Here is a 72,089-nt window from a genome sequence, read left to right on the forward strand (position 1 = left end):
CATATTTCCAAATTCAACATATCTAAATGCATCAGAAAAACATGATGAACATTAATATGCCATCCATATCTCTGTTTGCATCTCGCATCATGTCGCCCGTGTTAGTTCGTGTATGTTTCACCCTAATTGAATCACCGGAGTATTTCGGACACCGACTAAGGTTTCCCCGCTCCGATTAATTTTGAAGTAGCTCACCCATGCCATGTTACTGCCATGCTAATCAACACTTAACTTTGGCGGTAGAAATGCAACTCCAACCTAATTTATTTGTCCGGGGTTCCAACTCCGATTAATTGGATAAGTTGCATTGCACCATATATGCCATGTCATGCATATCATCTTCATCATGCTGGTTCTTCTTCCGTAGTAGTAAGGCTTGCACCGTTGTTTGTCCAGCATTTGCTTCTTCCCGGATAGGATCGCGAAGTGGTGTTGTGAGATACGACAAGTTCTCCGGATGTTCCTCGGCAAGCTCTAACAGGCAAGCATTTCCTAAACTCCTGTCTCTGCAGGAGTCGCTTACCTATTTTATTTTGCCTTCTCTCTTATGCTAGCCTTGAGTTGCGTTCGTGTCACGTGTCATATCCACTTGTTACCTCAAGCAGCCCATATTGCCACCACCACCTCCTACAGCTGTTGTTTGGTTATCGAGTCTGCCCTTGCGAGTCGTAGTGCATGCTAGTGCTGTCTTATCTTGTTACCGTTGTGGTTATCTTATCGGGTTATCTGTTGGGGAATCATGATACATGGTATATGGATATGTTTGTTGGAGATAATCACACTTACTTTATTATTAACAACTAAATTTGTAAGAAGAGGCATCTGTGAGCCCCTTTGCGAAAACATCGGAACTTTGACTCGCTAATGTCCCCTAGGACCCGAGTTCTTGTTATCTGTTCCGAGATTGAGCGCTCTACCCATGCGTGGGGACGATTATCGGGACCCCCCCCCACCCATTACCTTTTCTCAAGTCAGTTGAAAAGGGGGCCACAACCTTGGTTTTATTTGCCTATGCCATGTATGACATGCTTTACTTCCTGTTGCCTTCGGGTGTTTACTTCCTGTTGCCTTCGGGTGTTTATATTTTGTACTGTACCTCGCGGAACGTTTAGCGAAGCGTGTGGTTTGCACGCCTAGCCGTTAACGCAAACCCTGAGTCCGCTTCGGAGTACGGCCGGACTTCGTTACGGGTAGCTTAGTCGGGTAGCCCCCCTAGACTTTCTTGTTGAACAGGGAACGGTCTTGTTGTGAGACATCCACCTGTCGTAAGTGGGTCGAGCATGCGTATGGTTACATTTGGGCAACCCCTGCAGGGTGTACATCTTATCGATAAGCCGTGTCCGCGGTTATGGACGACTTGGAATTGTATAGCTCGATCATAGAACAACTTACACCTTTATGTTGCTGCTAATAATTTGCTAATAACTTGCGTAGTAATATATCACTACTACAACGGCTACCTAATAAAACTTGTCCACCGTGTGAGTGCCTTTGCCAGTACTTCTTTGCGAAGGGGGAACACATCGGCTGTGTTATGTATACAGAGTATAGAACTGTTAGTTGTGCGCTCTCTCACCTTCTCTGTTTAGACGAATGTTGTAGAGTGTCTCTATAGGTTTTTAGTGCTTGCGCGCTGCCGCTTAACCCCACCATATTGCCTATGACGTTCCTTTTGCGTCCTCTAAGTCCCCTGCGTGCCTCAAGTACAAAGGACGACTGGTTGACGAATGCTTATACGTCTTGAAGTCTTGTTAAGTACGAACCCGTACTTATTGCTGCTTCTTTGGGACATAACCGGGCAGGTATGAAGTTATGTTCGATGAAGACGACGTTAGCAAGGTTACCCTTCCGGCTTGGCCTGGGCAGGGTTATGGACGCCACTGGTTATCTTCAGGACTCTTAGTCCAATTTGTATCTTGTCCGTACTCGGATGTATTCGATCTTCTGTATGATTTGGATCTTTGTATTGTATATTTGTATCTTGACTCGTTGGAGTCGTTGTTGTAATATATCTGTTTCTTGTGGGCTCTATTGTAATCCTGTTGTAATGTTACCGCTCGTGTTAGTTCCTCTGGCATCACGTGTGTGATTCGTCGCGCACGTCGTGTCGGAGGGCGTCCCTGAATCGATATCGTGCGGATTTCGGCGGGATCGCTGGAATCCTCATGGTACCGGTTCCGGGGCGTCACAAGTTGGTATCAGAGCCTCAGGTTGACGGTACCCCACTAGTCCAGCCTGTAGGATAACCTTGCCAACGGTCGTTGAGTTAGAGTGTCAAAACCTACTTTCTAAAATTCGTTGGATAGATCTGATTAGCTCTGATTTTCTCCTTATCTATATTCTTTCCCCTCTTATCTTTGCGAGTTTTGAGTCTTCTCCCTTATCTAAGTTTCTCCGAGTCATAGGTTCCGACGCGGGTTGGACGATCTATGCCTTTCACCTAATAGGACCGATCTCTGAAGACCTTCCGCCAGAAGAACATCAACGACGGCTAACCTTTTGCTTCTCCGTTGACATCATCTTTGTTTCCGTGAACTCTCTACAATTCTTTGTGCCTTGGCCCCATCGAATCTTCGCTGACAACGCTTATCTAGGTCGCCAATCTCAATTCCGGGGGTGGATTGCATGATTCTCCTATTTGTGTACCGAGTAATGCTTTGGGTGCGGGATGGAGTAGCTACCATACCGACTACTCTTATTATTGCTTTTGCTACACTGAAATTGGTGGATCCGTGTGACTGTTACTCCTTCCTTTGTTTCTCCGGAGTCATCATCGTCATCGGAACAACGACTTCTTGTTAGTGGTGTCGACCATTCTACATGGAGCAAGACTTCTTGTTAGTGGTGTCGAGAAGATCGACACGTCGCCTGAAGACCCGATAGTTCACCTCTCTCCCCCGTACCTTGGCGTGGGATCTCGGGGCGCGATCCCTTGTTAGTGGTGTCGATTGTAACGGCCCCGGGTAGTACCCCTACTAGATTTGTTTGTTCTTTTCTTTTTGTGCATCATCATGGCATCATATCATCCTTGTTTTTACTAAATAAAATTATTTTATAAACCGTATCTATTTTATTTTCCTCTCATATGGGTTATATAATAAAACCCTCCTCTCTTCTTTTCATTTAACAAAACCCAAAACAAAGATATTTGGATTTTTTTTTTTTTGGACAAACTAGTTTAATAAAATATGGTTTGAAAAATGTTGGCCGGGTTTCCCTGTTTTTCTTCATATCCCTCCATCTTTGTTTTACCTCCATTCTATCTTTCCCTGTGTGCTCTCCTATGCAAATACGTGACAACTTCAGGAAAATACAATGGCTGGCACCTTCCATTTTCTTTTCTCCACGAAGCATCCTGGAGCAGCCCGGCCCAAGCCTCACCGAAGCAGCCCACCTGATTCAGTTTCCAATCACAGAATCCTTGCCATCTTCTTCTTCATTGTACGGCAGCACATCCAGAAGACTGCATGTCGCTTTCTTGTTGATGGACGTCCATCCCATCACTCGCCTCTCTATAAAAATCTCATTGCCTCCCTAGCCCTGCAACCCTAGCTCCACTCCTTTCCATCAGCCGCCACTCCTCTGCTTCCGTTCTTCATATCCTCGTGTTCGTGTGTGTCCGATGCCGTAAGACCCGTGCGCGCCATGATCTGGTCGACGTCGTCGCGCTGGCGCTGCTCCGGCCATCCGCGCGTTCTCCGACCGTCAAGCTCCGCTTCCTCCCACCCAACGCCCACGTTCTCCGTCGTCTGCACGCCTCCGCCACGGACGTCCTCGGCACCGCCTGGTTCTCCCCGTACCTCGTCATCGGCACAACCCGACGTCTACCAGAACGCCCGTGTTCGTCGTCCGCTCGGTCTTCGCCGCCAAGTACAACATCGAACCGCGTCGCATCGACCACTACCGGCGTGAGCTTCTCCGTCCTTGCACCCTGCTTCTACCTCGCGTGCACGAGTCTCCTTCAAGCCGCCTTCATCCTACTGCTACAGCAAGGTCTGCACCTGCTTGAGCTCGTCCACGCCTCCTCCGTCGTCTACCCCGGCCTCCCCTTCGTCCTCGTCGCCGGCAGCCCCTCCTTCTCGTCACCGACCACCCCAGGGTGAGCAGCACCTCCTCTTCCTCTCCCCTGCATGCTTCTACACCTTGGATCGAGGAAGAAAATAGACGGGAGAACGAGTTCGTTTTGAAATCGAAAAACAAAAGGGTGCAGTTTTGGTTCTGTTTCGCGGTGTCAACTTTCGACGAAGATCCCCGCCGCCACAGACCACCTCCGTTCGAGATTCTTGTCCCAGTAGATGCACAACATCTCCAGCTTTGTTTTGATCTTTGAATCACCTCAAACGGAGCAGTATCGGCGAAGTTATCGTCTTCCAAAGTTGGCTCCAGAAATCTGTTTCAAGTTTCAGATTCAGCGTGTTGTTTCGTCTGTCTGTTTTCCGGCAAGCTTTTCCGGCGACTCTGTGCGCCGTTTCGAACCAACTCGGTCCCATTCATATCATGTCACATCCCTCTTGCTCAACCTCTTTTGTTTCGCTCGAAACGGTGCCCAGATTCGCTGCGGCCATCGCTTTCATTTTCGTGCAAAAACCTGTCTACAGGAACACTCCGCTGTCACATTTCAGTCACAAGTGTCGAGTGTCAGTTAACGTTTTGTTTACACTTCACCTTAACTGAACATCTTTTCTAATACAAACTCTTGCACAGCTCCACTGGTTGTACCTCTCGTAGCTGGATCCCTGTGATCAAATCCCACATCAGGCGAATAAAAGGTTTTCCTTTTTGCATGTTCTGCTCCCAGAAAACGCTGCACTTTTTCAGTCAAATTCAGATAGCAAGTTTCGTTTTTTTTTTCAGAAGGTTTCAGTTAACAACGAACACACGTTAAGATAACTGAACCATCTTTCCGTACAAACAGAAAACAGCAGCGCAGTGGCACTGCTCCACTTTTCCCACCGGAGCAGCCAGGGTTCAAATCCTGGCCGCTGCAGGAATCACATCCTTTTCGTGCAAATCTTCAGTAAACCTTGAAACTGCTGTTCATTAACAAGTTTTTGCCCCTGCCTATTTTTCAAATGTTTTAAAACTGCATTTTCCAAAATCCAAATCACACAAACTTTAAATGCTTGAGTATCAGAAAAAGAGGATCTATCCATCTACTAAGTTTGTTTCAAGTTTTGAACAATAAAACTTTAACCACTTATAAAATGAGATTAAAATTGCTATAACTTGCATAATTTATAACTGCTATTCCATATTTCCAAATTCAACATATCTAAATGCATCAGAAAAACATGATGAACATTAATATGCCATCCATATCTCTGTTTGCATCTCGCATCATGTCGCCCGTGTTAGTTCGTGTATGTTTCACCCTAATTGAATCACCGGAGTATTTCGGACACCGACTAAGGTTTCCCCGCTCCGATTAATTTTGAAGTAGCTCACCCATGCCATGTTACTGCCATGCTAATCAACACTTAACTTTGGCGGTAGAAATGCAACTCCAACCTAATTTATTTGTCCGGGGTTCCAACTCCGATTAATTGGATAAGTTGCATTGCACCATATATGCCATGTCATGCATATCATCTTCATCATGCTGGTTCTTCTTCCGTAGTAGTAAGGCTTGCATCGTTGTTTGTCCAGCATTTGCTTCTTCCCGGATAGGATCGCGAAGTGGTGTTGTGAGATACGACAAGTTCTCCGGATGTTCCTCGGCAAGCTCTAACAGGCAAGCATTTCCTAAACTCCTGTCTCTGCAGGAGTCGCTTACCTATTTTATTTTGCCTTCTCTCTTATGCTAGCCTTGAGTTGCGTTCTTGTCACGTGTCCTATCCACTTGTTACCTCAAGCAGCCCATATTACCACCACCACCTCCTACAGCTGTTGTTTGGTTATCGAGTCTGCCCTTGCGAGTCGTAGTGCATGCTAGTGCTGTCTTATCTTGTTACCGTTGTGGTTATCTTATCGGGTTATCTGTTGGGGAATCATGATACATGGTATATGGATATGTTTGTTGGAGATAATCACACTTACTTTATTATTAACAACTAAAATTGTAAGAAGAGGCATCTGTGAGCCCCTTTGCGAAAGCATCGGAACTTTGACTCGCTAATGTCCGCTAGGACCCGAGTTCTTGTTATCTGTTCCGAGATTGAGCGCTCTACCCATGCGTGGGGACGATTATCGGGACCCCCCCCTCACCCATTACCTTTTCTCAAGTCAGTTGAAAAGGGGGCCACAACCTTGGTTTTATTTGCCTATGCCATGTATGACATGCTTTACTTCCTGTTGCCTTCGGGTGTTTACTTCCTGTTGCCTTCGGGTGTTTATATTTTGTACTGTACCTCGCGGAACGTTTAGCGAAGCGTGTGGTTTGCACGCCTAGCCGTTAACGCAAACCCTGAGTCCGCTTCGGAGTACGGCCGGACTTCGTTACGGGTAGCTTAGTCGGGTGGCCCCCCTAGACTTTCTTGTTGAACTGGGAACGGTCTTGTTGTGAGACATCCACCTGTCGTAAGTGGGTCGAGCATGCGTATGGTTACATTTGGGCAACCCCTGCAGGGTGTACATCTTATCGATAAGCCGTGTCCGCGGTTATGGACGACTTGGAATTGTATAGCTCGATCATAGAACAACTTACACCTTTATGTTGCTGCTAATAATTTGCTAATAACTTGCGTAGTAATATATCACTACTACAACGGCTACCTAATAAAACTTGTCCACCGTGTGAGTGCCTTTGCCAGTACTTCTTTGCGAAGGGGGAACACATCGGCTGTGTTATGTATACAGAGTATAGAACTGTTAGTTGTGCGCTCTCTCACCTTCTCTGTTTAGACGAATGTTGTAGAGTGTCTCTATAGGTTTTTAGTGCTTGCGCGCTGCCGCTTAACCCCACCATATTGCCTATGACGTTCCTTTTGCGTCCTCTAAGTCCCCTGCGTGCCTCAAGTACAAAGGACGACTGGTTGACGAATGCTTATACGTCTTGAAGTCTTGTTAAGTACGAACCCGTACTTATTGCTGCTTCTTTGGGACATAACCGGGCAGGTATGAAGTTATGTTCGATGAAGACGACGTTAGCAAGGTTACCCTTCCGGCTTGGCCTGGGCAGGGTTATGGACGCCACTGGTTATCTTCAGGACTCTTAGTCCAATTTGTATCTTGTCCGTACTCGGATGTATTCGATCTTCTGTATGATTTGGATCTTTGTATTGTATATTTGTATCTTGACTCGTTGGAGTCGTTGTTGTAATATATCTGTTTCTTGTGGGCTCTATTGTAATCCTGTTGTAATGTTACCGCTCGTGTTAGTTCCTCTGGCATCACGTGTGTGATTCGTCGCGCACGTCGTGTCGGAGGGCGTCCCTGAATCGATATCGTGCGGATTTCGGCGGGATCGCTGGAATCCTCATGGTACCGGTTCCGGGGCGTCACACCCATCTAGCAGGGGTCCTTTATTATTGCATGAATAGAGGCACTTGATTTATTTTATTCCGAATACATGAACTCATAGCAGCTCCGATTGAGCGAAATATGTCTTAATTTGGTCGTCAGTGCAGTTCTTGTAGCACCTGCATAAAGTGAGGGCGTAGCAGCGGCCTCTATCATAGCCCTCGTTCATGCAGACCTTGTTGCAGGTGCCGTGCTTTACACACATGTTTCCATCGTGGGTTTTGCTTTCATGACCTTCGCAACCATCGGATCTCATCTCTTCGGCATCCATCAACAAACAATAAGAATCAAGTAAGTTAAGTTGGATTAGTCTTAAATAGAGCCGTGTAGGTTGAAGGTCTTCCTACCAGAAGACATGATCGAGAAGCAGCATCACCAGCCACAAGCATATCATCATCTTGTTGGTTCCCAATAGTCCTTTCCCAATGCTCTTCATGTATGCCATGTCGATGAGGTAATTTGTGCTATTCTTCCTAAATAAACCTGATGAGTCCACAAGCATATCCATGATTGTTATTTATAGTTGAAGTATGTGAGTGTTTCCATGGTAATTTATGGGATATTAATATTTGGCATCAATGCATCTTATCCCAACGTCTAATTTTAATTCAACGGTAACATGTCTGATGCCTTATCCTAGGGCCTAATTTTAATGCCAATGCTATACATGGTTGATGGCCAATGTTTAATGAATAGATAGACATGGCTTTTGATGATGCTTAAGCTTAGGCATAGATAGATAGATAGATAGATAGATAGATAGATAGATATTTGTTCCTCTATATAATTATTTAGGAATAGTTTTTTTTCCTTTTTATGTGCAGATTTGTTCGTAGGCACTTATTTCTCTCCTTAATTGTTGTAGGAAAATTTAAAAGTTGCTTCACAAAGAAATTAGGATAACTAGAATTTAAAGAGTACCGATTATATATCATATATGAATGGATGGCATAGATTATTCCAAAAATAAAACAAAGGTTTCACCCCTGGGAATCTCTGGAAATTTGAGCAATCGGATTTTTTTTGTTGCAATACAACATTTGTTGGTACTTACATGTTTATTGTTTTGTATCAACGTTTGGCTGGTTTCAGAAAAGTACAAGATTGTGTTATGTAAAAAGGAGTTTGAAGACCTTAAAAATTTGATCGTTTCTTTTCGGAAATACTTTTGTACACCCACGCATGGGTGTGGGTGTTTCCGTCACCGTCCGTTTATTCCTCGAGATTCGTGCCCACCATTGTAGATGGAAAGATTCCTTTCTCTCTCCTCTTTTTATCCGAATCTCTAAGCACAATGGACGGTGACGGAAATACCCACACCTATACGTGGGTGTACAAAATCCACTCTCCTTTCTTTTAGACTTTATTTTGTAATCGCTGGATACAGCTCGTGTCTCTACGATGTACTATTTTCTACTATAAATATATATGGTATTGATTTAAATATAAATACTTTTAGATATCATCAATAGAATATCAGTTTTGCTATGTCTCAATTGACTTAATTAGAATTCATTTTTTTTGTCAGTCGCCTAAAAAATTTACAACCATCGTGCAAAAAAGTGCAACTATCTTTTTCTCCCAGAAAAGTGCAGCAGTAGTGAGTTGCGTATCTGTTTGAACTGCCATTGCACTATATATCTGTTTGAACTGCCATTGCACTATATGACAGCGTCTACACTTGAAGGAAATCTCACTCGAGAAATAGACAAAGCCATAGAATATTCTCATTTTGGTGTTGTCCTAACACAAGGCCTCATATTCCGTGACAACAATAACAAGATACAGCACCGTTAGCTAGAAGTTGAATTTCGATCCAGGGCATGATCAAATACTTCCAGCACTTGGGGTGTTTGCTTAAAACAAGTACGCATGCAATAACTATATTGAAGCTGTGAAAGAAAAGAGAGGCTGCGGCTATGGTGGAAACCCTAGCAGCCGCCACCACCCATCTGCATCATCTTCGCCGTCTACGACCGGGAATCGACGGGTCCCTGCCTCCTCTGGTAGCCGCTCCGGCGGTGGGAGGGGGTGGGGACCTCGGACCTACGCTTGGCGCTATAGGTCCCTAAAGTTAGAGTTTGGTCAACTGGCATCGTCTCCATGGTGGCTATGGTGGCGTTGTGCAGTACAAGAATATGCTATTCCTGCCTCCTCGTCCATCTCGTCGGCGGCGATCTCGCCCGTGGCGTTGAGGAGGGCGGTGATTCGCCTGGTCGCCGCTTTCATTGAGTGGTGGATCTCGTCCAGTCTACGTGTGTTAGAGCTTTGGTTTTAGAAGCTTTGGATCAATTCAAGGGTTCAATGGCGGCGACTTTGGCTCTAGGGCGCTGGTCCTTAGGTGCACGTGCACAAAGACTTCCCAACTGTCATCAACATCGTTTAGCTGGCTCCGGTAAGGGAGCGGCGACAACGGCGCATCGGCGGCTCGCTCTGGTAACAATAGTGGTTGTTAGGTGGTCCAAGAATCTCGATGTAATTTCTATTATGTTTGGGGTGCTTTGTACTTTTTGTGAACTCATGAAATAGTTTTGGATCTTTCTCGCAAAAAATAAAACAAAACAAGCACGCATGCATCCATGCTGGGCAACAAATGGACAAGCGACAGGTTCCCGCTTGATGGGTATCTTATCATCTCATGGGAATCTTTTCCTGAAGAAACTTGGTGCGGTGTTCCATGTCACGATTAGCACACTAGTAAAAAACATGCCTTAAATAACGAACCGGGACTAACGGGGGGGGGGGGGGGGGCTTGGTCCTGGTTGGTTCGGCGCGGGGCGACGACACCCTCTAGTCCCGGTTCGTTTGGGACCTTTGGTCCCGGTTTGTATTATAAACCGGGACAAAAGGGGTGGCGGCAGGCTGCATCCGGAGCAAAAGCCTTTAGTCCCGGTTGGTATTACCAACCTGGACTAAAGGTCTACCCTTTAGTCGCGGTTGGTAATACGAACCGGGACTAAAACTTTCTATGTTTTTTTTGGCTTCCCACGCACCTTCAACCCTGCCCCCCCCCCCCCCCCCCGTGGACCGCCTTTTTTGCTTCGTAAAATACAAAAGAAAATGATATAAAATTCAAAAAATAAAATCTTTTGAGATTCTTGTATGTTACGCAACCTACTATTACGGAAAATTAGCAAATTTGAATTTCAACTTTGAATGCAAAAAAGGTTTGGAAAAAGGTAAAACGGCATTTCTGGTTGCATACGACATCGAGAAAAAACCGTATTATATATCAAAATGATCGTGGAAAAAATTTAAAAGTTGCTTCACAAAGAAATTAGGATAACTAGAATTTAAAGAGTATGGATTATATATCATATATGGATGGATGGCATAGATTATTCCAAAGATAAAACAAAGGTTTCACCCCTGGGGAATCTCTAGAAATTTGAGTAATCGGATTTTTTTTATTGCAAAACAACATTTGTTGGTACTTACATGTTTATTGTTTTGTATCAACGTTTGGCTGATTTCAGAAAAGTACAAGATTGTGTTATGTAAGAAGGAGTTTGAAGACCTTAAAAATTTGATCGTTTCTTTTTCGGAAATACTTTTGTACACCCACGCATGGGTGTGGGTGTTTCCGTCACCGTCCGTTTATTCCTCGAGATTCGTGCCCACCATTGTAGATGGAAAGATTCTTTTCTCTCTCCTCTTTTTATCCGAATCTTTAAGCACAATGGACAGTGATGGAAATACCCACACCCATAGGTGGGTGTACAAAATCCACTCCCTTTCTTTTAGACTTTATTTTGTAATCGCTCGAGACAGATCGTGTATCTCTACGATGTACTATTTGCTACTATAAATATATATGGTATTGATTTAAATATAAATACTTTTAGATATCATCAATAGAATATCAGTTTTGCTACGTCTCAGTAGGCTTAATTAGAATTCATTTTTTTGCCAGTCGCATAAAAAATTTACAACCATAGTGCAAAAAAAGTGCAACCATCTTTTTCTCCCAGAAAAGTGCACCAGTAGTGAGTTGCGTATCTGTTTGAACTGCCATTGCACTATACGAGGCGTCTACACTTGAAGGAAATCTCACTCGAGAAATAGACAAAGCCATAGAATATTCTCATTTTCGTGGTGTCCTAACACAAGGCCTCATATTCCGTGACAACAATAACAAGATAGCGCACCGTTAGCTAGAAGTTGAATTTCGATCTAGGGCATGATCAAATACTTCCAGGGCTTGGGGTGTTTGCTTAAAACAAGTACGCATGCAATAACTATATTGAAGCTGTGAAAGAAAAGAGAGGCTGCGGCTAGGGTGGAAACCCTAGCAGCCACCGCCACCCATCTGCATCATCTTCGTCATCTACGACCGGGAATCGACGGGTCCCCGCCTCCTCTGGTAGCCGCTCCGGCGGTGGGAGGGGGTGGGGACCTCGGACCGGCGCCTGGCGCTATAGGTCCCTAAAGTTAGAGTTTGGTCAACTGGCATCGTCTCCATGGTGGCTATGGTGGTGTTGTGCAGTACAAGAATATGCTATTCCTGCCTCCTCGTCCATCTCGTCGGCGGCGACATCGCCCGTGGCATTGAGGAGGGCGGTGATTCGCCTGGTTGCTGCTTTCATTGAGTGGTGGATCTCGTCCAGTCTACGTGTGTTAGTGCTTTGGTTTTAGAAGCTTTGGATCAATTCAAGGGTTCAATGGCGGCGACTTTGGCTCTAGGGCGCTGGTCCTTAGGTGCACGTGCACAAAGACTTCCCAACTGTCATCAACATCGTCTGGCTGGCTCCGGTAAGGGAGCGGCGACAACGGCGCGTCGGCGGCTCGATCTGGTAACAATAGTGGTTGTTAGGTGGTCCAATAATCTCGATGTAATTTCTATTATGTTTGGGGTGCTTTGTACTTTTTGTGAACTCATGAAATAGATTTGGATCTTTCTCGCAAAAAATAAAATAAAACAAGCACGCATGCATCCATGCTGGGCAACAAATTATCATCTCATGGGAATCTTTTCGCGAAGAAACATGGTGCGCTGTTCCATGTCACGGTTAGCACACTAGTAAAAAACATGCCTTTGCTCCAAATCCCCTAGGAGCTTTAGTCCCGGTTAAATAACGAACTGCGACTAACGGGGTGCATTGGTCCCGGTTCGTTCGGCGCGGGGCGACGCCACCCTCTAGTCCCGGTTCGTTTGGGACCTTTGGTCCCGGTTTGTATTACAAACCGGGACTAAAGGGGTGGCGGCAGGCTGCCTCCGGAGCAAAAGCCTTTAGTCCCGGTTGGTATTACGAACCGGGACTAAAGACTTTCGAGGTTTTTTTGGCTTCCCACGCACCTTCACCCCCCCCCCCCCCCGTCCCCCGTGGACCGCCTTTTTTGCTTCCTAAAATACAAAAGAAAATGATAGAAAATTCAAAAAATAAAATGTTTTGAGATTCATGTATGTTACGCAACCTACTATTAGGGAAAATTAGCAAATTTGAATTTCAACTTTTTATGCAAAAAAGATTTGGAAAAAGGTAAAACGGCATTTCTAGTTGCATACGACATCGAAAAAAAACCCGTATAATATATCAAAATGATGGTGGAAAAAATTTAAAATTTGCTTCACAAAGAAATTAAGATAACTAGAATTTAAAGAGTACGGATTATATATCATATATGGATGGATGGCATAGATTATTTCAAAGATAAAACAAAGGTTTCACCCCTGGGGAATCTCTAGAAATTTGAGCAATCGGATTTTTTTTTTTGCAAAACAACATTTGTTGGTACTTACATGTTTATTGTTTTGTATCAACGTTTGGCTGATTTCAGAAAAGTACAAGATTGTGTTATGTAAGAAGGAGTTTGAAGACCTTAAAAATTTGATCGTTTCTTTTTCGGAAATACTTTTGTACACCCACGCATGGGTGTGGGTGTTTCCGTCACCGTCCGTTTATTCCTCGAGATTCGTGCCCACCATTGTAGATGGAAAGATTCTTTTCTCTCTCCTCTTTTTATCCGAATCTTTAAGCAAAATGGACGGTGACGGAAATACCCACACCCATACGTGGGTGTACAAAATCCACTCCCCTTTCTTTTAGACTTTATTTTGTAATCGCTCGAGACAGATCGTGTATCTCTACGATGTACTATTTGCTACTATAAATATATATGGTATTGATTTAAATATAAATACTTTTAGATATCATCAATAGAATATCAGTTTTGCTACGTCTCAGTAGGCTTAATTAGAATTCATTTTTTTGCCAGTCGCATAAAAAATTTACAACCATAGTGCAAAAAAAGTGCAACCATCTTTTTCTCCCAGAAAAGTGCACCAGTAGTGAGTTGCGTATCTGTTTGAACTGCCATTGCACTATACGAGGCGTCTACACTTGAAGGAAATCTCACTCGAGAAATAGACAAAGCCATAGAATATTCTCATTTTCGTGGTGTCCTAACACAAGGCCTCATATTCCGTGACAACAATAACAAGATAGCGCACCGTTAGCTAGAAGTTGAATTTCGATCTAGGGCATGATCAAATACTTCCAGGGCTTGGGGTGTTTGCTTAAAACAAGTACGCATGCAATAACTATATTGAAGCTGTGAAAGAAAAGAGAGGCTGCGGCTAGGGTGGAAACCCTAGCAGCCGCCGCCACCCATCTGCATCATCTTCGTCATCTACGACCGGGAATCGACGGGTCCCCGCCTCCTCTGGTAGCCGCTCCGGCGGTGGGAGGGGGTGGGGACCTCGGACCGGCGCCTGGCGCTATAGGTCCCTAAAGTTAGAGTTTGGTCAACTGGCATCGTCTCCATGGTGGCTATGGTGGTGTTGTGCAGTACAAGAATATGCTATTCCTGCCTCCTCGTCCATCTCGTCGGCGGCGATCTCGCCCGTGGCATTGAGGAGGGCGGTGATTCGCCTGGTCGCTGCTTTCATTGAGTGGTGGATCTCGTCCAGTCTACGTGTGTTAGTGCTTTGGTTTTAGAAGCTTTGGATCAATTCAAGGGTTCAATGGCGGCGACTTTGGCTCTAGGGCGCTGGTCCTTAGGTGCACGTGCACAAAGACTTCCCAACTGTCATCAACATCGTCAGGCTGGCTCCGGTAAGGGAGCGGCGACAACGGCGCGTCGGCGGCTCGCTCTGGTAACAATAGTGGTTGTTAGGTGGTCCAATAATCTCGATGTAATTTCTATTATGTTTGGGGTGCTTTGTACTTTTTGTGAACTCATGAAATAGATTTGGATCTTTCTCGCAAAAAATAAAATAAAACAAGCACGCATGCATCCATGCTGGGCAACAAATTATCATCTCATGGGAATCTTTTCGCGAAGAAACATGGTGCGCTGTTCCATGTCGCGGTTAGCACACTAGTAAAAAACATGCCTTTGCTCCAAATCCCCTAGGAGCTTTAGTCCCGGTTAAATAACGAACTGCGACTAACGGGGTGCATTGGTCCCGGTTCGTTCGGCGCGGGGCGACGCCACCCTCTAGTCCCGGTTCGTTTGGGACCTTTGGTCCCGGTTTGTATTACAAACCGGGACTAAAGGGGTGGCGGCAGGCTGCCTCCGGAGCAAAAGCCTTTAGTCCCGGTTGGTATTACGAACCGGGACTAAAGACTTTCGAGGTTTTTTTGGCTTCCCACGCACCTTCACCCCCCCCCCCCCCCCGTCCCCCGTGGACCGCCTTTTTTGCTTCCTAAAATACAAAAGAAAATGATAGAAAATTCAAAAAATAAAATGTTTTGAGATTCATGTATGTTACGCAACCTACTATTAGGGAAAATTAGCAAATTTGAATTTCAACTTTTTATGCAAAAAAGATTTGGAAAAAGGTAAAACGGCATTTCTAGTTGCATACGACATCGAAAAAAAACCCGTATAATATATCAAAATGATCGTGGAAAAAATTTAAAAGTTGCTTCACAAAGAAATTAAGATAACTAGAATTTAAAGAGTACGGATTATATATCATATATGGATGGATGTCATAGATTATTTCAAAGATAAAACAAAGGTTTCACCCCTGGGGAATCTCTAGAAATTTGAGCAATCGGATTTTTTTTTTGCAAAACAACATTTGTTGGTACTTACATGTTTATTGTTTTGTATCAACGTTTGGCTGATTTCAGAAAAGTACAAGATTGTGTTATGTAAGAAGGAGTTTGAAGACCTTAAAAATTTGATCGTTTCTTTTTCGGAAATACTTTTGTACACCCACGCATGGGTGTGGGTGTTTCCGTCACCGTCCGTTTATTCCTCGAGATTCATGCCCACCATTGTAGATGGAAAGATTCTTTTCTCTCTCCTCTTTTTATCCGAATCTTTAAGCACAATGGACGGTGACGGAAATACCCACACCCATACGTGGGTGTACAAAATCCGAATCTTTTAGACTTTATTTTGTAATCGCTCGAGACAGATCGTGTATCTCTACGATGTACTATTTTCTACTATAAATATATATGGTATTGATTTAAATATAAATACTTTTAGATATCATCAATAGAATATCAGTTTTGCTACGTCTCAGTTGGCTTAATTAGAATTCATTTTTTTGCCAGTCGCATAAAAATTTTACAACCATAGTGCAAAAAAAGTGCAACTATCTTTTTCTCCCAGAAAAGTGCACCAGTAGTGAGTTGCGTATCTGTTTAACTGCCATTGCACTATACGAGGCGTCTACACTTGAAAGAAATCTCACTCGAGAAATAGACAAAGCCACAGAATATTCTCATTTTCGTGGTGTCCTAACACAAGGCCTCATATTCCGTGACAACAATAACAAGATAGCGCACCGTTAGCTTGAAGTTGAATTTCGATCCAGGGCATGATCAAATACTTCCAGGGCTTGGGGTGTTTGCTTAAAACAAGTACGCATGCAATAACTATATTGAAGCTGTGAAAGAAAAGAGAGGCTGCGGCTAGGGTGGAAACCCTAGCAGCCGCCGCCACCCATCTGCATCATCTTCGCCGTCTACGACCGGGAATCGACGGGTGACCGCCTCCTCTGGTAGCCGCTCCGGCGGTGGGAGGGGGTGGGGACCTCAGACCTGCGCTTGGCGCTATAGGTCCCTAAAGTTAGAGTTTGGTCAACTGGTATCGTCTCCATGGTGGCTATGGTGGCATTGTGCACTACAAGAATATGGTATTCCTGCCTCCTCGTCCATCTCGTCGGCGGCGATCTCGCCCGTGGCGTTGACGAGGGCGGTGATTCGCCTGGTCGCCGCTTTCATTGAGTGGTGGATCTCGTCCAGTCTACGTGTGTTAGAGCTTTGGTTTTAGAAGCTTTGGATCAATTCAAGGGTTCAATGGCGGCGACTTTGGCTCTAGGGCGCTGGTCCTTAGGTGCACGTGCATAAAGACTTCCCAACTGTCATCAACATCGTCAGGCTGGCTCCGGTAAGGGAGCGGCGACAACGGCGCGTCGGCGGCTCGCTCTGGTAACAATAGTGGTTGTTAGGTGGTCCAAGAATCTCGATGTAATTTCTATTATGATTGGGGTGCTTTGTACTTTTTGTGAACTCATGAAATAGATTTGGATCTTTCTCGCCAAAAAATAAAATAAAACAAGCACGCATGCATCCATGCTGGGCAACAAATGGACATGCGACAGGTTCCCGCTTGATGGGTATCTTATCATCTCATGGGAATCTTTTCGCGAAGAAACTTGGTGCGGTGTTCCATGTCACGGTTAGCAGTCTCTCCAAGTATATACCAGTTGTGCCTTTGTGGAAAGGCATCCAACTGTAAGATGTGAGCACAACGGGTCCAAACTTTCCTGCAGATGATGATGTTGCGAGGCTAGCTGCATCCTGCAGATCAGAGGCGCACTAGTGGAAAATAGGGCTTCCGTGGGAGCCATTTGTCGCGGGCGCGCCTGCACCCGCGACAAATGGGGTGGCCACGTCGCTCCGAAACCGGTAGAGGCTTTTGTCGCGGCCTTTTGTCGCGGGCCGTATTACGACCCGCGACAAAAGGGGTCGGCACCCCTTTTGTCGCGGGTCGTAATACGGCCCGCGACAAAAGGCCATGCCTATATATAGACACGCAGCCAGCCCCCCCCCACCTCATTTTTTCCTTGGTGGTGAAGGTGGAGGTGTATGCTAGCTCATTTTTTCTACATGTGCACAAGAGGTGTTTGATGGAATTCTTGTGAGAGGGATGCCACTTGATTTTATTTGATAAGATTTTTCTCCTCTTTTTAATCCTAAAAGGTTAGCAACTATTTTCTCGACTATATATATGCATAGTCCGTACAATACTAATTTTAGCAAGGTGATTGCATCTGATACATATATAATTGTACTTATGATGCAGATGAGTCATCCATGGATGTACGGTAACCGATGTGCTCCCGCTTTCAGAGAGGGCGTGAATTCTTTCCTGCTTGTGGCCGAGGCCAACAAGTCGAAGCAAGGTTTTATGTGCTGTCCATGTCTAAAATGTAAGAACGAGAAGGATTACTCTTGCTCAAGAGACATTAAGAGCCACCTGCTTCGGTTCGGATTCATGTCCAGCTATAATGTTTGGACCAAGCACGGAGAAGAAGGGGTTATGATGGAAGACGGCGATGAAGAAGAAGATAATGATGACCAATACCGATCTATGTTCTCTGAATGCGATGATACCGCAATGGACGACAATGAAGAAGAAGGAGGTGAAGAACAGGCATCAGATGATCATCTTGATGATGATCTTCGTCGGGCCATTTCTGATGCAAGAAGAGACTGTGGCACGGATAAGGAGAGGTTGCAGTTCGACAAGATGTTAGAGGACCACCACAAATTGTTGTACCCAGGTTGTGAAGATGGGCAGAGAAAGCTGGGTAGCATATTGGAATTGCTGAAATGGAAGGCAGAGGTCGGTGTGACTGAGTCGGGATTTGAGAAATTGATGATAATATTAAAGAAGCTGTTTCCAAGAAATAATGAATTGCCCGTCAGTACATATGAAGCAAAGAAGCTTGTCTGCCCTCTAGGATTAGATGTGCAGAAGATACATGCATGCATTAATGACTGTATCCTCTACCGCGGTGAGAAGTACGAGAATTTGAATAAATGTCCGATATGTGGTGCATTGCGGTATAAGATCAGAAAAGATGACCCTGGTGATGTTGAGGGCGAGCCACCCAGGAAGAGGGTTCCTGCGAAGGTGATGTGGTATGCTCCAATAATACCACGGTTGAAACGTTTGTTCAGAAACAAAGAGCATGCCAAGTTGTTGCGATGGCACATGGAAGAACGTAAGAAAGACGCGATGTTGAGGCACCCCGCTGATGGTCGGCAGTGGAGGAACATCGGGAGAGAGTTCCCGGATTTTGCAGGTGAGGCAAGGAACTTATACTTTGGTCTAAGTACAGATGGCATGAATCCTTTTGGGGAGCAGAACTGCAACACAAAGACCTGGCCCGTGACTTTATGTATCTACAACCTTCCTCCTTGGTTGTGCATGAAGCGGAAGTTCATTATGATGCCAGTGCTTATCCAAGGCCCAAAGCAACCCGGCAACGACATTGATGTGTACCTAAGGCCATTAGTTGATGAACTTTTGGAGTTGTGGGCCAAACCAGGTGTACGTGTGTGGGATGAGCACACCGAGCAAGAATTTGACCTACGAGCGTTGCAATTCGTAACCATCAATGATTGGCCTGCTCTTAGTAACATTTCAGGACAGACGAACAAAGGATACAACGCATGCACACACTGTTTAGATGAGACTGAAGGTAAATATTTGGGAAAAAGCAAAAAAGTTGTTTACCCGTACAATCGCCGTTTCCTTCCGCGCAAGCATCCCTTAAGGAAAAAAGGCAAGCATTTCGATGGCGAGGCAGACAACCGTCCGAAACCTGTCCCCCGTAGTGGTGGTGATATATTTGACATGGTCAAGGATTTAAATGTTATCTTTGGAAAGGGTCCAGGCAGTCGACCTGTTCCGAAAGACGTTGACGGACACGCGCCCATGTGGAAGAAGAAATCTATTTTTTGGGAGCTAGAATATTGGAAAGTCCTGGAAGTCCGCTCTGCAATCGACGTGATGCACCTGACCAAGAATCTTTGTGTGAATATTCTAGGTTTTCTGGGCGTGTATGGGAAGACAAAAGATACACCAGAAGCACGGGAGGATCAGAAACAACATAAAGGACGAAACGGCAATCATCCAGGGAAGTTTGAAGGGCCTGGCAGCTACGCTCTTACCAAACAAGAGAAGGAGATCTTTTGTGAAGCCCTATTCAGTATCAAGGTTCCGTCTGGTTTCTCGTCGAATATAAAGGGAATAGTAAATATGAAGGAGAAAAAATTCCAGAACCTAAAGTCCCATGACTGCCACGTGCTTATGACACAATTGCTTCCGGTTGCATTGAGGGGACTTCTACCAGAAAATGTTCGACTAGCCATTGTGAAGATATGTGCATTCCTCAACGCAATTTCTCAGAAGGTAATGGATCCAGAAACTTTGTCGATTACAGGGAAGATGTGGTCGAATGTCTTGTCAGCTTCGAGTTGTTGTTCCCACCATCCTTCTTCAATATTATGACGCACCTCCTCGTTCACCTAGTTGAAGAGATTAGAATTATCGGTCCTGTATTTCTACACAATATGTTCCCCTTCGAGAGGTTCATGGGAGTATTAAAGAAATATGTTCATAACCGAGCTAGGCCGGAAGGAAGTATCTCAAAGGGCTACGGAACTGAGGAGGTCATTGAGTTTTGTGTTGACTTTCTTCCTGACCTTAAGCCGATTGGTGTTCCTGAATCTCGGTATGAGGGGAGGCTGACTGGAAAAGGCACACTAGGAAGGAAAGCAACGGTGTGCAGGGACAAGATTTCTTTCAATCAAGCACACTACACAGTTCTATACAATTCCAGCTTGGTGGCTCCGTACATCGAGAAACACAAGAATGTTTTACGAGAAATAAACCCAGGCCAGCCCGAGTCCTTGATTACACGTCAACACATGAATACCTTCGGCAGCTTGGTTGCAAAGACATCTCATCTTTTCCATCGAAGCGGACACCACTGTTGTAGAGCAGCTGTACTTGTTGGCCAGGTTACCATCTTCAAACATATGTACATTCCAAGGGTACGAGATAAATGGGAATACATTTTACACGATCGACCAAGATAAAAAGAGCACCAACCAAAACAGTGGTGTCCGCTTCGATGCAAAAGACGAGAATGGGCAAACCACCACATATTATGGATACATAGAGGAGATATGGGAACTTGACTATGGACCCACTTTTAAGGTCCCTTTGTTTCGGTGCAAATGGGTAAAGCTCAGCGGTGTACATATAGACGATAAGTACGGTATGACAACAAGTGGATCCCAACAATCTTGCGTACATGGACGAGCCATTTGTCCTAGCCAACGAGGTGGCTCAAGTTTTCTACGTGAAGGACATGTCTAGCAAATCGAGAAAAGAAATCAACAAAATAATACATCAACGGAGGAGCAAAGCGCCACATAGTTCTTTACGGGAAAAGAAACATAGTGGGAGTGGATGACAAGACAGACATGTCAGAAGATTATAATAAGTTTAAAGAAATTCCGCCCTTCACGGTGAAAATTGACCCAAGCATTTTGCTAAATGATGAAAATTCTCCATGGCTACGGCGTAGAAGATCACAATAGTAGATGGCGATGTAAGAATGTATTCCCAAGACAATCTCTACATTTATGTAATAATAAGAACCCTTTCCCCAACACTGCTAGAGGAGACGGAGTCTTTCACGGGCTTGCAGGGAAATTTTTCCGAGGAGCAGCTTCCGAAGATGCCGTAGGGCGTGTGCACCAACGACATCTTCGAGAAGCTGCGCCACGGGAGATTTCCCAACCCTTTCCTTCATCCATGTGAATGAAACTGTGTTTGGCTTGTTGATCTGCTTGGCAAGGCGTATCGATGCTCCTTTTATAGGCACGGCACCGCTTCTACTTTGTATTGTTCCTTCGACAGGGCGTCGTGCGCTACATGCTTTATCTCATCGAGCAGTGCGTCCACCCACGCGTCCTTATCCTGCCGACATCTTTAGTCCCGGTTGCACCCACCAACCGTGACAAAAGGTTACCGACACATCCTTATCCTGCCGACAGCTTTAGTCCCGGTTGCACCCACCAGCCGTGACAAAAGGTTACCCGCACATCATCCCCCCAGATAAGGCCCTCCTAGATAAGCCTCCCCCAGTCTTTTGTACCGGTTGGAGCCTCCACCCGGGATGAAAGTTTCGCGTGCCACTTCGTTCCCGCCTATTTTCTTCCCGCATTCCCGCCATTTTTCCACTATATATATGTAGGCTTGGACTCATATCTGCAAACCTCATCACTCTCTCCCATGGCTTCCACCGTATGTCTAACACCCCGGGAGGCGGAGGCGCTTTGCGCCTCGAACTACCCCTGCCCGCCCGGCTACCGCGTCCCGACCGGCTGGTTGCTGAGCGTCGGAGGCGTACCGGTCCCTCCTATCCCTGTAGGTGTGCCACGCGAGATGGCCATCACGAACCACTACTATTTCGAGCTCACGCCTGAGCAGCGGAGGAATCCCCAGTGGCATCCCGACTACAGCCCGACTTGGGACAGCTTCTTCATCAATCGGCGTGAGAGGGCGGTTGCCAGGTACGAGGAGGACGGCCCGCCTCCTTCGAACTTCAACGAGGCCGGCCGTCGGATGTGGTGGCGCGGCCGGACTCTCCAGAGCGTCATGGCCTATCGTGGCCCCCGCCTGCGCTACCCTCAATCCCAGCCCACGCGTGCTCACCCGCCGAGGTTCGACAACCGCGACCCCGATGCTAGCGACGATGACGTCGGCGACTATGATGACTACAGTGGCGACTATTATAGGGCTAGGCACGACTATGATTGAATGGCTGCAACATTCGAATCTGGCCATGTATCTTAATTTTCAGTTGAGCTCTGTACTTTAATTTCAGTTCAATCGTAATAAATTTCGTGTCAACCACTTTATTGAACAAAAACAACCGACAACGACTTTATAAACTAAAATTAAACTAATAGAACCGACAACGACTTAATTGAAATTACAATAAAATAGATAAATTACTAGTCTAGTCTCTACTCGTCGTCGGAGGTTGTCTCCGTCCAAATGTCATCCCACCGAGGGTCGTTTTCGGTCCAAGTTGTATTCGGGTTCTCGAGCTCGAAGGTGGCGACGGCCCGACGGTGGCGCCTGTTGGACCTGCGTTGTGCCCTAAGGTTAGCGAAGAACGCGTCGGTGTTGTCGACGTCGTTGGGGAACTGCGCCCTCCACTGGCGCATCAATCGCTCGTCGTGCTCGCCGATGGCGATCCTGCGCTGCACCGCGCGGTGCCGGCGACGGTCCTCGACGGCGACGAGGCCCGGCGCGGGCGCGAGGAACTCCGCCTCCGCTCGCGATTCAACATCCGGGAAGGTCATGTCGCGCCGTGGCCGAAAACGCCACGCCGCCGCGTCATAAGCGCGCGCCGCCAGCTCCGGCGTGTTGTACGTGCCGAGGGTGAGGCGGAAGCCACCGGCGCGTATCTCGGCGTAGAACCTACCGCTCGGACGCACTCGAACGCCACGGAAACCGGACGCCCCTCGACGACGTGGAGGCATCCCGGAGATGAATGAGCGGAGGAGGCGGTGGCGACGTGTGGTTGCGCCCGCATTCGTCGCTCTTTAGTTTGTTAATTAGTTTATGTATGTATTTAGTTTTTCAATTCCGATAAGATAGATATACCCGACGCCGACATCGACCCTCTCCCTCTTGCAAACGCGCGTCGCCAACACCCTCTCCCTCTCGTAATTAAACACGCGTCTCCATTAGGGTTAGGGTTTGGTTAGGGTTAGACCATGTACTTATCGATTTAATTTTTTGCAGAAACAATGGATCCATTCGAAATCCATCGAGACTTGGAACAGGAAGACTTGTTCGAGGACATAATCCGCGATGGTCCAGAAGCTGACCGAGAAGCTGGAGAAGACCGCGGCTCCGGTGATGGAGAAGACCGCGGCTCCGGTGATGGAGAAGACCGCGGCTCCGGTGATAGAGAAGCCGACGGCTCCGGTGATGGAGAAGCCGACGGCTCCGATGATGGAGAAGCCGACGGCTCCGGTCATGGCGAGGTATACGATCAGTTGAGGCATTAATGGAATTCTATATGTACATATGTATATAAATTAACTGATTTTTATTCTCTTAGGCCTCCGAAGATAAGTTGGAGAAACGAGGCCCGGCAAAGAAATTGGGCAAAAAAGACCACTTCAACATTGAAGCTATATCACCGAAAGGCCAACCGGTGGCACCCGCGAGTGTCAGAGTGACATTTAAGAATCAGTGCGGAGTTCTGGTTAGAGATCGTCTCCCGATCACTATTAGAGAATGGAACAAGACCAAGAATGTGTCCGAAGATCAGGTTGCCGATAGGTACAAGAACACACTTTTTGACGACCTCATGTCACATTTCACTTTGCCAGATTTGGGATCGGACTCTGAGAATGCCAAGCAGAGGGCGCTAGTGAAGAAATGGGCTCTGCAGAAGATGGGGGAACTTTTCCGGGCGTATAAGAACCGGTTATGGTCAGCTTATAAGGCCGAGAAGAAGCCTCCAGTATTCGAAAACTATCTAGCGAAGCAGGAGCATAACTGGGAAGAATTTGTGCAGTACAAAGAATCAGAGGAGGCTGTGAACCTGTCAAAGAAAAACAAGAAGAATGCAAGCGAAAAGAAATATCACCATCATACGGGCCGAGGGGGCTACGAAGTAGCCATGCCTAAGTGGGATGCACAAGAGGCTGAGATGAAACTGAATGGGATCACTCCAGAACCTGAGCGAGAAGGATGGGACACTAGGGCTCGAAATTGGTTCCTTGGGCATGGCTGTGAGTATGACATGAAGACAGGGAACCTTGTTGAAAGTGACAGCAAGGTTAGGGTACCCAGAGCAAAATGGATTGAAGTGACGGCTGCTATTAAAGCGGGAACACTGAAGTTTGCTCCCGATAGAGAGAAAGACTTGCTGACGCTTGTCCTCGGTAATCCTGAGAAGGGAGGACGAACAAGAGGCTACGGCCCTAGTGTTCCGTGGGCGCTTGGGTTTCCAAATGACGCGGAGACTTATAGAAGCCGAGCGAGAGCAAAACAACGCGAGCTGGAGGTGCAGAATGACCGGATGGCTGAGTTCCAACGGCAACTAGACCAGCAGCAGCGGGAGATTGATGAACTTAAAGGACATCGCCAGCCAGATAATACCGCCGGCATATCTCAGCGACGAGACAGCAGCGTGGCCGACTCGGAGGCCCCGCCTACACGGATGATGATAGATGCCGGTCCTGGCGACCCATTGGATGGAATCAAGGAGCAAACACCTTGTGATCTCCATGAGGTGTTCAGGAAGGTGTCTGTTAAGGTGGCGGTCGGCTATGTCTTACCGGCATTTGGATCTGAAGGTGAGCCGGCAACATGGCATGGCAATCAGATTCCAACTGGCTATGCTCGTGTCGGGGTGGATTCAATTGTACCGTCGTGGGAGACATTGGAGCTCGAAATCCCTGGAGGTGATGAGGGGCTTACACTCAGAGAGGTGCTGGGAGAAATCATTCTCTGGGAAAAGAAGAACATCAGGCTGCCAGGCTGGGTAGCCCCTAGTACCAGTCGTCCCAGCAGGTCACCATCACCTCCTCCAGGTGATCGCAGGCCACCATCACCTCCTCCTACTGATCACATGTCGCCACCATCGCCCCATGGGTACGACGTCGACCACGACATATGTACTCCATCTCCATCTCCAGCGCCGCCGCCTCCGCCCACTAAGACTCGGAATGCACCCAGCCGGAAGCGTTTCAAGAGTCCTGTCCGCAAGATGTCGCCCCTCCCAAAAGTACCAAAGGTTCCTCCCCCCCGTCCTTACGATCGTACTGAGGAGGAAAATGATGCCATTGTTAAGAAATACAATTATGATTTTTTTCATAAGGAGAAACCTCCAGCGCCAGAGCCATACACAGAGAAGCAAAAAGAATATGCTGTTAGTTTTCTGAACACACCATCGCAGTATGACTTACACGAGAAGAAGGATGACTATACACGCACACTTGCGAAGGTAATTGACGAGAAGAAGGAAGAAAAGGCTAAGGAGAAGGATATTGCTGGCACGAGCAAATCATCAGCTAGAAGTGCAGCCGAGAAAAAGTCAAGTTCAACAAGTGCACCCCTCAAGGCCAAGCAAACGACAAAAGGCAAAAGGAGAAAGGAAGTTCCCCTCCTCGGAGATCAGCCCAAACAATCGATCCCAGCACTCAAAGTGTTTAATGTTCCCAAGGTGTACCAGGAACATGGTGGTTTCGATATGGAAGAAGCTGCAAGCCTAGCGGCTGCCTGTAAAGTTACCGTGGAGGAATTGCTGCTTGCAGCAGATGCTGCACTACCCACTGCTGATATAGCTCCTAAATTTGTCTACGGGGCCGACTTGGTCAGCAGAGAGCGGCTGCATAAACTGCCAACACATATGCGGAATTTGCATCAGTGGTACCTTGATGCATGCAAGGAGAACATAAGGTACATCCTGGCGAATATACCAGATGAATATTACTACCGAAAGGAGGAGATCCATATTGAGATTAATGAACTCTGGCAGTTATTCAATTTAGAAGCCCTCGACAAATCTCTCATGAGTTGCTATTGCTTGTAAGTTGTTAACTACATATAAGTTCATTTTCATTCAGTTCATGTTCGTTTTCATTGCATATACTCATTATATCTTATGTGTTCTCTTATGCAGACTGAAGATCAGTGAATGCAAAAGTAATAATATTATCAATATTGGGTTTGTTGACCCAGATAAAATACATGTTGAAACGGTAAAGCATAATGCCTCAGAAACGGGGGGAAACCTACTAAGGTTTTTGGGGGAGCAATTTTTCTGTGATTCAATATTGTTTCCTTACAACTACGAGTGAGAGTCTTAATGATCTTTTATGCACATTCAATTTTTCTTACTCGATGTTAAGTGTAATTCCTGACGTATATACATAACATGTGCAGCTTCCACTGGATTCTACTAGACATTCAACCTGATAAGGGAATAGTTGAAGTAAGAGACCCACTGAGTAGAGGCGTGGACGGGTTCCGCGACTTGCAGAAGTTGCTCCAAGTGTAATTTCCTTCATCGCCGCGCTTTATCTTTCGTGAGATATCAATTAATTATCCACTCATTCAATCATTCTTTTGCCTAGCAGGGCTTGGAGAGCTTTGAAGAAACATCATAAGGACATTACCTTGGCAGAGAAGCTAACATTTACTCCTGTACCGTGCCCCCAGCAGCCACAAGGGACGAATCTATGTGGATACTACGTTTGCGAGTCCATTCGCATGTTAACCACTGAGAAGCAGAACAATAATAAATTCGACGTGAGCAATAACATTCACAACTTTATTTATTATCGTCAATATTTCGTTATCAAAATTGATATAGTCATACTCATCTCATTTTCGTATATAGGTCGACTACATGCGGGACATACTCCAACCAAAGGAACACCTAATAGGAATCGCCGAGGAACTGGCGGGACTTTTGGTTAGAGAAGTATTAAACAACAAAGGCTTGTTTAGTCCAAATGGATGCTCTACCTCCAAATAGACGGTCGTTAGTACCGCTTGTCTGTCGATCGTGAGCTCCATGTATATATATATGTAAGGGAAGAATATGTAAGGGGAATCGACTTGTGCTTCCATATTTGTTTGATCGATCTATATATATATATATAATGAATGAACGTGTATAACTTCTAGTAGCGTACAAATATATGCAACTTTTATTTTCGAATGGAAAAAATGAAATAAAAGGGGGGTCGGTGGCGGCGGGGGGCGGGGGGGTGCTGCACCCCTCAAACCCTAAAGCAGCAGGGTTGTGCGCGCGCCACGTAGATGGCCTTTTGTCGCGGGTGGTATTGCCTGTCCCCTGCGCGCCCCGCGCCTGCCACGTGGTGGACCTTATGTCGAGGGTCGTAAGCGACCCGCGACAAAAGGGGGACCCTTTTATCGCGCCTCCCTTGTCGCGGCTGGCCGCCCGCGACAAAAAGCCCTTACCACCCGCGACATTAGGCCTGTTTTCCACTAGTGGTAGTAGTAATAGTTACGACGTTACATCAGCTGACTAGCTGCAAGGGCACCGACTCACTTGGTAGATTTTGGTAGTCAACTTGGTAGATTTTGCGTGAATGGGCACGTCTGTTGATCAACTGTTACTGTCCAGAATCATCCGTGGCTTTAGTACTTAGCAAGCATGATCAAAAAAAAAAAAGGTGCACTGCACCGCCCATGCCAACTTGTCGATCGTGCTCCATATATACACGTCCTTCCATGTTTTACCCGAACAAAGGTGAATAGGACAGTGATATTTTGTGCATCCGTGGATTCCGTGACTCGGATTTTCTACCTTTTTATTCATCAACAATGTTGCGTGCATTGCTGAAACTGCGCAAGAAAAGCTATTTTCCATTTGGACGGTGCGGCTCGAGCTTGAACGCCGGGTATCATGTCGATTACCATAACATGCAGAGGTTGGGGCGTAACCGTCATATTTTAAGAACAAAAATATGCCAACCATGATGCATCATTTTAACTATGGACTGTTGAAGATACTATATCCTATGAAAATCGTACCATGTATTTTCTCTGTATATCGCACAGACATGGTGCTGTCACCACTATGTCGGTGCCCACTTGCAATACCACGATGGGGCTTTTCCATTCCATATAACATGAACCCAAACCCCTCAATAGGGGCATCGTTTCAGCTAGCTGATATGGACAAGCATGACAGCTCGGTTGTACATTTGTATAGTTTTCCCTCTTGCTTAATGAAAAGGCAGTGCTCCTGCCGGTTGCTCCAAAAAAAAACAAGCATGACAGCAGTGTATCAATCGCAAGCACATCCTGACCTGTCTTGACGGGGATCTTATATGATTCTGGCACTCGGGCTTAATAGGAAAGGCGGAGAAGACGGACCAAGATACTTTTGTGGCTTCTTCTCTTTTGGGGTAGCTTCTGCATGAAAAAAGATGGCAAAGACATACAGTAGTTTTACTCGGTGGGACGACCACAATATTACTTTTCACCGCAGAGAAAATGTACGTTTCCTTTCTTGATAGAAAAAAAAACATTTTCTTGGTTCAGATATATCTCAAAATTCTTATATTGGATTTATTTGTTCATGTGTAATTGCATGCTATTTTGGTGACCCGTACGATAAGAAGCAAGGGAAAGTATGCATGGAACACAATTACGAATAGCCATAAACAGGTTGTATTGGTTTGTGATCTCCGTCATCCCTAAAGAGCACTAAGCTCCAAGGGTTGGGGGCGCTCCTGGTCACTTAGCACATCTCTTTCACGGGCCCTACTAATATGGAAGGGCCCTACTAATATGGAAGTGAAGAGTGCGGTCGTTCTGTAGATTGTATTTTGCTCGCACGCGTACCTGTTGTCGCGAGGTGATGGGTCGGTTCGTGATGGTTTTGACCGGGGCATTGCTGCCGTCCAAGACCAGGAGTAAAAGGCGAAGCAAGAACAACATAGAGGCGCCGTAAATCAAGCAACAGAAAAGTGCAACAAGAATATGCTATTCCTGCCTCCTCGTCCATCTCGTCGGCGGCGATCTCGCCCGTGGCATTGAGGAGGGCGGTGATTCGCCTGGTCGCTGCTTTCATTGAGTGGTGGATCTCGTCCAGTCTACGTGTGTTAGTGCTTTGGTTTTAGAAGCTTTGGATCAATTCAAGGGTTCAATGGCGGTGACTTTGGCTCTAGGGCGCTGGTCCTTAGGTGCACGTGCACAAAGACTTCCCAACTGTCATCAACATCGTCAGGCTGGCTCCGGTAAGGGAGCGGCGATAACGGCGCGTCGGCGGCTCGCTCTGGTAACAATAGTGGTTGTTAGGTGGTCCAATAATCTCGATGTAATTTCTATTATGTTTGGGGTGCTTTGTACTTTTTGTGAACTCATGAAATAGATTTGGATCTTTCTCGCAAAAAATAAAATAAAACAAGCACGCATGCATCCATGCTGGGCAACAAATTATCATCTCATGGGAATCTTTTCGCGAAGAAACATGGTGCGCTGTTCCATGTCACGGTTAGCACACTAGTAAAAAACATGCCTTTGCTCCAAATCCCCTAGGAGCTTTAGTCCCGGTTAAATAACGAACTGCGACTAACGGGGTGCATTGGTCCCGGTTCGTTCGGCGCGGGGCGACGCCACCCTCTAGTCCCGGTTCGTTTGGGACCTTTGGTCCCGGTTTGTATTACAAACCGGGACTAAAGGGGTGGCGGCAGGCTGCCTCCGGAGCAAAAGCCTTTAGTCCCGGTTGGTATTACGAACCGGGACTAAAGACTTTCGAGGTTTTTTTGGCTTCCCACGCACCTTCACCCCCCCCCCCCCCCCCCCGTCCCCCGTGGACCGCCTTTTTTGCTTCCTAAAATACAAAAGAAAATGATAGAAAATTCAAAAAATAAAATGTTTTGAGATTCATGTATGTTAGGCAACCTACTATTAGGGAAAATTAGCAAATTTGAATTTCAACTTTTTATGCAAAAAAGATTTGGAAAAAGGTAAAACGGCATTTCTAGTTGCATACGACATCGAAAAAAAACCCATATAATATATCAAAATGATCGTGGAAAAAATTTAAAAGTTGCTTCACAAAGAAATTAAGATAACTAGAATTTAAAGAGTACGGATTATATATCATATATGGATGGATGGCATAGATTATTTCAAAGATAAAACAAAGGTTTCACCCCTGGGGAATCTCTAGAAATTTGAGCAATCGGATTTTTTTTTTTTGCAAAACAACATTTGTTGGTACTTACATGTTTATTGTTTTGTATCAACGTTTGGCTGATTTCAGAAAAGTACAATATTGTGTTATGTAAGAAGGAGTTTGAAGACCTTAAAAATTTGATCGTTTCTTTTTCGGAAATACTTTTGTACACCCACGCGCATGGGTGTGGGTGTTTCCGTCACCGTCCGTTTATTCCTCGAGATTCATGCCCACCATTGTAGATGGAAAGATTCTTTTCTCTCTCCTCTTTTTATCCGAATCTTTAAGCACAATGGACGGTGACGGAAATACCCACACCCATACGTGGGTGTACAAAATCCACTCCCCTTTCTTTTAGACTTTATTTTGTAATCGCTCGAGACAGATCGTGTATCTCTACGATGTACTATTTTCTACTATAAATATATATGGTATTGATTTAAATATAAATACTTTTAGATATCATCAATAGAATATCAGTTTTGCTACGTCTCAGTTGGCTTAATTAGAATTCATTTTTTTGCCAGTCGCATAAAATTTTTACAACCATAGTGCAAAAAAAGTGCAACTATCTTTTTCTCCCAGAAAAGTGCACCAGTAGTGAGTTGCGTATCTGTTTAACTGCCATTGCACTATACGAGGCGTCTACACTTGAGAGAAATCTCACTCGAGAAATAGACAAAGCCACAGAATATTCTCATTTTCGTGGTGTCCTAACACAAGGCCTCATATTCCGTGACAACAATAACAAGATAGCGCACCGTTAGCTTGAAGTTGAATTTCGATCCAGGGCATGATCAAATACTTCCAGGGCTTGGGGTGTTTGCTTAAAACAAGTACGCATGCAATAACTATATTGAAGCTGTGAAAGAAAAGAGAGGCTGCGGCTAGGGTGGAAACCCTAGCAGCCGCCGCCACCCATCTGCATCATCTTCGCCGTCTACGACCGGGAATCGACGGGTGACCGCCTCCTCTGGTAGCCGCTCCGGCGGTGGGAGGGGGTGGGGACCTCAGACCTGCGCTTGGCGCTATAGGTCCCTAAAGTTAGAGTTTGGTCAACTGGTATCGTCTCCATGGTGGCTATGGTGGCGTTGTGCACTACAAGAATATGGTATTCCTGCCTCCTCGTCCATCTCGTCGGCGGCAATCTCGCCCGTGGCGTTGACGAGGGCGGTGATTCGCCTGGTCGCCGCTTTCATTGAGTGGTGGATCTCGTCCAGTCTACGTGTGTTAGAGCTTTGGTTTTAGAAGCTTTGGATCAATTCAAGGGTTCAATGGCGGCGACTTTGGCTCTAGGGCGCTGGTCCTTAGGTGCACGTGCATAAAGACTTCCCAACTGTCATCAACATCGTCAGGCTGGCTCCGGTAAGGGAGCGGCGACAACGGCGCGTCGGCGGCTCGCTCTGGTAACAATAGTGGTTGTTAGGTGGTCCAAGAATCTCGATGTAATTTCTATTATGATTGGGGTGCTTTGTACTTTTTGTGAACTCATGAAATAGATTTGGATCTTTCTCGCCAAAAAATAAAATAAAACAAGCACGCATGCATCCATGCTGGGCAACAAATGGACATGCGACAGGTTCCCGCTTGATGGGTATCTTATCATCTCATGGGAATCTTTTCGCGAAGAAACTTGGTGCGGTGTTCCATGTCACGGTTAGCAGTCTCTCCAAGTATATACCAGTTGTGCCTTTGTGGAAAGGCATCCAACTGTAAGATGTGAGCACAACGGGTCCAAACTTTCCTGCAGATGATGATGTTGCGAGGCTAGCTGCATCCTGCAGATCAGAGGCGTACACTAGTGGAAAATAGGGCTTCCGTGGGAGCCATTTGTCGTGGGCGCGCCTGCACCCGCGACAAATGGGGTGGCCACGTCGCTCCGAAGCCGGCAGAGGCTTTTGTCGCGGCCTTTTGTCGCGGGCCGTATTACGACCCGCGACAAAAGGGGTCGGCACCCCTTTTGTCGCGGGTCGTAATACGGCCCGCGACAAAAGGCCATGCCTATATATAGACACGCAGCCAGCCCCCCCCCACCTCATTTTTTCCTTGGTGGTGAAGGTGGAGGTGTATGCTAGCTCATTTTTTCTACATGTGCACAAGAGGTGTTTGATGGAATGCTTGTGAGAGGGATGCCACTTGATTTTATTTGATAAGATTTCTCCTCTTTTTGATCCTAAAAGGTTAGCAACTATTTTCTCGACTATATATATGCATAGTCCGTACAATACTAATTTTAGCAAGGTGATTGCATCTGATACATATATAATTGTACTTATGATGCAGATGAGTCATCCATGGATGTACGGTAACCGATGTGCTCCCGCTTTCAGAGAGGGCGTGAATTCTTTCCTGCTTGTGGCCGAGGCCAACAAGTCGAAGCAAGGTTTTATGTGCTGTCCATGTCTAAAATGTAAGAACGAGAAGGATTACTCTTGCTCAAGAGACATTAAGAGCCACCTGCTTCGGTTTGGATTCATGTCCAGCTATAATGTTTGGACCAAGCACGGAGAAGAAGGGGTTATGATGGAAGACGGCGATGAAGAAGAAGATAATGATGACCAATACCGATCTATGTTCTCTGAATGCGATGATACCGCAATGGACGACAATGAAGAAGAAGGAGGTGAAGAACAGGCATCAGATGATCATCTTGATGATGATCTTCGTCGGGCCATTTCTGATGCAAGAAGAGACTGTGGCACGGATAAGGAGAGGTTGCAGTTCGACAAGATGTTAGAGGACCACCACAAATTGTTGTACCCAGGTTGTGAAGATGGGCAGAGAAAGCTGGGTAGCATATTGGAATTGCTGAAATGGAAGGCAGAGGTCGGTGTGACTGACTCGGGATTTGAGAAATTGATGATAATATTAAAGAAGCTGTTTCCAAGAAATAATGAATTGCCCGTCAGTACATATGAAGCAAAGAAGCTTGTCTGCCCTCTAGGATTAGATGTGCGGAAGATACATGCATGCATTAATGACTCGTATCCTCTACCGCGGTGAGAAGTACGAGAATTTGAATAAATGTCCGATATGTGGTGCATTGCGGTATAAGATCAGAAAAGATGACCCTGGTGATGTTGAGGGCGAGCCACCCAGGAAGAGGGTTCCTGCGAAGGTGATGTGGTATGCTCCAATAATACCACGGTTGAAACATTTGTTCAGAAACAAAGAGCATGCCAAGTTGTTGCGATGGCACATGGAAGAACGTAAGAAAGACGCGATGTTGAGGCACCCCGCTGATGGTCGGCAGTGGAGGAACATCGGGAGAGAGTTCCTGGATTTTGCAGGTGAGGCAAGGAACTTATACTTTGGTCTAAGTACAGATGGCATGAATCCTTTTGGGGAGCAGAGCTGCAACACAAAGACCTGGCCCGTGACTTTATGTATCTACAACCTTCCTCCTTGGTTGTGCATGAAGCGGAAGTTCATTATGATGCCAGTGCTTATCCAAGGCCCAAAGCAACCCGGCAACGACATTGATGTGTACCTAAGGCCATTAGTTGATGAACTTTTGGAGTTGTGGGCCAAACCAGGTGTATGTGTGTGGGATGAGCACACCGAGCAAGAATTTGACCTACGAGCGTTGCAATTCGTAACCATCAATGATTGGCCTGCTCTTAGTAACATTTCAGGACAGACGAACAAAGGATACAACGCATGCACACACTGTTTAGATGAGACTGAAGGTAAATATTTGGGAAAAAGCAAAAAAGTTGTTTACCCGTACAATCGCCGTTTCCTTCCGCGCAAGCATCCCTTAAGGAAAAAAGGCAAGCATTTCGATGGCGAGGCAGACAACCGTCCGAAACCTGTCCCCCGTAGTGGTGGTGATATATTTGACATGGTCAAGGATTTAAATGTTATCTTTGGAAAGGGTCCAGGCGACACCTGTTCCGAAAGACGTTGACGGACACGCGCCCATGTGGAAGAAGAAATCTATTTTTTGGGAGCTAGAATATTGGAAAGTCCTGGAAGTCCGCTCTGCAATCGACGTGATGCACCTGACCAAGAATCTTTGTGTGAATATTCTAGGTTTTCTGGGCGTGTATGGGAAGACAAAAGATACACCAGAAGCACGGGAGGATCAGAAACAACATAAAGGACGAAACGGCAATCATCCAGGGAAGTTTGAAGGGCCTGGCAGCTACGCTCTTACCAAACAAGAGAAGGAGATCTTTTTTGAAGCCCTATTCAGTATCAAGGTTCCGTCTGGTTTCTCGTCGAATATAAAGGGAATAGTAAATATGAAGGAGAAAAAATTCCAGAACCTAAAGTCCCATGACTGCCACGTGCTTATGACACAATTGCTTCCGGTTGCATTGAGGGGACTTCTACCAGAAAATGTTCGACTAGCCATTGTGAAGATATGTGCATTCCTCAACACAATTTCTCAGAAGGTAATGGATCCAGAAACTTTGTCAGGATTACAGGAAGATGTGGTCGAATGTCTTGTCAGCTTCGAGTTGTTGTTCCCACCATCCTTCTTCAATATTATGACGCACCTCCTCGTTCACCTAGTTGAAGAGATTAGAATTATCGGTCCTGTATTTCTACACAATATGTTCCCCTTCGAGAGGTTCATGGGAGTATTAAAGAAATATGTTCATAACCGAGCTAGGCCGGAAGGAAGTATCTCAAAGGGCTACGAACCGAGGAGGTCATTGAGTTTTGTGTTGACTTTCTTCACGACCTTAAGCCGATTGGTGTTCCTGAATCTCGGTATGAGGGGAGGCTGACTGGAAAAGGCACACTAGGAAGGAAAGCAACGGTGTGCAGGGACAAGATTTCTTTCAATCAAGCACACTACACAGTTCTATACAATTCCAGCTTGGTGGCTCCGTACATCGAGAAACACAAGAATGTTTTACGAGAAATAAACCCAGGCCAGCCCGAGTCCTTGATTACACGTCAACACATGAATACCTTCGGCAGTTGGTTGCAAAGACATCTCATCTTTTCCATCGAAGCGGACACCACTGTTGTAGAGCAGCTGTACTTGTTGGCCAGGTTACCATCTTCAAACATATGTACATTCCAAGGGTACGAGATAAATGGGAATACATTTTACACGATCGACCAAGATAAAAAGAGCACCAACCAAAACAGTGGTGTCCGCTTCGATGCAAAAGACGAGAATGGGCAAACCACCACATATTATGGATACATAGAGGAGATATGGGAACTTGACTATGGACCCACTTTTAAGGTCCCTTTGTTTCGGTGCAAATGGGTAAAGCTCAGCGGTGTACATATAGACGATAAGTACGGTATGACAACAGTGGATCCCAACAATCTTGCGTACATGGACGAGCCATTTGTCCTAGCCAACGAGGTGGCTCAAGTTTTCTACGTGAAGGACATGTCTAGCAAATCGAGAAAAAGAAATCAACAAAATAATACATCAACGGAGGAGCCAAAGCGCCACATAGTTCTTTCTGGGAAAAGAAACATAGTGGGAGTGGATGACAAGACAGACATGTCAGAAGATTATAATAAGTTTAAAGAAATTCCGCCCTTCACGGTGAAAATTGACCCAAGCATTTTGCTAAATGATGAAAATTCTCCATGGCTACGGCGTAGAAGATCACAATAGTAGATGGCGATGTAAGAATGTATTCCCAAGACAATCTCTACATTTATGTAATAATAAGAACCCTTTCCCCAACACTGCTAGAGGAGACGGAGTCTTTCACGGGCTTGCAGGGAAATTTTTCCGAGGAGCAGCTTCCGAAGATGCCGTAGGGCGTGTGCACCAACGACATCTTCGAGAAGCTGCGCCACGGGAGATTTCCCAACCCTTTCCTTCATCCATGTGAATGAAACTGTGTTTGGCTTGTTGATCTGCTTGGCAAGGCGTATCGATGCTCCTTTTATAGGCACGGCACCGCTTCTACTTTGTATTGTTCCTTCGACAGGGCGTCGTGCGCTACATGCTTTATCTCATCGAGCAGTGCGTCCACCCACGCGTCCTTATCCTGCCGACATCTTTAGTCCCGGTTGCACCCACCAACCGTGACAAAAGGTTACCGACACATCCTTATCCTGCCGACAGCTTTAGTCCCGGTTGCACCCACCAGCCGTGACAAAAGGTTACCCGAAAATCTTCCCCCAGATAAGGCCCTCCTAGATAAGCCTCCCCCAGTCTTTTGTACCGGTTGGAGCCTCCACCCGGGATGAAAGTTTCGCGTGCCACTTCGTTCCCGCCTATTTTCTTCCCGCATTCCCGCCATTTTTCCACTATATATATGTAGGCTTGGACTCATATCTGCAAACCTCATCACTCTCTCCCATGGCTTCCACCGTATGTCTAACACCCCGGGAGGCGGAGGCGCTTTGCGCCTCGAACTACCCCTGCCCGCCCGGCTACCGCGTCCCGACCGGCTGGTTGCTGAGCGTCGGAGGCGTACCGGTCCCTCCTATCCCTGTAGGTGTGCCACGCGAGATGGCCATCACGAACCACTACTATTTCGAGCTCACGCCTGAGCAGCGGAGGAATCCCCAGTGGCATCCCGACTACAGCCCGACTTGGGACAGCTTCTTCATCAATCGGCGTGAGAGGGCGGTTGCCAGGTACGAGGAGGACGGCCCGCCTCCTTCGAACTTCAACGAGGCCGGCCGTCGGATGTGGTGGCGCGGCCGGACTCTCCAGCGTCATGGCCTATCGTGGCCCCCGCCTGCGCTACCCTCAATCCCAGCCCACGCGTGCTCACCCGCCGAGGTTCGACAACCGCGACCCCGATGCTAGCGACGATGACGTCGGCGACTATGATGACTACAGTGGCGACTATTATAGGGCTAGGCACGACTATGATTGAATGGCTGCAACATTCGAATCTGGCCATGTATCTTAATTTTCAGTTGAGCTCTGTACTTTAATTTCAGTTCAATCGTAATAAATTTCGTGTCAACCACTTTATTGAACAAAAACAACCGACAACGACTTTATAAACTAAAATTAAACTAATAGAACCGACAACGACTTAATTGAAATTACAATAAAATAGATAAATTACTAGTCTAGTCTCTACTCGTCGTCGGAGGTTGTCTCCGTCCAAATGTCATCCCACCGAGGGTCGTTTTCGGTCCAAGTTGTATTCGGGTTCTCGAGCTCGAAGGTGGCGACGGCCCGACGGTGGCGCCTGTTGGACCTGCGTTGTGCCCTAAGGTTAGCGAAGAACGCGTCGGTGTTGTCGACGTCGTTGGGGAACTGCGCCCTCCACTGGCGCATCAACTGCTCGTCGTGCTCGGCGATGGCGATCCTGCGCTGCACCTGGCGGTGCCGGCGACGGTCCTCGTCGTCGACGAGGCACGGCGGTGGCGCGAGGAACTCCGCCTCCTCTAGCGATTCAACATCCGGGAAGTTCATGTCGCGCCGTGGCCACCGAAAACGCCACGCCGCCGCGTCATAAGCGCGCGCCGCCAGCTCCGGCGTGTTGTACGTGCCGAGGGTGAGGCGGAAGCCACCGGCGCGTATCTCGGCGTAGAACCTACCGCTCGGACGCACTCGAACGCCACGGAAACAGGACGCCCCTCGACGACGTGGAGGCATCCCGGAGATGAATGAGCGGAGGAGGCGGTGGCGACGTGTGGTTGCGCCCGCATTCGTCGCTCTTTAGTTTGTTAATTAGTTTATGTATGTATTTAGTTTTTCAATTCCGATAAGATAGATATACCCGACGCCGACATCGACCCTCTCCCTCTTGCAAACGCGCGTCGCCGACACCCTCTCCCTCTCGTAATTAAACACGCGTCTCCATTAGGGTTAGGGTTTGGTTAGGGTTAGACCATGTACTTATCGATTTAATTTTTTGCAGAAACAATGGATCCATTCGAAATCCATCGAGACTTGGAACAGGAAGACTTGTTCGAGGACATAATCCGCGATGGTCCAGAAGCTGACCGAGAAGCTGGAGAAGACCGCGGCTCCGGTGATGGAGAAGACCGCGGCTCCGGTGATGGAGAAGACCGCGGCTCCGGTGATAGAGAAGGCGACGGCTCCGGTGATGGAGAAGCCGACGGCTCCGATGATGGAGAAGCCGACGGCTCCGGTCATGGCGAGGTATACGATCAGTTGAGGCATTAATGGAATTCTATATGTACATATGTATATAAATTAACTGATTTTTATTCTCTTAGGCCTCCGAAGATAAGTTGGAGAAACGAGGCCCGGCAAAGAAATTGGGCAAAAAAGACCACTTCAACATTGAAGCTATATCACCGAAAGGCCAACCGGTGGCACCCGCGAGTGTCAGAGTGACATTTAAGAATCAGTGCGGAGTTCTGGTTAGAGATCGTCTCCCGATCACTATTAGAGAATGGAACAAGACCAAGAATGTGTCTGAAGATCAGGTTGCCGATAGGTACAAGAACACACTTTTTGACGACCTCATGTCACATTTCACTTTGCCAGATTTGGGATCGGACTCTGAGAATGCCAAGCAGAGGGCGCTAGTGAAGAAATGGGCTCTGCAGAAGATGGGGGAACTTTTCCGGGCGTATAAGAACCGGTTATGGTCAGCTTATAAGGCCGAGAAGAAGCCTCCAGTATTCGAAAACTATCTAGCGAAGCAGGAGCATAACTGGGAAGAATTTGTGCAGTACAAAGAATCAGAGGAGGCTGTGAACCTGTCAAAGAAAAACAAGAAGAATGCAAGCGAAAAGAAATATCACCATCATACGGGCCGAGGGGGCTACGAAGTAGCCATGCCTAAGTGGGATGCACAAGAGGCTGAGATGAAACTGAATGGGATCACTCCAGAACCTGAGCGAGAAGGATGGGACACTAGGGCTCGAAATTGGTTCCTTGGGCATGGCTGTGAGTATGACATGAAGACAGGGAACCTTGTTGAAAGTGACAGCAAGGTTAGGGTACCCAGAGCAAAATGGATTGAAGTGACGGCTGCTATTAAAGCGGGAACACTGAAGTTTGCTCCCGATAGAGAGAAAGACTTGCTGACGCTTGTCCTCGGTAATCCTGAGAAGGGAGGACGAACAAGAGGCTACGGCCCTAGTGTTCCGTGGGCGCTTGGGTTTCCAAATGACGCGGAGACTTATAGAAGCCGAGCGAGAGCAAAACAACGCGAGCTAGAGGTGCAGAATGACCGGATGGCTGAGTTCCAACGGCAACTAGACCAGCAGAAGCGGGAGATTCAGCAAGAAGAGCGGGAGATTGATGAACTTAAAGGACATCGCCAGCCAGATAATACCGCCGGCATATCTCAGCGACGAGACAGCAGCGTGGCCGACTCGGAGGCCCCGCCTACACGGATGATGATAGATGCCGGTCCTGGCGACCCATTGGATGGAATCAAGGAGCAAACACCTTGTGATCTCCATGAGGTGTTCAGGAAGGTGTCTGTTAAGGTGGCGGTCGGCTATGTCTTACCGGCATTTGGACCTGAAGGTGAGCCGGCAACATGGCATGGCAATCAGATTCCAACTGGCTATGCTCGTGTCGGGGTGGATTCAATTGTACCGTCGTGGGAGACATTGGAGCTCGAAATCCCTGGAGGTGATGAGGGGCTTACACTCAGAGAGGTGCTGGGAGAAATCATTCTCTGGGAAAAGAAGAACATCAGGCTGCCAGGCTGGGTAGCCCCTAGTACCAGTCGTCCCAGCAGGTCACCATCACCTCCTCCAGGTGATCGCAGGCCACCATCACCTCCTCCTACTGATCACATGTCGCCACCATCGCCCCATGGGTACGACGTCGACCACGACATATGTACTCCATCTCCATCTCCAGCGCCGCCGCCTCCGCCCACTAAGACTCGGAATGCACCCAGCCGGAAGCGTTTCAAGAGTCCTGTCCGCAAGATGTCGCCCCTCCCAAAAGTACCAAAGGTTCCTCCCCCCGTCCTTACGATCGTACTGAGGAGGAAAATGATGCCATTGTTAAGAAATACAATTATGATTTTTTTCATAAGGAGAAACCTCCAGCGCCAGAGCCATACACAGAGAAGCAAAAAGAATATGCTGTTAGTTTTCTGAACACACCATCGCAGTATGACTTACACGAGAAGAAGGATGACTATACACGCACACTTGCGAAGGTAATTGACGAGAAGAAGGAAGAAAAGGCTAAGGAGAAGGATATTGCTGGCACGAGCAAATCATCAGCTAGAAGTGCAGCCGAGAAAAAGTCAAGTTCAACAAGTGCACCCCTCAAGGCCAAGCAAACGACAAAAGGCAAAAGGAGAAAGGAAGTTCCCCTCCTCGGAGATCAGCCCAAACAATCGATCCCAGCACTCAAAGTGTTTAATGTTCCCAAGGTGTACCAGGAACATGGTGGTTTCGATATGGAAGAAGCTGCAAGCCTAGCGGCTGCCTGTAAAGTTACCGTGGAGGAATTGCTGCTTGCAGCAGATGCTGCACTACCCACTGCTGATATAGCTCCTAAATTTGTCTACGGGGCCGACTTGGTCAGCAGAGAGCGGCTGCATAAACTGCCAACACATATGCGGAATTTGCATCAGTGGTACCTTGATGCATGCAAGGAGAACATAAGGTACATCCTGGCGAATATACCAGATGAATATTACTACCGAAAGGAGGAGATCCATATTGAGATTAATGAACTCTGGCAGTTATTCAATTTAGAAGCCCTCGACAAATCTCTCATGAGTTGCTATTGCTTGTAAGTTGTTAACTACATATAAGTTCATTTTCATTCAGTTCATGTTCGTTTTCATTGCATATACTCATTATATCTTATGTGTTCTCTTATGCAGACTGAAGATCAGTGAATGCAAAAGTAATAATATTATCAATATTGGGTTTGTTGACCCAGATAAAATACATGTTGAAACGGTAAAGCATAATGCCTCAGAAACGGGGGGAAACCTACTAAGGTTTTTGGGGGAGCAATTTTTCTGTGATTCAATATTGTTTCCTTACAACTACGAGTGAGAGTCTTAATGATCTTTTATGCACATTCAATTTTTCTTACTCGATGTTAAGTGTAATTCCTGATGTATATACATAACATGTGCAGCTTCCACTGGATTCTACTAGACATTCAACCTGATAAGGGAATAGTTGAAGTAAGAGACCCACTGAGTAGAGGCGTGGACGGGTTCCGCGACTTGCAGAAGTTGCTCCAAGTGTAATTTCCTTCATCGCCGCGCTTTATCTTTCGTGAGATATCAATTAATTATCCACTCATTCAATCATTCTTTTGCCTAGCAGGGCTTGGAGAGCTTTGAAGAAACATCATAAGGACATTACCTTGGCAGAGAAGCTAACATTTACTCCTGTACCGTGCCCCCAGCAGCCACAAGGGACGAATCTATGTGGATACTACGTTTGCGAGTCCATTCGCATGTTAACCACTGAGAAGCAGAACAATAATAAATTCGACGTGAGCAATAACATTCACAACTTTATTTATTATCGTCAATATTTCGTTATCAAAATTGATATAGTCATACTCATCTCATTTTCGTATATAGGTCAACTACATGCGGGACATACTCCAACCAAAGGAACACCTAATAGGAATCGCCGAGGAACTGGCGGGACTTTTGGTTAGAGAAGTATTAAACAACAAAGGCTTGTTTAGTCCAAATGGATGCTCTACCTCCAAATAGACGGTCGTTAGTACCGCTTGTCTGTCGATCGTGAGCTCCATGTATATATATATGTAAGGGAAGAATATGTAAGGGGAATCGACTTGTGCTTCCATATTTGTTTGATCGATCTATATATATATATAATGAATGAACGTGTATAACTTCTAGTAGCGTACAAATATATGCAACTTTTATTTTCGAATGGAAAAAATGAAATAAAAGGGGGGTCGGTGGCGGCGGGGGGGGGGGGGGGGGTGCTGCACCCCTCAAACCCTAAAGCAGCAGGGTTGTGCGCGCGCCACGTAGAGGGCACCACCCGCGACAAAAGGGCCTGTCCCCTGCGCGCCCCGCGCCTGCCACGTGGTGGACCTTATGTCGCGGGTCGTAAGCGACCCGCGACAAAAGGGGGACCCTTTTATCGCGCCTCCCTTGTCGCGGCTGGCCGCCCGCGACAAAAGGCCCTTACCACCCGCGACATTAAGCCTGTTTTCCACTAGTGGTAGTAGTAATAGTTACGACGTTACATCAGCTGACTAGCTGCAAGGGCACCGACTCACTTGGTAGATTTTGGTAGTCAACTTGGTAGATTTTGCGTGAATGGGCACGTCTATTGATCAACTGTTACTGTCCAGAATCATCCGTGGCTTTAGTACTTAGCAAGCATGATCAAAAAAAAAGGTGCACTGCCACTACGGAAAAAAACGGCATTGCCGTGCAGCCAAACATTGCCGTGCGCCGCTGCACGGCAAAGAAATCTTTGCCGTGCGTAGAAAGTAGCACGCACGGCAAAGACGAACCGCACGGCAAAGTATGAGAGAAGCGCACGGCAAAGAATACGTGCACGGCAAAGTCAGCAGCGGCGCACGGCAAAGAATACGGGCACGACAAAGCCCAACCAAAGCGCACGGCAAAGAATACTGTCACGGCAAAGACCCTACAAGCCGCACGGCAAAGAAATGATGCACGGCAAAGGCTCTGGACGTTGCCGTGGCGCATCCTTTGCCGTGCGGCCAGACAACTTGCACGGCAAACACACCTTTGCCGTGTGATCCTTTCTTTGCCGTGCGCCATCATACATTTTATTTGTTTTTCTTTCTATTTTATTTCATCTAATACTTATATTTATTTTTTTAATTAGTTTTACTTTTTGATGACTATTTATTAGTGTTACTTAAGACAATGTGCAATACAAAATTACTCTCCATGTTCATCCCCCCACATATATCAGGGTTCCGGTGCTCCGGCGGTCGTCCCCCTCCTTCCCCCCACATATAGTCCACATGCGCTGACGGCACCACTTAGGCACATTATTCCAAGAAGAACTGCCTTGATCTACTCGTTAGGGTTAGGGCCATTATATCATGAGCCACCCTTCTCGGTAACTTGTTCTTCAAGACAATCTTAAAAAGTGGGCAGCTTCTCGGACACGGGGTTCTACACTTAGGCAGTATAGGGGGAACTCCCTCGGAGGTGAACCGGAGAGAACCTTGGGATCATATGGGATGATCCTTGTTACCACATGTACCTATGACCTAACCAAGCTCAAATGGAGGCATATGCCCACCGGGGGACCCCCGCTGCGATGTAGTCAAAGGGGTAGACCGCGCGGTCAATAGAACTAGGGTTTCGTCAGAAATCGAGCCTCGGAGGGGGTGAATGGCCCCAAAACTTGTGTGTGTCCACATGGCATGCACAAAAGTGATACACTTAAGAACTTAAGACCCAGACACGATACAAAACACTTAAATAACTAGACCCACACACATACCAAAGCGCTTAAAGAACTAGACCCACACACGAACCGAAACACTTAAAGAACTACACCCACACAGGAACCAAAACACTTAAAGAACTACACCCACACAGGAACCAAAACACTTAAAGAACTACACCCACACACTGAAAACACCCGGATATTTAAGTCTAGATGCCTATTATGCCATACATCGCAATCCCAGGAAGATTGTTGTTGCGAGACATAACAGTTGATATCATAAGTCATCATTCATTACAAACCATAATCGTCTTACAAAAGGGGACCACATGATCCAATATTACACAAATAGTTGAGCTACTGCTCAACGCACACATTACACAGCGGAAGCGTAGCAGTAGTGGACTACATAATTTCACAGGCCAACGCTTGACGTCAGAAGAACTCCTAGTTGTTGTAGACATCCTGCTGGCCGTCGTCTTCATAGTGTTGCTCCTCTTCATACTCTGGCCATTTGAATAGCCAGGGACACAGCCGTGAGTACTTTAAAGTACTCGCGAACTAATATTAGGGTAAGTACTAACAGTTTTAGTAAGGGGGTGCTAAGCTCTAGGTTTCTTTGCATAAAGCCAATTTTATTTCATAAGCATTTATTAAAAGACTCTCAATATGCTAACTAACTCACGTGGGAACATTAGTGTCATTCCCACAGCTTAGTTGTGATTCAAAAATCAAGTCAACCTTCAAATCATCAACCCTTTTTCAAGAAAACTTCTGACAAAGGAACAGTATGGCCTTTCCAACCGTCCGTAACCGTGGACACGGCTATTCGAATAGGTTTACACTCTGCAGAGGTTGCACACTTGTGCCACAACATTTGATTTCATCCGTCAGAGATAACCCTGAATGATCGTAACTCAGTACGCGGATCATCAACCATAACCTTTCACTTACATACCCTAGTATAGGCACCTCTCCCCATGAGCTTGGCCTCCCAGTGAAGACCAACTGTCAACCTGGGAACTGCACAGGGCTTGGTCGTACAATTCACCTTGAATCACATCATTTCTCAACAACGGAGGCAGCCTCGGCATAACCCCTATGATGCTTGTTCAGAGGGAACCCATACTAAGATGTATAAACTTCTAGTTAAGCCCTACCCATAATCAGGTATTGTGGGGGTACTCAAAAATTGGAAAGGTATCGCATTCAAACCAATATCAGTTTTATCAAAAATCACCATCTTCTCTTGGTCATATTCACCTTCAAAAATCATTCAATGGAATGAATCATCATTCCAAGGTTTCAAATTCAAACCTAAGTCACCTGTTCCCATCTAGAGTAGCCACTTTTATTTGTTAGCACTAGCAACTAGTCTTGATGAGTGCTACTTAACTCATAAGCTTCTTAGGCTAAGTTTGATACTCTTGTACTATTCTATACTTAGACCAAAGTTAACTATAAAAGTAAGCTTTAAATAATAAAAGTAAAACCTTGTAGGAATAAAACTTGGGATTGGATCATGAAACATAAAGTAGTATGTGAATGTGCCTTGCCACGATAGGGCTTTGCACTTTGCAAGAATATTAGCTTGCCTTGGTTGGTGTACTGATCAAAGTGGTCTTCTTCTCCTTGGAAGTATGCCTCCTCCTCCTCTTGGTACTCCTCGGTACTAGCGTCTAAAATACGAATACGGGGTATACAATCATCATACCAAACTTAGGTACTAGACTAAGCACACACACATGAATCACTCAATTTAAGCTAGCATCCCACCTTACTATTAAGTGGGTGGACTTGTTTTCTTACTTAAGAAAAATAATTTCCTCTCATTATCTTATTAAGATTTAATTTCTTTCATGACTAATATGTGACCTAGGTTGACCAAAGTCAACTTCTTCACACTTATCATTTGAGAAAAAGATTTAAATGAGGTGAGCACCTCATGCATTTTAATCCTAATCATGGGAAAGATTTAATATCATCAACAAATCATATGAGACCTAAATGACCAGAGTCTCTTTCTCATTTTGAGTTGTTGGTGACAAGATTTAAATGGGGTAAAATTCCCATGAGAATTTTAAATAGTTTTGGACAATATCTTTGACTAGAAATAGCCATATAGTCCTTTATTTTAACTAGGCCATGATCATTCAAAGTAAGCATGGCATATTTTTGCAAAAACAATTAGTGCAAGTGAAATGTGATTTATAGGAGTTGGAATCAACTCAAAAGCATTTTTGGTTGATTTTTAATAATTTTTCTAAGGCAGAAAAGTCCCTGCCTTGTTTATTTTCTCACTTTAATTTTATAAACAAATTTGAGGTGAGGCCAGTGGGGTTGGATAGAGCCTTTCACAAGCTTTCCAAATATATAAACTTTGTAAAATTTGGCCAGGTAGATTTGGCCCTATTAAATTTTGAAACAGGAACCAGTAATGAAATTTGGAATTAACTGAAAATTCGAATTTGAATTTAAACGGCTGGCGGGAAAGAGATGGGCCGGCCCAGCTCCGCGTCTGGCGCGAGTGGGCCGCCTGACAAGCGGGGTCCGTGTGTCAGCGCGTTTTAACTCACCGAAACGGTACGCTGCTCGCGGGACGTTGGATCAGGCGCGGATCGGACGGTCGAGCTTCGTCGTCGTCGTTGGCGAGAGGCGAGCGCCGGCACGGCGGAGGTAGGGGGTTGGTGAGCTCGTCGGAGCTCCGGCGATCGTCGGAGGGGTGAGCAGGGACCGTGTCGTCGATGAGGAGTCGCCTGGAAGCAGTTGCGTCGCCGGGGGTGGTCTCCTTCTCCGGCGAACTCCGTGTACTGGCGGCGGCGACGAGCTTGCAATTGGAGCAGTGGGGTGGCTAATCGATGCAATTTAGGTGGCGAGGAGTGCTGTGAGGATGAGGGGAAGAAGTTTGCGTGCTCAAATCAGTGGGAGAGGCCCTCCTTTTATAGTGGCGAGGGGTGGCCGTGGCGCTCGGCTAGGGTCGCCGTCGTCGTCGTTGTTCCAGGGCGGCGAAGGGGCAAGTGATGGGCGCGGCGTGTTCCTGGTGCACTGGCGAAGCTGACGCGCGTGATCGTGGCGCGGCAGGGGCTCTGTGGCGATGGGAAGCTTGACGGGAAGGGGCATGGCCGTGGCGGGTCTCGTCGACGGTGACGACGACCACAACGTTCCCGCGGCCAAGTGGCCATGTCTGGACGGTGCACGGTGACGTCGTGAGTCGATTGGTGCAGAGAGTCAGGGCGGAGGTGACGCGGGTGAGTGGGGCGACGTCGTGTCTGGGCGTGCCCGTGGCGTTCGCCGTGCGCGCTCTGGCGTGCGCGTGCGCGTTACGGGCACGTCTGGGCGTGTCGCGTTCTGGCGTGTGTGGTACACGAAATTGTCGAGGGCCGTGTCGGGCATGATCATGGGAGTGAGGGGCGTCTGCTAGACATGGTGGTGCACACGGGATGGGAGAGGAGGAGAGGATGGCATGAGGGTGACATGGTGGCCGGCATGGCGACGATCTTGGCCATGGTGGCCAAGTGGGGGTGGTGCAGGGGCCTGGCACTGGTGCTGAGGTGGTCAGGGGAGGCAGAGGTGGTCAGGTGGACTTGGTCCACTTTGGAAATTTCAGTATGGGCACCATTTTTGATTACTGCCCACCAGGTGCTCGACGTAATGTCCGCAAGAAAAATATTTTCAAATTTTTGAAGGAATTTTGGTGGAGTTGATTTGAATAAATATGGGAGTAGAATGGTGGTGGTGGTGGTCAAAATGGTGTAGGTGTGCAAAAACACAAAAATGTGGTCATCTTCACTTTACTCTCATATAGCATCTTGTCCTATTTACCATGGTCAACCTAGTCAACTCCAGGGATGATGGTCAACACCAAAATTGTTCATCATCACTTGGTCTTGGATGAGGTGATCATGGTTTACTAAGTTTGGTTGAGGAACCAGAATATAAAAGGGGGCAAAGTGGGGAAGAAAATAAAATGTGACCAAATGACCAACATTTCATGTGAGTTCATATTTGGTTCAAATTTGATTTGAATTGAGTTTGATTGTTTCCAAAAGTGTTAAAAGGGGTTTAGTATCCATTTACAACCAATGGTGCCAACCAAAATGATCTAGGTTAGAGTTTTGCAAAAATGGCATAGGCCATATGTGTGTGTTGGATTTAATTTTATTATTTCTTTTCTAAAATCTTTTTCTTTGTTCTTGGATGAACATGAGATCTTGGTTAGGGTTTTTAGAGTAGGAGAGAACACCCAACCAAGCGTCAAGGCAAAAGCACACTCAAACAAATAAAAAGGGGAACTATATGCATAGACCTATATGAGGATAAAAAGTTTTTGTTGGCTCTGAGTTTTGGATTCTGGAAATCTCTCTTGTTCTTCTTATTCAAAAGTTGGGATGTTACAAACCCTTCCCCCTTACAAAAGATCTCGTCCCGAGATCTAAAGAAAAACTTAGGTACTAAAGAGATCTGGGTATTCCTTCTTCATGTCCTCTTCGCGCTCCCAAGTGGCTTCTTCTTCGGTGTGATTACTCCATTGTATCTTCAGGAACTTGATACTTCTGGTGCGGGTGGTCCTGAAAGCTTCCTCAAGGATGCGAATAGGCACTTCGCGGTATGTCAAGTCCTTGTTGATATCAATAGCTCTGTGGTCGATGTTCTTGAACACTTCGGTCTTCTCCGGCACTTCTAGGCACTTCCGAAGTAGTGAGATGTGGAACACATTGTGCACCGCGGACATTTCTTCCGGTAGTTCCAGTTGATATGAAACTTCTCCTCGGCGACTCAGAACTTTGAAGGGTCCGACATATCTGGGGGCGAGCTTTCCTCTGAGTTGGAATCTCTGCATTCCTTTGAGGGGTGAGACCTTGAGATACACAAAATCTCCGATTTCGAATGTCATCTCTCGGCGTCTCTTGTCGGCGTAGCTCTTCTGCCTGGACTGAGCGGTCTTGAGGTATTCACGGATCTTGTGCACCTTCTCTTCGGCTTCTCGAAGAACATCTGGGCCGAAGACTTGGCTATCTCCGACTTCCGACCAGTTCAAAGGGGTACGGCACTTTCTTCCGTACAGGGCTTCAAAGGGGGCCATCTGTAAGCTGGCTTGATAACTGTTGTTGTAGGAGAATTCTGCATAAGGTAGGCAGTCTTCCCATTTGGATCCATACTCTAGCACACAGGCTCTCAACATATCTTCCAGTATCTGGTTGACTCTCTCGGTCTGTCCGTCAGTCTGCGGATGATAAGCAGTGCTGAAATTCAGACGGGTTCCTAGTCCTTCATGCACTTTCTGCCAGAATCTTGAGGTGAATTGGGATCCTCTATCTGACACAATGGACTTTGGGGTTCCATGCAGGGCGACTATTCTAGAGATATATAACTCAGCTAACTTGGGGCCTTGATAGGTGGTCTTGACAGGGATAAAATGGGCTACCTTAGTCAATCTATCGACTACTACCCAAATGGAATCATTTCCTCTGCTAGATTTGGGCAATCCAGTGATAAAATCCATTCCTACTGAATCCCACTTCCATTCCGGAATCTGTAACGGTTGCAACAATCCTGCGGGTCGCTGGTGTTCTGCCTTGACTCTCTAACAGATATCACACTTGGCGATGTAGCTTCCAATCTCTCGCTTCATTCCATGCCACCAGAATTGTTCTTTCAAATCTTGATACATCTTGGTTCCACCGGGATGAATGGAATATAGGGTGTCGTGAGCTTCCTTGAGAATGACTTGCTTCAACTCTGAATCTGATGGTACACAAAGGCGTCCGTTGTACCAAAGAACTCCTTCTTCATCAATGGTGAATCCAGGTGCTTTTCCTGCAGCTATCTGACTCTTGATTCCGTCAATGCTGGTATTTCCCTTCTGGGCTTCCTTTATCTGACTCATCAAAGTGGGTTGGAGCTCAATGCTGGCTAAGAATCCTTCGCTCACTAGCTCTAGTCTGAACTGTTCAAACTCTTGATACAGGCTGGGTTGTTCTATTGCGAGCATGGAGTTCAACTGGCACGGCAGTCTGCTCAAAGCATCCGCTACCACATTGGCCTTGCCGGGGTGGTAGTGAATTTCCATGTCGTAATCCTTGATTAATTCTATCCATCTGCGCTGTCTCATATTCAGCTCCTTCTGGGTGAAAATATACTTCAAGCTCTTGTGATCTGAATATATCTCGCATCGATTACCCATGAGGTAATGACGCCAAACTTTCAGGGCTAAGACTACGGCTGCTAACTCCAGGTCATGAGTTGGGTAGTTCTGCTCATGTTGCTTCAGTTGCCTTGACAGATATGATATCACCTTGCCTTCTTGCATAAGCACACATCCAAGACCAATCTTGGAGGCGTCACAATAGACGTCAAATGGCTTAGTGATATCGGGCATGATCAGGATTGGGGCTGTGGTCAATCTTCTCTTGAGCTGCTGAAAACTCTCTTCACATTTATCAGTCCATTCAAACTTCTTATCCTTTTTCAACAGTTGAGTCATGGGTCTTGCTATGCTTGAAAATCCTTCAACAAATCTGCGGTAATATCCCGCTAATCCAAGAAAAGCGCGGACCTCGGTCTGGGTGGTTGGGGCTTTCCATTCGGTAACGGTCTTGATCTTAGCGGGATCTACGGCAATACCTCCGGCAGACAAGATATGTCCCAGGAATCCTACTTCCTTCAACCAAAACTCACATTTGCTGAACTTGGCATACAACTGATGCTGTCTAAGGGTTTCTAGGATAATCTCCAAATGTTGCTCATGTTCTTCTTCGGATTTGGAGTAGATAAGGATGTCGTCGATGAAGACCACAACAAACTTATCCAAAAAGTTCATAAAGATCTTATTCATGAGATTCATGAAGTAAGCAGGGGCATTGGTCAATCCAAATGACATGACATTGTACTCATACAATCCATATCTGGTGGTGAAGGCAGTCTTAGGAATATCTGTGGCACGGATTTTTAGTTGGTGGTAACCAGTCCTAAGATCAATCTTAGAGAACACTTTGGCACCGGCCAGCTAGTCAAACAGGTCTTCTATCTTTGGCAGGGGGTACTTATTTTTGATGGTGACATCGTTAAGCTTACGGTAATCCGTACATAAACGAGTGGCACCGTCCTTCTTATCCACAAACAATACTGGGGATCTCCAGGGCGAGGCACTTGGTTGGATCAAACCTTTGGCTAGCATATCATCCAGTTGCTTCTTCAGTTCGACTAACTCTGCGGGGTTCATGCTATAGGCTCTCTGGGCTATAGGTCCGGTTCCGGGGATTAACTCAATGATAAACTCGATATCCCGATCTGGGGGCATACCAGGTAAATCATCAGGAAACACATCAGGGTATCGACAGACGACCCTGATCTGATCCAAGGTTGGCTGGGCTATACTCTGGTTGCAGGTAAACTTTCTGGGCAGCCTTTCAGATACATGCTCTATTAATATTCCAGTGCTACTAGTCATGGTGATGGCCTTCTTGGCACAATCAATTAATCCATGATGTTTCGACATCCAATCCATACCCAGTACTACTTCCAAACCTTTTGTTCCTAGAACAATCAAATTTGCATAAAAATCTACTTCATGCATTCTGATAGGCACATCTTTGCAAATTTTTCTAGCTTTTGTAGTCGACCCAGGTATTTGGACTATCATGACATGCTTCAAACTGATTGGTTGAATTTTACTTGTGCATGCAAAGTCTTCAGTGACAAATGAATGTGATGCCCCGGAATCAAACAACACTCTTGCTGGTATTGAGTTAACAGAGAACATACCCAGCACCACGTCTGGTGCTTCCTGGGCTTCCTCAGCGTTCATGTGGTAGAGGCGACCGTTGCGGTTGTTGGGGTTGTTGGGGGTGAACTTCTTGCCGGTGGAGACACGGCGTTGCTGCTGAGCAGGTGCAGCGGCGTTGGCGGCATTCTTGGCTAACCTTTTGGGGCACTCATTGGAGTAGTGTCCCACGACTCCACACTCGTAACAAGTGATGGTGGACTTGTCCTTGGGGGTGACGGGGATGGCGTTGCTCCCAGTCCTCGGAGCGGTGTTGGTGTTGTTGGGGGCTCTTGGCGGAGCGCGGTTGAAGTTGTTGTTGTTGTTGTAGTTGCTGTTGTTGTTGTGGTGGCCTCCTGTCCTGGGGTGTCCTCCACTCCGGTTCTGAAAACCCGGACGTGAAGTCTGCATCTGGGGCTTGTTGTTTCTTGGGGCAAAACCTCCGCTTGAGCTGGGGCGATACTTCTGAGGGTTGCTGGGCCCACTTTGGTGCATCATGCGGCGTTTGCGGTTCTCGTTGGCTTGGTGAAGTTTGCCTTCCATCTGGATGGCGGAATCCACCAGGGCTTCAAGGTCGGCGAAGGGGATATTGACCAAGACTGTCTGCATCTCATCATGCAGCCCATTCAGAAACCTTTCCTTCCTTTTCTCGGTGGTGTCAGTTTCATCGGGGGCGTACCTTGACAGGGTAAGGAACCTGTCGCGGTATTCGACCACCGACATCCGGCCTTGCTTCAATTCACGGAATTCATCCCTCATCTTCTTTATCAGACCCGGGGGTACGTGATACTTGCTGAACTTGAGCTTGAAATCTGCCCAAGTCATCATCTGTCCAGCGTTCATAGCACGGGTGCTTGTCCACCAGGCTCTGGCTGGTCCGGCTAGGTAATGGGTGGCAAACAAGACTTGTTCTGCAGGTTCGACTCCCGCAACTTCCAGATTGTTCTCCATTTCTGGAGCCAGTCATCTGCATCGAGAGGTTCTTCAGTTTTGCTGAAAACAGGGGGATTGGTGTTTTGAAAGTTCTTGAGTTTTGACCCAGGGTGATCATGGTTTCCATGGCCTTGGTTATGGTTGGCTAGCTGTTGCAGTGCAGCAAGATTGGCCTGTCTTTCGGCTCTTTCATTCTCTCGATCTTCCATTAAGGTCTGTAGCAGTTGCATCATGGCATCTTGGCTGTTGTTGCGAGTTGGAGGGGCCATCTGAACATGGAAATAGATCATAAGATGAGAGGGAAATTTCTATGGCTTATTTTGAGTTGGTTCAGAAATTTAAATCTTGAATGCTTGGGATGGTAAACACAAACACACATTCATTCATTCAAACAACCCATGTTACAAGCTAACACCTCCATGGTTTTAAGAACCATTTACTCGCGCTACAATACAAAGGACGGGATACAAACTCACACCTACTCAAGTGATCCTGTGCAACTACTCATCATCCACATCGATCGGGATAAAGTCATCTTCTCCGGCCTCCAGGAATTCGTAGTCCTCCACGTCAGTGTTCTCATCCTCTTCGAAGTCATCATCATCGCTCATGAAGGCTGCTCCTTCCTGAATGTCTTCACCTTCTTCTTCCATTTCCCTCAATTGGTTCTCTTGGGTCTGAACAGTTGCCTCCAAGGATGCTATCTTTGCGCGGAGGCGCGCAATGGTAGCGCCCTTCTTGGCACGCTGCTGGCGAAGTGACTTGCGGTCTTTTGCCAGTATCCTGATGGCATCGGCATGCTCAGCTAGGTGGAGGTGAGTCTGGTTGGCGTAGACACGGGAGTTGTCCAGCTCCTTCTGGGTCTCGTGCAGCATAAAGTCCAGGTGCTCCACGTGGTGCTTCAGCTCGGGGTGTGACTGCAGGTCCATGGGCCCTCCAATGGCGTCATGCCTCGCAAAGTGCGCGAAGCGATGACCTTGGATTGCCACCACATTCTGCCCGCACAGACGGGCAAGTGCTTCCTGAAGAGCACGAGCGAGTCCATCCAGCCAGTTGCTTTCTCTGATGGAAAAGAGGATCCTCTCTGAGGTAGGAGGCTCCATCTTGCCCCTCAGGTCAGCGGTGATAACCCACTGAAGCTCCCCTCCGGGCTGGTCGTTGACTTGGACTCCGTGAAACTCCGGGTGCGGGTGTCCAAGAAACTCAGATAGGGAATCTAAGTCCCTTTCGAAGATCAGACTCCCGCCATTCCCCAGCTGGTAAAACTTGGTGTTGATTGGCTCCATCTGAAAGCGAAATGGATGAGTAAGTTAGAGATGTGCGAGTGTATCAAAATTTTATGTAGAATTGCAAGGTGAAGCATGAATTTCCTCCTTTGATAAAAGTCTTCAGGGTAAGAGAGTAAATAAGTTTTTTGTAAATAATCCTTTTATTTGTTTTTGAAACTAAGTTTTCAGACGTCCATTCTAACTAGGGTCTCCTAAGGTCAAACAACCTGGCTCTGATACCAACTTGAAAACACCCGGATATTTAAGTCCAGATGCCTATTATGCCATACATCGCAATCCCAGGAAGATTGTTGTTGCGAGACATAACAGTTGATATCATAAGTCATCATTCATTACAAACCATAATCGTCTTACAAAAGGGGACCACATGATCCAATATTACACAAATAGTTGAGCTACTGCTCAACGCACACATTACACAGCGGAAGCGTAGCAGTAGTGGACTACATAATTTCACAGGCCAACGCTTGACGTCAGAAGAACTCCTAGTTGTTGTAGACATCCTGCTGGCCGTCGTCTTCATAGTGTTGCTCCTCTTCATACTCTGGCCATTTGAATAGCCAGGGACACAGCCGTGAGTACTTTAAAGTACTCGCGAACTAATATTAGGGTAAGTACTAACAGTTTTAGTAAGGGGGTGCTAAGCTCTAGGTTTCTTTGCATAAAGCCAATTTTATTTCATAAGCATTTATTAAAAGACTCTCAATATGCTAACTAACTCACGTGGGAACATTAGTGTCATTCCCACAGCTTAGTTGTGATTCAAAAATCAAGTCAACCTTCAAATCATCAACCCTTTTTCAAGAAAACTTCTGACAAAGGAACAGTATGGCCTTTCCAACCGTCCGTAACCGTGGACACGGCTATTCGAATAGGTTTACACTCTGCAGAGGTTGCACACTTGTGCCACAACATTTGATTTCATCCGTCAGAGATAACCCTGAATGATCGTAACTCAGTACGCGGATCATCAACCATAACCTTTCACTTACATACCCTAGTATAGGCACCTCTCCCCATGAGCTTGGCCTCCCAGTGAAGACCAACTGTCAACCTGGGAACTGCACAGGGCTTGGTCGTACAATTCACCTTGAATCACATCATTTCTCAACAACGGAGGCAGCCTCGGCATAACCCCTATGATGCTTGTTCAGAGGGAACCCATACTAAGATGTATAAACTTCTAGTTAAGCCCTACCCATAATCAGGTATTGTGGGGGTACTCAAAAATTGGAAAGGTATCGCATTCAAACCAATATCAGTTTTATCAAAAATCACCATCTTCTCTTGGTCATATTCACCTTCAAAAATCATTCAATGGAATGAATCATCATTCCAAGGTTTCAAATTCAAACCTAAGTCACCTGTTCCCATCTAGAGTAGCCACTTTTATTTGTTAGCACTAGCAACTAGTCTTGATGAGTGCTACTTAACTCATAAGCTTCTTAGGCTAAGTTTGATACTCTTGTACTATTCTATACTTAGACCAAAGTTAACTATAAAAGTAAGCTTTAAATAATAAAAGTAAAACCTTGTAGGAATAAAACTTGGGATTGGATCATGAAACATAAAGTAGTATGTGAATGTGCCTTGCCCTGATAGGGCTTTGCACTTTGCAAGAATATTAGCTTGCCTTGGTTGGTGTACTGATCAAAGTGGTCTTCTTCTCCTTGGAAGTATGCCTCCTCCTCCTCTTGGTACTCCTCGGTACTAGCGTCTAAAATACGAATACGGGGTATACAATCATCATACCAAACTTAGGTACTAGACTAAGCACACACACATGAATCACTCAATTTAAGCTAGCATCCCACCTTACTATTAAGTGGGTGGACTTGTTTTCTTACTTAAGAAAAATAATTTCCTCTCATTATCTTATTAAGATTTAATTTCTTTCATGACTAATATGTGACCTAGGTTGACCAAAGTCAACTTCTTCACACTTATCATTTGAGAAAAAGATTTAAATGAGGTGAGCACCTCATGCATTTTAATCCTAATCATGGGAAAGATTTAATATCATCAACAAATCATATGAGACCTAAATGACCAGAGTCTCTTTCTCATTTTGAGTTGTTGGTGACAAGATTTAAATGGGGTAAAATTCCCATGAGAATTTTAAATAGTTTTGGACAATATCTTTGACTAGAAATAGCCATATAGTCCTTTATTTTAACTAGGCCATGATCATTCAAAGTAAGCATGGCATATTTTTGCAAAAACAATTAGTGCAAGTGAAATGTGATTTATAGGAGTTGGAATCAACTCAAAAGCATTTTTGGTTGATTATTAATAATTTTTCTAAGGCAGAAAAGTCCCTGCCTTGTTTATTTTCTCACTTTAATTTTATAAACAAATTTGAGGTGAGGCCAGCGGGGTTGGATAGAGCCTTTCACAAGCTTTCCAAATATATAAACTTTGTAAAATTTGGCCAGGTAGATTTGGCCCTATTAAATTTTGAAACAGGAACCAGTAATGAAATTTGGAATTAACTGAAAATTCGAATTTGAATTTAAACGGCTGGCGGGAAAGAGATGGGCCGGCCCAGCTCCGCGTCTGGCGCGAGTGGGCCGCCTGGCAAGCGGGGTCCGTGTGTCAGCGCGTTTTAACTCACCGAAACGGTTCGCTGCTCGCGGGACGTTGGATCAGGCGCGGATCGGACGGTCGAGCTTCGTCGTCGTCGTTGGCGAGAGGCGAGCGCCGGCACGGCGGAGGTAGGGGGTTGGTGAGCTCGTCGGAGCTCCGGCGATCGTCGGAGGGGTGAGCAGGGACCGTGTCGTCGATGAGGAGTCGCCTGGAAGCAGTTGCGTCGCCGGGGGTGGTCTCCTTCTCCGGCGAACTCCGTGTACTGGCGGCGGCGACGAGCTTGCAATTGGAGCAGCGGGGTGGCTAATCGATGCAATTTAGGTGGCGAGGAGTGCTGTGAGGATGAGGGGAAGAAGTTTGCGTGCTCAAATCAGTGGGAGAGGCCCTCCTTTTATAGTGGCGAGGGGTGGCCGTGGCGCTCGGCTAGGGTCGCCGTCGTCGTCGTTGTTCCAGGGCGGCGAAGGGGCAAGTGATGGGCGCGGCGTGTTCCTGGTGCACTGGCGAAGCTGACGCGCGTGATCGTGGCGCGGCAGGGGCTCTGTGGCGATGGGAAGCTTGACGGGAAGGGGCATGGCCGTGGCGGGTCTCGTCGACGGTGACGACCACCACAACGTTCCCGCGGCCAAGTGGCCATGTCTGGACGGTGCACGGTGACGTCGTGAGTCGATTGGTGCAGAGAGTCAGGGCGGAGGTGACGCGGGTGAGTGGGGCGACGTCGTGTCTGGGCGTGCCCGTGGCGTTCGCCGTGCGCGCTCTGGCGTGCGCGTGCGCGTTATGGGCACGTCTGGGCGTGTCGCGTTCTGGCGTGTGTGGTACACGAAATTGTCGAGGGCCGTGTCGGGCATGATCATGGGAGTGAGGGGGGTCTGCTAGACATGGTGGTGCACACGGGATGGGAGAGGAGGAGAGGATGGCATGAGGGTGACATGGTGGCCGGCATGGCGACGATCTTGGCCATGGTGGCCAAGTGGGGGTGGTGCAGGGGCCTGGCACTGGTGCTGAGGTGGTCAGGGGAGGCAGAGGTGGTCAGGTGGACTTGGTCCACTTTGGAAATTTCAGTATGGGCACCATTTTTGATTACTGCCCACCAGGTGCTCGACGTAATGTCCGCAAGAAAAATATTTTCGAATTTTTGAAGGAATTTTGGTGGAGTTGATTTGAATAAATATGGGAGTAGAATGGTGGTGGTGGTGGTCAAAATGGTGTAGGTGTGCAAAAACACAAAAATGTGGTCATCTTCACTTTACTCTCATATAGCATCTTGTCCTATTTACCATGGTCAACCTAGTCAACTCTAGGGATGATGGTCAACACCAAAATTGTTCATCATCACTTGGTCTTGGATGAGGTGATCATGGTTTACTAAGTTTGGTTGAGGAACCAGAATATAAAAGGGGGCAAAGTGGGGAAGAAAATAAAATGTGACCAAATGACCAACATTTCATGTGAGTTCATATTTGGTTCAAATTTGATTTGAATTGAGTTTGATTGTTTCCAAAAGTGTTAAAAGGGGTTTAGTATCCATTTACAACCAATGGTGCCAACCAAAATGATCTAGGTTAGAGTTTTGCAAAAATGGCATAGGCCATATGTGTGTGTTGGATTTAATTTTATTATTTCTTTTCTAAAATCTTTTTCTTTGTTCTTGGATGAACATGAGATCTTGGTTAGGGTTTTTAGAGTAGGAGAGAACACCCAACCAAGCGTCCAGGCAAAAGCACACTCAAACAAATAAAAAGGGGAACTATATGCATAGACCTATATGAGGATAAAAAGTTTTTGTTGGCTCTGAGTTTTGGATTCTGGAAATCTCTCTTGTTCTTCTTATTCAAAAGTTGGGATGTTACACACACGAACCAAAACATTTAAAGAACTACACCCACACACGAACAAAGCACTTAACACTGGGTCGACACATGACCCGCTAGACACACGGACTCGACACACACACACATACTAATCAGTTGTCGAAATCTTCGTCCTCGCTGGGGGTGTCCTCTGAAGCGGTACTTGAGAGGTTCCACAACCACCATTCATCATCCTCCCCCCATGTCGACGCCTCTCCTTTGGCGTACTCTGCTTCATATTCGGCCCTCCTCTGCCGCTTTCCCGCCCTCCTCTCTCTCCTGTACGTCTGCTTCTCCTTCCAGAATGCGCGCGTGGCCTCGACGTCTCCGGGATGGTCTCTGCGCCACTGTGCCATGAACTGCTCGTCCGCCTCGGTGGTATCAATCCGCCGCTGGCCAGACCTGTACCGCCGCGCTTCACCCTGTGAGCGAAGTAGCGGCTCAGTAGAGAGACTCTGAGCTTCCGTCAGAGACCTGACCTCCGGGAAGTTCATTTCGTGGCGCGGCCGGCCAAACCTCCAAGCCGCAACATCGTATGCGCGGGCAGCAGACCCCTCAACAAAGAATGTCGAGTTTTATCAGGAAGAAGGGCTCCCCGGCCATTTCACAATCGGCTTGCCGGCTGTCGATGACATGGTCATAGACGATGAACAAGAAGATGCGGGCATGGATGGAGACAATGCAGAAGATGAAGCTGAGGATGTTTGTGCCCCGGAAGACCTGAGCTTGCTCGAGGCGTTCAGAGCAGGGATTGACCTTGATGCTGATGGACCACCTCCAGGTTTCATTGATGATTATTGGTTCGCCGAGCCTGATGATGATGACGAGACACGCGGTCCAATCACGGATGGCGACACAGGCTACTGATCTATGTAGTAGTAATTGTGAGGCTAGCCTATTTGTAATAACTCTGTGTAATAGTGATTGTCCAGCTAGGTTATTTGTAAGAACTCCGTGCTATGTTTGAGAGAACTCTATGCTAGCTATTTGTTGCTTCCACTAATTAATGTTCATCTATTTGCATTATTGTTGCTTTCAGTAATGTTCATCTACTTATATCTTTGTTGCTTTCACTAATATTCATCTCTTTACAACATTGCGTACTAATAAACCACTCTCTTCATTTGTGTTTGCAGGTGATTGAAACATGGCGCCAAAAAAAAGGGGTGGCGGTCTTAAAAAGAAGCTCAAGGACTTGGTAGGTGTGGGGACTTCGAGGCGGGGAGACCGAGCTGCTACCCCCCCTCCTAGCCCCCCTCCTGTCGCTCCCCCAGTGCGGCCGCGTAGGAAGAATGCGACGCGGGTATTCACTCCTAGTCCTAGCCCCCCTCCCGCAGCCGATGATGATGATGAGGTGGAGGATGGGAGTGAGGAGGACCAGGAGCAGCACGGGGGTGGGGAGGACCAGGAGCAGTACGGGGGTGGGGAGGACCAGGAGCAGTACGGGGGTGGGGAGGACGAGGAGGAGGAGGGGGACGAGGAGGACCTCTCGGAGGATGAGGGGTTGGGGAACTTACCGTTCGAGCCTGATCCAAACCTAGTTTGGGAAGCGCCGGCGGAGCACCAGTACGTTGCAGCTGTGGAGAGGCTGAGGCCACGTGATAAGAAGCCATATCAGCGTGGGAAAACACAGCTCCCCTCGCTGAAGGAGTGGCGCTACAGCCATGTTGTTCTAGAGCCCGCTGGGAGGAGGTACATGTTAATTTTGGCATTTCGTTATCGCAATTTTGTCATTATCAAAATTATTATCACATACATATTGATGTTGTCGTTTCATGGTGCAGTTCGTTCAAGTTTGAAGACCCGTCGCAGAGGCCGCCACGTGGGTACGCGAACATCCTTGGGGGCCTACTTAGAAGGTATTTCCCTGGGCTAGTCGATCTCCCTACCGGTGGCCGCGACGTAGCTTGGAGGTGGGCGCACTACAGCCTCGCGCCAGATCCTCTTGGCCGCGGCAGCATGGCGGACGTGGTTGTTGGCAAATTCTGGGTACGTGACTTTTGACTTCTTACCATTCATACAGTCTCCTTGGTTGACAGTACGTGCACTAATGCCCCTTGTTTTACCTATGTGCATGGTTGCAGAGATACTTCCGGAAGGCCGAGGGTAAGGAAAATGCGTGCGATGCTGTCCTACACCAGATGGCAAGGACGAGGGTGACTGGCATGCACTACGAGGCACGTGTTCAGTGCGTCCGCAACTGGCACGCCGACCGCTTCGTCCATATGACTAAGGAGGACGCTCGCGACACGCTCATGCAGCTGTGGCAGTACCTGCAGGTATTTGCATTTATGTGTTATTGATTTCTTTATCACCATGTAGTTTATTTTACCATAATGGGTTTATCTTGTGTATGTAGAACCCTCCTCAGTACGTCGGCAACGATGATCAGTGCTTTCTGGCGATGGTCATGTGGTGGACATGCCCCCAGTACCTCCAGAAGCACGAGGAGGGCAAGAAGAAGCGGGCAGAGATGCGAGGTGGATCGCATATCCAAGGCAGCATCCCCATCTCTCTTCACCTGCAGAACGAGGTGAGCAAATTAATGGTTCCTTCATTCTTTGAATTCACGTTATATATTTGTTAACTCCGCAAGGGTGTGCCACTTCACTTTATTACATGTTCTCTTTTGCAGGAAGTCAGGACAGGAGTGAAGCCTAACGTCTTTGCCGTGCTAAAGAAGATGAAGCAAAGGAAGACGCCGGATACTGAGACGGGGTCCGTGTGGGTTAACCCGCAATCCGAGACCCAGTGTACGTCGTATGTCTCCAAGTTCAAGCAGAAGTACGGCGAGGACGCCAACCCAGAGGCCGAGGACTTTGACCCTGAGGTTGCGGTGCTTGCGGGAGAAGGCTTGAAGCATGGCCGCCTATGGATTGGTGACGGGTGCGTCGACCCAGCGAAGGTTCCCTCTCTCCGCCAGATCCGTCGTGGTCGTAAGAGCGGCCAACCTGAGGTAGAGACCCGGCCACGGGCTTCGGATCTAGCTGTCGAGCGGTTACGGGTATGTTCTTCCTCGGGCCTCTACCTTTCCTTTACATGCTTTCCATTGAAATGTTAATGACACCGCGGCAACACATCGTAGGCGGAGATGGCAGCAAAGGAGCAGGCGGCCCAGGAGCACGCACGGCACATGGAGCAGCAGATTCTGGAGTATCAGCAGCAGCAGACACAGATGATGCAGCAGATCCAACAACAGAATCAGATGATGCAGCAGCATCAGGCACAGATGAGCTGGCTGATGAGCCAGACGGCTCTGTCTTCTCCACCGGGGAGTCTTTCTACTCCTCCTTTCTCCATGCCGTGGATGCCGCCACCGTCCACTCAGCCGGTGACACCTTTCACCGTGAACAACACGAACATCATCTGGAGCATGAACCGCGGTGAGTCCTCCTACACTTGTGCCCAACCCGCTACTTGTACTTGTTCAAGTGTTCAATATGCAAGTGCAAATGCTAATTCCATCAACCTTTTAGATTATGTGTCACAAGGCAATGACGATGAGGCGGGCGCAAGCAATGGAGGAGGACAAGGTTGATGGCATGGTCTTCGTGCACTTGTCGGAGTTGTAATGGATTGTTCGCACTTGTTATGGATTGTAATAATGGACATTGCTATATGGATGGACTCTATGTAACGGATTGTATGCATGAACTATGTGTGCTCGACGTATTTGTGGTGTTGTTGATGTGTTTGGTGATCATATGTTGATATATATGTTATATATGCTATATTTGTGAAATGCAATATTTGAAATGCAGGGATAAAAGAAAAACAGCAAAAAAATGAAAAAATCAGGCCCCTTTGCCGTGTGTGTGCACACGGCAAAGGACTTTTGGTCTCTTTGCCGTGTGCACACGCACGGCAAAGGGGCCACGTGTCGCTCACCTGTGCTCCTGGGAAGGTCTGGGGGCGTGCTGCACATTCTTTGCCGTGCGGCCAGGTGTGCTTGCGCACGGCAAAGGCAGGGCACTTGCGCACGGCGAAGGAATTGCACGGCAAAGAAGCAACGCACGGCAAAGCTACGGCGCACGGCAAAGATCTGGGGCGCACGGCAAAGATTTCTCGCACGGCAAAGGAAGGCCTCACGGCAGCGATTCGTCGCACGGCAAAGATTTGTTGCGCACGGCAAAGTGAGTTCGCACGGCAAAGACGTTGCCGTGCAAAACTGGCGATGCGCACGGCAACGAACTCGTTGCCGTCGAATTGTTTGCCGTGCCGTCTTTGCCGTGAGGCTACACACGGCAAAGCCTTTGCCGGGCAAATAGGCCCCTTTGCCGTGCGATTTCTCGCACGGCAACGTTGTGTTTTCCCGTAGTGTGCACCGCCCATGCCAACTTGTCGATCGTGCTCCATATATACACGTCCTTCCATGTTTTACCCGAACAAAGGTGAATAGGACAGTGATATTTTGTGCATCCGTGGATTCCGTGACTCGGATTTTCTACCTTTTTATTCATCAACAATGTTGCGTGCATTGCTGAAACTGCGCAAGAAAAGCTATTTTCCATTTGGACGGTGCGGCTCGAGCTTGAACGCCGGGTATCATGTCGATTACCATAACATGCAGAGGTTGGGGCGTAACCGTCATATTTTAAGAACAAAAATATGCCAACCATGATGCATCATTTTAACTATGGACTGTTGAAGATACTATATCCTATGAAAATCGTACCATGTATTTTCTCTGTATATCGCACAGACATGGTGCTGTCACCACTATGTCGGTGCCCACTTGCAATACCACGATGGGGCTTTTCCATTCCATATAACATGAACCCAAACCCCTCAATAGGGGCATCGTTTCAGCTAGCTGATATGGACAAGCATGACAGCTCGGTTGTATATTTGTATAGTTTTCCCTCTTGCTTAATGAAAAGGCAGTGCTCCTGCCGGTTGCTCCAAAAAAAAACAAGCATGACAGCAGTGTATAGGGATGATCGTTGTGCCGAAAAGTTGAAGAGCTTGAAGAGTTTATTTCGGATAATGAAATGATTTTCTTGCTTGGACTTGTTGGAAGAAAGAATGGAAGAGAGAAAAGAAAGAAAAGAAAAGAAGAAGAGAAAAGAAGAAGAAAAGAAGAGAAAAAATGAAGAGAAGAAAAGGAGAGGAAGGGGGCCTGCCGCCGGAGGTGCGGGTGGTACCACCGGGCCTGCCCTCGGCCGGAGGCTCCTGGCGTGGTACCGCCCGTGGTACCGGTAAGAGGCCAAGCCTCACAGATATGTTCCAGGGCATTGGGGCGGTTCGGCGGTACCCCGGCCGGTACCACGGCCGGAGGCTCCAGCCTCCCCCTCCCGGCCCACGCCTCCTCGCCCGCCTTGGCCACGTGGCCGCCTCCGACTCGCCCGCGCCATCGACACCGGCCGGTAGTACCGGCCCAACCTGGCCGGTACTACCGGTCAGACCCCTCCAACGGCAGGATCCCTTCGGGGTATAAATATGTCTTCTTCCCCAATGTTTTATCTCTCACGTTTTTCCCCAAATCTGAGACCATCATTGCTGAGCTCCAATCGCCTAGATCTCTCTACTCCTCCACTCAAACTCCACCATATTTGAGGATTTGCTAGAGATGACCTAGATCTACTCTTCCACCAAAGGGATTTATGTTTCATCAACATTCTTAGTGGATCTTTGTGAGGTGACCTCGAAGCTACTCTTCGTGTAAAGCTTCGTGGTTACATCTTGGGAGCCTCCAATTTGGTTGTGGATGTGTGCCCCAAGCTTTGTGTAAAGGTGCCGGTTGCGACCTCAAGGCAACCGCTTAGTGGAGCGTGGGCTAGGCCTTTGTGGCGTTGCTCACAGGAGAATAGGGTGAGCCTTCGTGGCGTTGGTTGGCCTTCGTGGCACCACACCCCTCCGAACGTAGACGTACTTCCCTTTACAAGGAAGGAACTACGGGAATCATATCGTTGTCTCTCCGTGTGCTCCACCTCGGTTACCTCTATCCTCTCACCGCCTTTACTACTTGTATCTTGTATTGTTGCTTGCTATCTTGTCACATAGGTGAATTCACTTAGTTGCATATCTAGAGAATTTACCTTTGTGTCAAGCCTAATCTAAAAAAAATTAAAATTTGAGATTACACCTATTCACCCCCCCCCTCTAGGTGTCATACGATCCTTTCAGCCTTGCTGCCGTCTAGGACCAGGAGTAAAAGGCGAAGCAAGAACAACATAGAGGCGCCGTAAATCAAGCAACAGAAAAGTACAACTTTGCTCGAAGACAAATTAAGTAACGGCTAGTATATTTATTGAAAAGACGGTGAGGACGCGAAAACATACGTACGTACATACATCCATCCATACATACATACATACATACATACATACATACATACATACATACATGCATGCATGCATGCACGGACGACACATCTGGTTCACACAACATCAAAAATAGGTGTGCGACCAAACAAAACACAACATGCACCAGAATAGTTCTTCTGGCAATTCTACTATTTTCTAGACTAAGTAAAATACAGATAATAATAGGCTACTAGCATGCATGCACGCATGCGTACTAAACCTTGAGAGTGAGCTCGATGCCACCCAAGGCCGACACAAATAGAAGAAGCAGGACGGCGACGCGCTTGAGAACCCGGGCGAAAGCGTGAAAGCTTCGGTCGCTGGAGCGGTGCAACCAGAAGGCGGTAGCCATCTCCACGGGCACGGCGGCGAGGACGGCAGCGACGATGCTGTAGTAAGCAGCCTCGTGGCGGGCGAAGACTGATCCCCTGGCGGCCGGCCGGTGAAGCCCGGCGTTCGCGCCCACGAACAGGGTGGCGTAGCTCACTACCCACAGCGTGCGGGACAGCTGCTCCGTCGACGACGATGTGGCTGGAGACACTAGCTGTGCGATGCTGCCGGCGGCCTCCAGGTCCAAGCCGGGTATGGCGGCGGGGTCGTTCATGTTGCCGTCAACTTCGAGCACGGCGGTCGACATGGTCAGCTCGGCTCAGCTCTGCGTGGGAGATAGGAAGGGATCGAGAGGAGTGGGCTCTGACAGTCTGGAGCGCGAAGAGGACTAGCTAGAGCGAGCGTCCAATGTATTTATAACAACGGATATATGCTGTATAAAGGACACTCTAGCTTGCTGGAGTGACCGACGACAGGTTCCCTAACAAAACTGCATGCATGTATTTTTTTTTTTTTTTTTGCATCCTAGCTTAGCCTCACCTGTTGAATCTCAGGAACTTCATGTCACGCTAGTGGTCGACACAGAAGTTTTCACTTAGATTCTTCCGGCGACTGGACTGGCCGTTATTGTATATATTGTGTATTTTCGTGACGGTCCACACGTACTGGCCATCGATGGGCGATAATTTTGCATTGTTTCATACAGTATTTCCGATGACAATTATACTGTCACCATCATAAGTTAGGTCAGGCTGGGGTTGGTCAACGCAGCTGACGTTGCTGCTAGCACGGGTGTGACGTGTAGGCACGTTCGTCACACACACGTTCCATCACAGATCCATGAAGACTAGAAGGACCATGCGCGCTTTGGAGCGCCATTCTTTGTTGCTATTGTTTAGTTCTTTTCATGCTTTTTTGGTATTTTTTCCCATATCAATAGCCCGTCCTAAATATTCATCCTAAAAAAATGTATCACTACGTTTCAAAGTTTTTTTCATATCAGTGTGATGCCTTTCTTTTATGATTACACAGACATACGTGAAACAGAACTCCTGCTTTCCAAGGCACCAAAGATCTAAACCGTGAGATTTTCTAAGCAGCTAGAACAGCGTGCTTTGCATATTTGCCTTTTGAAAGCAGCCAAGCATGATCGTCTAGCTTTTTGTTGTTTGGACTGGAAGCCTGGAAATATTCTCTGCGAAATATTCCCAATAACTTCAAGGCCCCAAGCCCCTGTTTATTTCTGATTTCGTCTTTTGCAGCCCGGCTTCTATACGACCATCATTTACCACCAGCAGTACCAGCTAGTAAGAACCTTAAGCAAATAAAGGCGATCCCATGCAATTTGTTGACCCGATTGATGATCTAGCACATGTTTCACTACGGGAAAGATACAAGCTGCCGACGGCCAACGGCCGCCGTCGGCACACCGTCGTCGGGAAAGCTCTGGTCGGGGTAGGTAAGTTGGCCGTCGGCACAGACTGGCCGTCGGCACAGCAGTCTGTTCCGACAGCTTTACCCTCGGCATAGTATTTCAAAATTTTCAAATTTATTTTTGAAAAAAATTCAAATTATGTTTTTTGAAAAAAAAATTCAAACTTTTTTTTTGTTTTTCTGTGCCGACGGCTTTAGCATTTTAAAAAAATTCAAAAAATTTCATTTTTTTCACTTTTTTTCTTCTTCTATTTTACTTGTTAATCTTTCACAATGACACTTTTAACTCACCCATCCTCACACTACTTCCGCCCCGGCACGCTTAACTTCGTGGTTCTCTTCGGATGAGCTTCCACGAAAGAAATGACACCTTATTGTTAATACTACCATATCAATCATATTAACCCTTTGACCGTGATGCCACACCTCTATATTTTTGAATTCTAAACAATTACTTAAGTAAACAACAATGAATATATATAAATAATAATAATATAGAATTTGAAAAACAATTAAATGATTTTATTTTTTGTCTTTTTATTTAATATGGAATAATTAATATCAGTAAATGCGAATTTGGCAAATAATATGTCTAAATTGATCTGAGAGGAATACAAATATGACCTCCATATCATCTTTTGAACCTACAAAGTTAATTTACCCAAAAATCATGAGCATTAGATCAAGTACCTCTAGTTTAAATCTGACCGACTTTATCGGAAATGAGCTGGAAAACGGTCTCGGCATGGCATAGTTTGCGGAAACAAGGTCATATTTGGCACGTGTGTGGGTCCTAGGATGAGACGCAAGACCCCGGACGTGGATTTCTAATCCGATCCACTTCAAATTGTTTTTTTTTTGCGAAGAAAACTTCGAATTGTTTTACTTGGGACATAATTTACTAAGCCTTATATGTGGAAAGGAAGAGCCCATAATCTTGATATTCAGTGTGTAAACCAACATGGCAACATATATGAATTTCATTCAGTTATATAACATGTTTATATGCATTTTACCAGAGCTTTAAGTGTACATTTTGGGGAGCGTGTCTACGTGTGAAAAATGTGAACTCTTTTGTAAGCTTGGAGTAGCCGTCCAATGACGCTCTATATATCCACCATTTGAGAAATTTCTGCCCATCCATGAACCTCCGTAGTTTCTCGGAGGATTTTTAAGCTCAGGGAATTCCAAATTTGAGTCGATGAGGATGTTTAAGTTCTGGAAAACAAATGACGCAGAGAAATTCGAACCGGACTGTGCAAATCCCAAAGCCCATCTCCCTTCTTCTCCTCCACCAAGAAATCCCAAATCTTATTAACCATCTCGTCTCAAAAAATCCATCTACTCTCCGAATCCCAGACAGGATCGCCGCTTCAACCCCGGCGAGGCTCCAGAGAGGAGAGAGCACGCAGGATCCGCGGAGATGCCGGCGGCGGGGTGGCTGCAGGACGCCGCCAACTCCTCCTCCTCCGCCGCCTTCCCCGACCAGGTCCTCGTGTCCAGGGCCGCGGGGTATGCTCCAACTACTCCTCCTCTGATTCGATCGGTTCTCTCTGTCGATTTCTTTGATTTGGGCGAATATGCTCTGCAATCTAGCAGTAACTGTCATCCGAGCTGAAGATTAGGCACGGGTAAAGCTTCAGTAAATGGTGTAGGTGGCACGACCAAGAAAATGTCGAGGATCTTTGGGTGTGTAACTTAATCCGCATGATGCTATACAGAAACTTAATCCATGCTCAGCCGTAAACCTGACAACAAGAATTGGACTGGGCAATATACTCTGTATACTGAACTGACAGAACTTCTTAACATGAGATATTTGACATTTGGTTGCCAGTACCAATGAAACATTAGGTGATTGCAGCTGCTGGACTCAGACTAGATCACGATGCCCTCGCTCCTATATGATTCCTGCAAAAAAGTTCCCTATCCAAGTTTTACCATGGTAGCCTCTTACTTTTCCTCTGCCTTCCCTAATGAACATTTAGGCTTGTTAGCCGCTAACCACTCCCACTATGCCCCCGCCCCTCGTGCCCCATGCTCATCCTCGAGCACCCTGGCGGTGCCGCTGCACACCTTATGGTTCTGCATAAGTCCTGCTTCGACAAGGATGGTGAATCGCCACCCTCAACCTACAACAAACCACACCCAAAATATGTGGACTGGCTGATTGATTTTCAATCATAGCAGAAACTTCTATATACTTGTTGTGGGGCTCCTTGTTGATTGAATGTTGCTCGATATCCATAGGTGAATGTTTAGTTTTTATTTGGTTTAGTTGAAAGTATTGATTTGGATTAGCTTGATTTTTTTTCAAAAATTCCCTAGTTTGAAACAGCGCGAAGAATCTAATCACGATTTCAAACATCAACTTTCTAGTTTTGTTTTCTACCTTTGCCATTTTTGACGGTGAACGGCAGGAGCTCTGCCTTTGCATTATAGAAGGGGGACCAAAACATGTACAGGAGTGATGCGAGACATCAATGAACCCAACTCAAAAAACTCAGAGCGCAAAGGCTCAAAAGAAAAAAAGAAAAATCTATGCAGACATACACGAAGGGGCGCTAAACATCCATAAACTGAACCCTTCCCTTTGCCAACTCTAGGAGACTGATATCGGCCAAGATCAAGCCAGCCAGGGCGTGTGCTGTTATGGTTTTTTGCTGGAAAATACGCCGCCCCCTTTCCTTCCAGATGTTCCAAACCACATACATTGCCATGGCCACTTCTTTCTTCTTGCCCTCACTCTGTCTTCCTCTTGTAATCTTTGTCCACCAACTGGAGATGCTCGTAGAAGAGCTGGCCACCATTGCCACTCTTGGGAAAGTGGCCTGAAGGCCATGCCAAACCTCTTTTGCAAAAGGGCAAAAAAGGGCAAGATGAGCAGCTGTTTCTAACTCTTGATCACATAAACTGCACGTGTCATCATGTGGCCAGCCTCTCGATCTCAGTCTGTCCGCAGTCCAATTTCTATTTTGCAGCAGTAGCCATACGTAGAATTGCACTTTGCCTTCGGCCTTGGTCTTCCACACCTGTTCCAGATCAGGTTGCAACAAACGCCCATGGAAAAGAGCCCCATAGGCAGAACTGGCCAGGTTCCAGTAGATGTTGTCAGGCCGAGCCAACAGCTTGACATGTTGCAGCTTGCTCCAAAGCACAATGAATTGATCCAGTTGATGTTCAGTATTGATGTGGTGCACGCCCCTCATCCACTTATTCCGATACAAGGCCTCCTTGACCGTTAGTTTTTTCCATCTAGCTAGCTTAAAAATCTCCGCAGCTAACTGGCAAGGAACAATTCCATCGAGCCAATTATCATGCCAAAACTGCGCCTTTTCTCCGTTTCCAATGGTAATGGAAGTGCAAGCCTTGAAGAGTTCTTTGTCGCAGCCATCACATGGCGTCGGTGTTCCCTTCCATGGTCCATCTTCATCGGCCCATCGAAGCCATTCCCATCTTAGGCGTAACGCCCTGCCAAAATTCTGGATATCCTTGATGCCCAGGCCACCTGACCTACGAGGGGCACATATTTTCCTCCAGTTCACCATGCATTTCCCTTCCTTAGCCTCCTCGGCTGCCCATAGAAAACGACGGTGCAGCTTATCCACTTTCTTGATAAACCACTTATCAGCAGGGAATGCTGACAGAAAATATGCAGCTGTGGCCGTTAGGACGACATTCACTAGAGTTAGCCTGCCAGTTCGGTTCATCAACTTTCCCACCCAGCCCTGCAAGCGGCCAGCCAGTTTGTCCAACAAAGGCTGCACCTCCACCCTTCTTGGTTTTCTGTAACCCAAAGGCAGCCCAAGGTAGCGACAGGGGAAAGACCCCTGGGAACCACCGAAATCTTGCAGAATCTCCGACAACTCAATGTTATTGCAAGCAACAGGGTATGCCACGCATTTGTGGACACTAGTATGCAACCCAGATGCATTGCCAAATAAATGTAGGATATGTTGAATTGCCGAGATGTCCTCCTTCTTTGGGTTTGTTTTCTTGGTTTAAACTGCAATTATAAGGTATAGTGTCCATGTAAACCTACTGCACTAGAGTTCATGCTTATTATAGCTCTTTGTAACTGACATACATTTGGTAATCCCCTGTGTTGCAGCCGGGTTGTGTCTCTGTCGACTTGCACGAAGGTCGGTGCCATCAGCTTCGTGGTCGGGGTTGCAGTGGGCTTCACGCTGAAGAGAAGGCTGCGCCGGTGGGCTGCCAGGCTGCTCAAGAGGATCAAGGATGACGACTAGCTTGTGCAATGTCTCTTAATTTGGTTCCCAAGCTTAGATTAACTGCGATTAGCCGTTTGTAAAACTGTACAATCGTGACTCCTTTTTAGGGCATCTGTACTGGCAATTGTGGTACGAGCAGATCCTGCCATACATATTTTCTCGCTAATCATAAATCTCTGGTACTGCTCTGTGCCCTTGGCTGACGTTTGTCGTGTCACGCCTGCTGGTACTGGTTTTGGTGAATGGTTGCTGTGAAAAGTGAAAACCGATGAACTAATGTTGTTTGGGCATCCAGATCCAGAAAGTGCTTTGCGCTTGCTCGGTACTGGCTCAGGCAAGGCATCAGGTTCAATCAAATCAAGAAAGCAAAAGGAATTCCTCCTTGAGTTCTTTTGATATTGCTGCAAATGGTTGGATGGAACGAATCTTCAGTTGGTCCCGTGTCCAAAGAACAAAGAGAGAGCGTATATCATCAGCCTTACCTCTTTTCTCTTCTCCCAGCTAGCAGGAAGAAAGCCCAGCCACCACCTGCGATTATATTCGAGCTGAACCACCATCTCATTCTTGCTTCAAGCCTGAGAAAGGAAATCCCCTAGCAGGTGAGATTCATAGCCCGGCCTCTTACAATTGCCTCTCACCCCCTCCAAATCAAGATATATTTGAAGATATTGTTGGCTCCTTCTCCAGTTAATCAGTGTTTGCCGTTTCTTTGCTGCTGGTCTTCCGGAGTTATTGCTCCATATTCAGGTATATACTGAGATCTAAATGTTCTGCATTTCTGCATCTATACTGCAGTGGATGGTGCACCTTTTGTTCACTGGTTGATTAATCATCTTGTATTACCTATATGTTACATTCCCTGTAGTCACACTGATTTGCCGTTTCTTTGCTGCTGGTCCTCTGGAGTTACTGCTGGTTATTTCGACGATGTATTATATTAATCATCTTGTATTACCTATAGCTTTCTGAACTTATGCTGCGACGTCTTCCCTGTAGTGACACTGATTTGGTTATTTCGATGATGAATATTACATTCCGTTTTGCTTTCTGAACGTGTGCTTGGAGGCCTTTCCTATAGTGACACTGATTCGGTGGTCCACGTCTACACTAATATTTGTTCCTGCAGACTTGTGCACGTGTTCTACTGTAATATCACAATTGATGCTTAATTATGATCCGGCGCAATCAGCTTTGCAGGTTGTTGTTGCTCTGAAGAGAACTAAGGAAGATAACTACCACAATGCCATGCTTAGTGCCTACTCTTTACAGCTTCGCAGCTTTTCTTCATTTTTTAGTGCCCTGCTTAGTGCCATCAGGTTGTTTAGTGCCCTGCTTAGTGCTTACTCTGTCTCACCAAGGTGAAATGAACCTCCTTGACTGCTTGGGTTAAAATTTCACACTACCAAAGTGCATTAAAATCTCCAAATTAACGCCAAAGGCCATTGGCACCGCTCAGAACAGGAAAAACTTCTTCAGAAAATATCGGTTAGCCATTTGTGCTGTATATAGGTCGAGTTTAGCTCTTCACTTATTCAGCTAGCTTCTGTCACCTGTTTGTTTTCATGAGTTTCATCAGAGCCACAGACCGCACGAGTGCGTGTTCCTTATGTACCGCGCGATTAGGGAGTCCACGACGTATGGTGAATGCTCACGATGAAATACAACAATCTAAATGGAGCCAAAGTGACACCAAAATTATTCAGTGAAGCAGCTAAGTCAATATCTAGACGTTAATTTTATAGAACGCTTCACATTTTCAGCAATGGCAGTGCTTGAGATCGCAGTGTTGATGTTCTCATAATATGTTAGACCGTTGTTCATGTCAGTCTTCCCGGCAAAAATATAAAATAAGACACGCATGAGATGCAGATTACCTTGCTCAATTCAA

The 72,089-nt window shown here is 46.7% G+C and overlaps 1 protein-coding gene and 2 long non-coding RNA genes across 3 annotated transcripts in view; all 3 read left to right on the forward strand.

Moving 5' to 3' along the window:
- The window catches only part of LOC139838349 (uncharacterized), a 3,864-nt gene extending 1,827 nt beyond the window's left edge, over positions 1–2,037 (forward strand). The window contains exons 2-3 of the long non-coding RNA XR_011754461.1: positions 397–481; positions 1,803–2,037. This is a non-coding gene — a long non-coding RNA (uncharacterized lncRNA). The remainder of the gene's footprint in view (positions 1–396; positions 482–1,802) is intronic.
- Positions 2,038–26,656: 24,619 nt separating this feature from the next.
- On the forward strand, positions 26,657–27,167 carry LOC127340624 (uncharacterized). Its single transcript, XR_007874612.1, has 2 exons — positions 26,657–26,787; positions 26,879–27,167. It is a non-coding gene; the product is annotated as an uncharacterized lncRNA (long non-coding RNA).
- A 40,042-nt stretch (positions 27,168–67,209) lies between these two features.
- On the forward strand, positions 67,210–70,404 carry LOC127340623 (uncharacterized). Its single transcript, XM_051366375.2, has 2 exons — positions 67,210–67,481; positions 70,081–70,404. The coding sequence occupies exons 1-2, from the start codon at positions 67,393–67,395 to the stop codon at positions 70,217–70,219; spliced, it is 228 nt and encodes a 75-aa protein (XP_051222335.1). The 5' UTR covers positions 67,210–67,392; the 3' UTR covers positions 70,220–70,404.
- Positions 70,405–72,089: the final 1,685 nt, after the last annotated feature.

Source organism: Lolium perenne, chromosome 3 (assembly GCF_019359855.2).
Source record: "Lolium perenne isolate Kyuss_39 chromosome 3, Kyuss_2.0, whole genome shotgun sequence".
Classification (NCBI taxonomy): domain Eukaryota; kingdom Viridiplantae; phylum Streptophyta; class Magnoliopsida; order Poales; family Poaceae; genus Lolium; species Lolium perenne.

What these genes read in the sequence shown, in the direction of transcription:
- LOC127340623 (XM_051366375.2), top strand. Translation starts at nt 67,393, where the DNA reads ATGCCGGCGGCGGGGTGGCTGCAGGACGCCGCCAACTCCTCCTCCTCC. An exon ending in CTCGTGTCCAGGGCCGCGGG is followed by an intron (nt 67,482 to 70,080) that starts GTATGCTCCAAC and finishes CCTGTGTTGCAG; the next exon opens with CCGGGTTGTGTCTCTGTCGA.